The sequence below is a fragment of the Manduca sexta genome, chromosome 25 (genome assembly GCF_014839805.1).
Source record: "Manduca sexta isolate Smith_Timp_Sample1 chromosome 25, JHU_Msex_v1.0, whole genome shotgun sequence".
NCBI lineage: Eukaryota > Metazoa > Arthropoda > Insecta > Lepidoptera > Sphingidae > Manduca > Manduca sexta.
The window spans coordinates 6,694,973-6,767,061 of NC_051139.1; the positions used below are offsets into that span (position 1 = coordinate 6,694,973).

The 72,089-nt window shown below is 35.3% G+C and overlaps 3 protein-coding genes across 3 annotated transcripts; 1 reads left to right on the top strand and 2 right to left on the bottom strand.

The window, feature by feature from the left end:
* Positions 1-3,644: 3,644 nt before the first annotated feature.
* LOC115441680 lies at positions 3,645-12,354 on the top strand. Its single transcript, XM_030166556.2, has 2 exons — positions 3,645-3,781; positions 11,720-12,354. The coding sequence occupies exons 1-2, from the start codon at positions 3,736-3,738 to the stop codon at positions 12,022-12,024; spliced, it is 351 nt and encodes a 116-aa protein (XP_030022416.1). The 5' UTR covers positions 3,645-3,735; the 3' UTR covers positions 12,025-12,354.
* A 1,911-nt stretch (positions 12,355-14,265) lies between these two features.
* LOC115441679 (mediator of RNA polymerase II transcription subunit 30) lies at positions 14,266-19,473 on the bottom strand. Its single transcript, XM_030166555.2, has 8 exons — positions 19,214-19,473; positions 18,918-19,036; positions 17,860-17,926; positions 17,533-17,644; positions 17,215-17,287; positions 16,818-16,952; positions 15,457-15,588; positions 14,266-14,997 (listed from the first exon to the last, which is right to left on the bottom strand). The coding sequence occupies exons 1-8, from the start codon at positions 19,332-19,334 to the stop codon at positions 14,902-14,904; spliced, it is 855 nt and encodes a 284-aa protein (XP_030022415.1). The 5' UTR covers positions 19,335-19,473; the 3' UTR covers positions 14,266-14,901.
* A 4,445-nt stretch (positions 19,474-23,918) lies between these two features.
* Positions 23,919-47,200, bottom strand: LOC115441675 (RNA-binding protein 24-B). The gene is made up of 5 exons (XM_030166547.2): positions 46,723-47,200; positions 41,039-41,165; positions 28,014-28,086; positions 24,672-24,907; positions 23,919-24,139 (listed from the first exon to the last, which is right to left on the bottom strand). The coding sequence occupies exons 1-5, from the start codon at positions 46,942-46,944 to the stop codon at positions 24,009-24,011; spliced, it is 789 nt and encodes a 262-aa protein (XP_030022407.1). The 5' UTR covers positions 46,945-47,200; the 3' UTR covers positions 23,919-24,008.
* Between the last annotated feature and the right edge of the window lie 24,889 nt (positions 47,201-72,089).

Here is a 72,089-nt window from a genome sequence, read left to right on the forward strand (position 1 = left end):
AGGTTAAGATAAGGGAACCGTTGTGATATTAGCTTGATTTTAGCAGAAAGTTGATAAGCACAGCTATCGATTATTAATAAGCAGAACTCTCGGGTCTAACAGATAACAAAAAAACACTTTAAATTATATTGCGCTTGCTTATATCTAAAGTAATATAATAAAGAGGTCAAAAGTTTACGTATCCGTGACTTTATTTATATAGTCTTTTTCGAAAATAGTTATTTTAGTGATTAAATTTTTTTTTAAGTATGGAAAACTTCATTTCGAAGAAAAAACCTTCGAATATTTTTTTGTTTTGAATACTTATTTAAGGATAACAAACATGCAGGTGGAGCTACAAAAACACGAGTCAAGCGATATGTAAATAAACAGAAAATATTTATGTTATATGAATATTTTTACAAATACCTCGGAAATTATTTTTAGCAAAGTACAACAAACTACAGGTTATTTTAAAATTCCTCCGAGTTATAAAGTATTTTTCGAACTCTACCCACCTTTTACCTCCAACTTTCAAAAATAAATTATCGTTCTGTAATCTTCTTTATATTATGCAAGTTTTTGCTCACAGCTTTACTCACGTGAAAGAGTTTGACCAGGATAAAAGCCTTGCTATATATTTTCCAGAGTTAAACAGTCTCTTAAATTATTTCCAGGGTCTCAAACTATCCCCATACCAAATTTCTTCGAAATCCGTTACGTACTTTTTGATTTATTCATAATGAGAGTTTGAATTTATTTTAACAATGGAAATTATTGTATATATGTTTCAAATTAGGCTCAATTCCTCTATCAACGAAACTAACTATTTTGTTTACATTTCTAGTGCTCAACCAATGTAGAGCCATTTTCTTCATTGAAAGGTCTGGATGACGCTTTTAATTGCAATTAAAAAACTGAAATATTTTAACGATGACTCACGTCAATAACAATTTCGAATTTATAATTATATGTTTTTGTATTATTATTTTAATATTTTGATGGGATACGATAAATATTATAATATCTAAATTGTTTACAATTGACGAATTTGAGTTATCTGTTACTTATTGTTTATTATTAACAAAATAGCTGATAGCGATAGAATTGAAATCACACAATTATGACCTGTTGTTTCACTATTTGAAAAACAATATAGCCTTTGTAAATACTGGGTATCATAAAAATCAACTTACTAAAATACAAAATGATCAAAAATTCAGAAAAGTAAAACCGGGATATTTGATGGAAATATTCATTGATGATTTTTGGCACAATATTAGTAAAAGTAAAGGCTATAATATGGTTTCATTTATTAAAGCAATGTCATAATGACGCGTATTATCCAACGTAATGCTAAAAAAGCAAATAGTATTTGTAAATAGTCACTTTAGAATTTAGATGTATAAAAAAACTAATGTCAATTATAGGTTAAAATGTTTTGGCATCATCTTCAAGATGTATGAAAAAAACTTAGTAGACTACTTAGAATATACTGTTATATATTCAATTTCGAAGTTTATTAACTTTTACAATTTATAAAGCAAACTTAATTGTAGTAATACATTTTATTTCTCTACTTGAAAGAAAAAATATTAAGCGAATACTTCCCGTGCTAAGCTCCTGCGGTATAATTAATCCTGTGTGGTAAGGCGAACTTCTGTCCAAATGAACCGTTTTCTTTGCAACCCCGTGTCCTTCATCACGCTGTAGTGTGAACTTTGCGGTGTTTGAATTTGAAGAACATTCGAGCCAGTGGCATTAGCAGGCAATATGAGATTTAATATAAACAACTTATAAACTTGTTTTAACGTTAAGAGTTGTTAAATAATTGCTTACATAGCTGTCAAAAACATCACCGGTTCCTAGTTTAAACCTTGTTAACAGGCAAGATGGCAGGTTTTGACTTACAGCTGATCGAATAAATTTGTGTTTTAACTAAGCATAGCTTTGCGAATTTTATAAGTAAGACTGAAAGTTTTAATGTGACGTGTGAAACACAGAATTGGTTTTCGAACTTGTAGCTAACCTTTGCAAGTCCACCGATAAGCCAGCGTCGTGCTCCTGTTGTCTGTAATTAAAAAAAAACAAATTTCAAAACACAATGTCAAACATTTTATCAATTCCAGATACAAAAAAAGACAGGGCGGCTAGGCTGCTGGCCTTGCACCGTTATCTAAGATGAGTAGCGGCATATTTGAGCTCGCAAACGACTCGGGAGCGTATTACCTCTTACGAACTAGGAGAGTCGATCGCAAATAACGGGACCCGGGAATGAAGAAGACTATCCCGTAATTTTATTTATTAACTAAAGAACTGTATGCGTATTAAATAGAATATAGTGATTTCTTATGTTTACGCGAATGTTAATGAAATGAAAATAGGACGGATTTTATCGCGGTTTTATTATAATTTTCTCTCGACGTTTCGAAGACATTACAGTCTTCATGGTTTTCAGATGACCAACACCTCAGTCTCCCCCGCGACCATCAAAGCTGCAAAGCCTTCGAAAAGTCGCGGGGAAACCATAATATAAAAAACCGTGATAAAATGAAAACAAAAACTTTTATTTCAAAATATGTAGAATATAAATGACCCACAAAGCAAATGGAAATAAAACACAATTATTAATGCAATTGTATATTATGTATGATTCTCCCAGATAGCTTCGCATGTGCATTTTTTTTTATTGGTCTAGCGCTTTAGTTATCTAGTGGCATTGTATATAAGCTTGAGATAGAAAGATACTGCGTTTGATTGCCGGGTTCAACATTTTGTGTGGGATTTTTCAAGCCGAATTACCTAAAATTTTACCCATAGAACATAGGACATAGTAGTGATTATAAAAACGAGTCCAAATCATTTCAGCGACATGCTTAATAAGGTTTATTCCACCAAACCCACACTAAAGCGGACATGAATTGATACCTAGACTAGGATAAGAGGTATATCGTACATCGTTTCAAAAATAGAATTCTTCCCAATATTCCTTTAGTAGTTCTACCGTTTAAATTTGTTGAGGTATGTTTTTAATAGATATTATTTTTTAATTATCATTATTATCTTCAACGCGTTATTCCATGGGTTATCTTGAGTTGGAATTCCAAGACGACGCGCCGATCAACAAAACTGACCCGAAAGGTTTGTTATCGTCTTAAAAACAGATGTAAACAGAAAGTTCACAATTTTAACGAAACCTATGACCTCGCTGGGTATGGAAAATCCAAACCTTTGCAGTTCTTGGTTGCTTTTTAAATTACAAAGATAAACATTATAATATATTATATTGGTATTGTTGGCCTTTTAAATTGAATCGCATTTTCATACATGTAAAAGATTCCAAGGGATATTTTACACCTATGCAAAATACTATTTTCCATATTAATTTTGAAATAAATACAACCCTACTTTAACGTGTCAATTTTCTACTTATTGGCTCTATAATGTTTATTTTATATTTATATATTTATACTTTCTTCGTGAAATGGACACAATTCAGGCATTCTTAACCATTTATCCTGGCTAAGCGTATGCTCTGTATATACACAAAGGTGCATAAATAAAATTTGATGGCATATATAACAAAATCCCTATTCATAGATAAGAGTTGGGATTGAAGAAAGTGACAGTGTGTGCAAGTCCTAAGTCCTAACGCTTTTAATCCGGTTATGAGCGCAGGCGCACATCACTTGCTGGTCCGCACTCACTCACGCCGCCCGCGTCCGCGCTGCTCAGTTAATATAAATTAAGTTCGAAATGTACAAGTCCATAATTTTGTTTTGTGTTGTCTGTGTGGTCATTGGTAAGTTACTTAATATTAACCGGTAATTTAAAAATATTAAATTTTGTACGGGAATCGTGATCAAAAAAACAAAAATATTACTTAAGTTAATAGCAAAAAGTTCAGATTGAAATGCTAATACAAATGTTTTGTCTGACAGTTTAATTGGTGCGTATGATATACTGATAATTTAAGTCACGTCTAACTTCTAAGCTCGCAGGAGTCGTGACGCGACCATCCTTTCCGCGATCGTGTGCCGACGCTTTGGATATTTTTTCATGAAACAAAGCGCCAATTAAAGGCTATTCAAATTCTTTGTACATATTTTTATAAATGCTTGATTAGGTGCATTCATACTGCCAACAGCTATGATCAGTTGCGAAACAAAATCTATATTGTGTGAATAAAAAAAGCTGCATTTGCACTCAAGGTAAAATGTTAAATTGACAATGATAGTGACAAATGTTACTATTAAAGTTATTGTTAAGATCAGAAAAAATAAATAATAATATTAATTAAAAACCCGTTGGATAGTTTATGCGTCGTAAATGCAAATCCAAATTAATAGCTTAGACCGCGTATAGCTTAGAGGATATTGACCGAAAAATGGTCACCTAACGGTTTTTACTTGCATTCGATAATTCTCAATGTCAATATTTTAAGTAATTACCATCCGTTCGCAAACCTCAAAAGATAAAAAATTATCGTAGTATGCAACTGGTGGTTAAACCGATACAAGATAGTCAAAACAACTGCATTTTTTCTTTGCAAGTGCGATATAAACACATTTCAAATATTTTATTTATAACATAAAGCCTTATAAATAAGTACTTTATATTAATGCCTGTCATTTTTTACTGTTCAATCTTCGTGTCTATTCATTATGAGTCATTATAGCATCACGTTAAAAACTTAAACGGATACCAAATTATAAAAAAATATGATATCATCTTTACCACGAAAGGTCTAAAACAGACACGACTACATACCGCATTCTTGAAATGAAACGCATTGTCGAGGTATGCATCAGGATACAGGTAACTTTGAGCCTGAAATACGTATGATATCCAATTCCATGCAAGTTAGGCGTTAAAGATACGTATAATGATACGTAATGGCCGCTGGAACGAGTTCACATCAATAGGGCCTTAGGACGTACGTTAAATGGAATTTTATAATAATGCAAAAACAAACAAGATCGAGCGGCTCCGAGTAGGTTGTTACACGCGACTGGGCAGGACAACGACTCCCCTGCCCATTTTTAAAGAGGATTTCAAACCCAATACTTTGTACAATTAAAATTTAACGTTTCAAATTACTTTTAATAATTTTATTAATAAGAAATACGAGTTTATTGCAAATAAATTAAAACAAATTATTAAGTATTCAAGATAACACAATAAGGGGTTAATTTTGTTTAAATACGAAATGTTATTGAAAAGATAGCGTTGATTTCCCGCTATAACCAATTTACTTTTTTTACGCGCAAAGATGCAATTTACGGATAAAATACACTACAAGTTGTCTGGCCTTATACAGATAAGAAAAGTTGTGCAGTTTGACACATCATTGACCTACTTTCATGATCACACTGCGAGATTGATCTCTAAGTAAGAAATTAATTAGTTTACTGCGTTTCTAGTCGGAAAATTTAAACTAACGGCTTTACTGTCAAGTAGACGCGTCTAATTCCATCCATAAGGTTAAGTTAACTACAAAACATTTGTTTTTAAAAATTCAACTTTAGGAACCTTGCTATATCAGGACAATGAAATTATTAAGTTCTGGCAAAATTAGAGAGGCATATATTCGCCAATAATAATTGTGATGACCACTACCGCAGTCTCTTGTATTCGAGGTGGGTACCTAATTGACAAATCTGCTCAATATTTCTATTATTTATCAGGCATTTTATTTTTCCTTCTTTGGATTTGGAACAGAAGTATTGGCCAAAGATACAATTAACAACATGAAACGCAATAAAATATAATTATCCGGAAATAAACAAATCTCTACGCAACAGTTATTAGTCCCAATTTTTACGAGTTTACTAGATTTTAATAATACCCGTTTCATAAATACTTTTTGTATATTTCATAAACACAATTTTAATTTTCATAGCATTCTATATAATATACGTTTTTAAATGTAGTTATGATATAAAATTAAATTCTAGAGAATTTATACAAACCGTAGTCAGTATGCATAAATATGCACATTAAATCTAGATGACTTATTTACCTACCACACACTTTACATAACCAAATAGACAATGTGAGCAAATATTCTTGCCACCACAACTTTATAGTTATAACGGGACTGAACATTAATATGTGAATATCATTTAAATAAATACCAGTAATTTTACATTAATAACCGCATGGAAAAAGCCCTGGTTTCTGTTGCAAAATATTTTAATATGTACATACTTTCCTTTTTATGTTATAACATTTAAAAAAAACAGTCGATAGTTTAAATAAAACTATTTTTCGGATTTTATCGGTTATTTATATGAAAATTTCTCCCGACGTTTGAATGGATGTCGGGAGAAAATTATAATATAAAAAACCGCGATAAAATAGTTTTATTTCAGTGTCTAACTTTCGCTTAAACATAAGAAATCAGTCGATAATATATTTTTCTAAATGTCCTTTCAGTATTGAAATAATATTTCAAAGATATGCGGTGGTTTCTCAGAACGCACGCTTCTTAAACTCTGTCTGCCAGGTTCATTACGGTGGATGTTAGCCGGTTTTTCGCTATATCTGAAGTTTTATAATGTAGAACTGGATTTTAACATTACCTATATACATATAAAACCGCTAACAAGTTTTAACAAAACTAAAATCTCTCTTTTCTTCTCTACTGACTCACAAAGAGTTGTTAGTGCGACATCTCACCGTGTATACTAAGATAATGAGACCTATTTAGAATAAGACAAATAATAATACGAAGTGCACAAATAGTTTATCATGCGTGTTCGAGTTCAGCGAGAAAACTGCGCCACGATACCTAAGTTCAAACCGTATCGGCGGGATACGCATTAGCCAAGTTATTTTAGTCTATTTACAGATAAGTGTTATTAAATTGCGATTCATGTTTGAAATGTAAACATATTATATTAACAATAACATCGTATTTTTCTGTCACGTTTACCTACAAAAGTATCAGGAAAATATGAATTTACTTGTGATATCAATCACGAATTTTGCTGTCAAGTAAATAATCGAAGTTAGTATTTGTGTACTTCAACGTTCTTAAATTGCCTGTTCTCAGTAGTTAATACAAATTGGTCGAAGCTGATTCCGACTTTAGACCAGTTTTAAGAATCAACATTCACACACATCCGCAGTCGGTAAATATTTTTTATTTGGTCGTCAATTTGGAACATGAGTTAAAAAATTAAAACCACTGTTCCCAGTGATAATGTGAGCTTGATTATATACTCTACGCCTATCGAATTTGAGACTAAAATCAATTTTATCAGAAAAAGCAATTTGGGTGAAGTGTGCACGAGAAATGAAACAGGTACAGTTAGCGTTTTGACGAGCAAAAACTCAACCTTGGGCCGTCTCTGACCGTTAGACGAAAGCCACCTATCCGGCACACGCTCACATCTCGACGGCCCGACGCAAACCAGTACAGTCGCAATTACCCACGAAATATTCAGGTATGAAAGACAAAAGTCCCAAAAATCATGTCAAAAGAGTTTCACGTACTGCTAGGTCATGTACCGGTTTGTCCTATGTTGATCATTAAAAGAACACGTTTTATGCCTTGAGTAAATTGCTGGTTTAAAGAAATAACATCAATGGTCAATGCAGGTCAATAAATAGCCGGCATATTTTCGTCAATAGTCGTCGGACGCTAGCGAGCTCTTATGATCACCTCGGCATTTAATATAGGCTGCATTGTATCTAAAAATAAATATTTCACCATAGTGCTATTAAAAATATTTATTTATTATTTGTACATATTTATAACACTATAACAGTTACAGTATCAAAACTATGTTATATAGACAAGCTTGCTGTATAGATTATGTTTATCAATCTATTTGCAACTCATACCGGTAATCGATTGTATAAAATATAATTTCCTCTAGAGCCGGCTGGTTTCCGCGATGATCTTACCACCTTCGACCTTTTGCACATTCCTAACGACTATCATTATAAGTCTAGTTGAGCATTGGAAAGCATTCCATAACTTCTCTCGTGGTTATGTATCAATATATTTACTGACAATGAGGAAAACAATAATATAAATTGATGATTTGGTCCAAATAAATCGGAAACTAAATTGATCTGGGACCTATGAATAGCCGGCTACAATAAGTTGTAAGTGAAAACTCTAAGAAGTTAGTTTTTAACAATGAAAGAGCAAAATAATATCGATTAAAACATTTATAACTTGTCCAAAAAATCTCTTAAATCATAATAAAATGAAAAGAGAAGAATTTTCAATACAGCTACAAAAACGAAAACGTTTAATAAAATGCATATTTTAGTACGTAACATAGAACATTAAATCGACCTATAAGATCCAAGATATATTCGTATAACGCTAAAATCTTAACTAAATGCATATTACCATTTAACAGAGACGCTATCAAAACCAAAAAGTACATACTTTAGAAACGGGACAGGAAATGCAATCCCGGACAAAATTAACATGTTAGTGTAAATGTGCCGTTTGCCACAAACATGCTTGTTTGTGTTCATTATTGTGCGACTTTACTGTTCATGTTTTAGCGCTACGTAACAATTGTTTTTGTTAGGCTAACCCATAACAAACTTTATGGCGTTTATATTCTTGGAAAACAAAATGCAACTGTAAAGATAAACATTACGTAGCTGTGGAAGAATTCGTTTTCGTATATTCATATTTATTTAGATTTACACAGGGACATTTTGACATTGCGTTACTTAATAAAATCACATTATTATTTTCTTGTAAATAACACGTGACTTTACTATAAGTTATTCGTAGCGTAGACGTAAAATAAAAAAGTTTCGAACAAAATAAATATGAATAAAAAAATATTACAATTTTACACGCCCTTTTGCCACGAATACTACTTTAAGGGAATTATTCGCAGCGGCAAAATCATACTTTCAGTCAGAACCAACTCGCCCACACGCCATATTCGATTTAAACTACAAAATAATCACAAAATCAGAAAACTAAAACCAGGATTTTTGGTGAAAATATTCGTTATTAATAAATGATTTTAGGCACAATGTCAGCAAAGGTGAAGAGTAAGAGAGAGTATGTGGTTGCATTTAGTAACGCAATGTCAAAATGACCCTGTACATATAAGTCGTATGTGTCACCTCCTTATTCTTATGATCATGAAAATATTTTTACGGTACATTATGAACTACACTGTGTACTTCTAGGACAGCAGTCTATCCCTTTAATAAATCAGACTTCAGTTATCTTATTCTTTTTCCCGTCAAAGTTAATACTTTATTTCTGCAAACACTAAGAATGAAAATTTTATTGATGCGCATAATCATTCATTTAAATCTATGAGAAATAATAATTATAAAATCTAAGATAAAAATCGTTACTCACGATTTACTTATTGATTGTTTGATTATGCAATTCTTACGTAGACTTACTAGTCAGAACATACACAAGGTGAATCGAAGATACCTAAGATATACCTATGAATTATGATACCTATATGTTGATTATGTTTTACATACAAAATTCTTAGGTAAGAGCGTATATATTTGCACTTTTCTCTATCTTGTAGAACCTCACTTTAGACGTCTACAGCATGAATGGGCCAGATTTATTGCGATACTACGATGTACTATCGCGGTCAATCTGGCATAATATTTCTAAGTTTGCTGTAGCGTCTTGTATAATGTGTGAAATTTGCATAGGAAGAACTTCCTTCTTTTCCCGATACCTATACGTTTCCTTTCCTTTTCGTCTAGCAATGTAACCATAAATCTAATATAGTGGGAATTCATGATGGGCACCGTTTAACATCAGATAAACTTGCTGGTGTGACTTGGTTGTGTTGTGTAGCATGGATTTTTGCCGTCAGAAGCATTAATTCATTCATCATTATTTAATTCTTAAAAATTAAATTATTTATTTTTGTAATTTTATGTGACATCTTATATAATAACTGCGGTGCGCGCCGTCCTTCTTTTATAGTAATATTATTTGGTTCTGTTTATAAATCTCTATATTCCATAACCCTCAGTTAGGTTATCAATATACAAAATATGAAGATATATCGATTTTAATCCATACCAATTACAATAGTTCCAAAAAAAATACTTGAAGATAATAGGGCAAAATGATTCCTTAAAAATACCTTGTAAATAGTAGTTAAATGTAAATATTGTATATAGACTTTCACCTTTTATCTCAGTGCTGAGTTGGTTGAACGACCTCTCTAACAAGGAAAACGACTTGAACAAGCGGCCTGTCCGCCTATTATCTAGGCATTAGCACAGAATGCATCTCGTGCATACTAGATATAGGTCTCCCCTCCTCAGTCTCAATCAATTCAAATGACGTGCTTGTGATCCCTATATCAAATAGTGCCCCTAGTACTTATGGGTTGATAAAGAGCTAGCTCTTTGCGTTTATAAAATAATCGAGCGGTAAAAATATATTTAGACAGGTTCACGCTTTTTTATTTCTACAGGGGTGGGCAGAGTCGCAACTGCGCTCATATCGACGGGTGCAAAGTGAAAAAAGTTAACTACAATTTTGAGATTTTTAGATGTCATATGAAATAATGAAGGGGCAATGAAAATTTCAACAATTTAGTTTAAAATAAACAAAATGGGAGCATTTTTTCTTATTATACGCTCTCCTGAAAACTAGCTGTTTTGTATTTAACTCTTTTTACTTTGCACCCGTCGATATAGTCCAGCGTATTTTACGTCCCATAGTGTTATAAGGCGAGCCTAGCGCTATTTCCGGCATAAATCAATAAACACATAGGTCTTGCGTGTCAAGCCTAGAGCCTATCTTAGAACCTTTAATTCCACAGCCATGATCCGCCGTGATCGATCCAAACAATTAATAAGGGTTCCATTGTATGATATCGCAACATGAACGTTCGCATTCGAGATTCATTTTAACTGAACAATAGTCACTATAATGTCCAGTATATCAAATTCATAGTAAACCTTGTCTTACTGTATCGTCGTTGCAGAGATGCATCGAGAAGACAGTTGACCAACGGTACTATTTTATTGCAAGATATAGCCTATCGCCATACCAGGAACACAAACTGAGGTTCATATCTTTAAGAGGTTTATTATTATCAAGTGAATATTATAAAATACTCATTTTAACTTATAATGAATAACTCTTGAAATTAAATTTATAAATAGATAAAAATAATCTCTACTTTCAAAAGTTTTAGAACTCTATATTTACTTTTAATATCCTATAAAATGAATATTTCTCGTAACCATTGAGTGTGCTCACGCGCAACAATTTTACCTATTTTTTTGTGAATCTAATTTTAAAAAAGATATCGTAGCGGTCGGATGCTCGTATTATGTAGGCAGACTGAATGCACGCAGCATCCTAGTAATCGACTTACGTGACTACTCTACTTGCAAATATAAGTGAATTTCAACAACTTTCACTCACATTTGTATGTTAATCTAAACAATTGGTGCTTCATTAATTAAATGATTGTGAATATGAATTAATTTGTATATTGGTGTATCTATCGAGTTATTGAAACTGAAAAAGGCCGTTTCCAATTAAAATTCATTCAATTAAGGTTAATCTCAACAGGAGTATCAATAAAGCAAATTAAAATTTTTTTTTTTTTTCATACTCATGCTCAGACCAAAATATATCGAGACCATTTAGTATAACTGGACTACTGATTGCAATAGCAACAAGTCAAGCAAAATTGCACCAAAACGTCAAACAAGATTATTTTCTTACTGCTCTTATTATTTCCAGAGGCCCGACCAAAATGGCAGTTCCTACCACCCATGCAAGGTTACGTACCAGTGTACATCAGAAACGGAGACACACCACTTGAAGAGATCAATCCAGACCTTGCAGAAGCCTTCCACGCGCTACCAGCAGGTCGCAGCGCTGGCAAAGAGCTGGAGGCATCGCAAGAAATCCCAGAACAAGCTGACCAACCGCAACCAGAAACGCCCGAGGACATAGCAGTTCCTAACCACCCTTACGAGAAGAAGATTTTAGAAAAGAAGAAGAAAGCGTCCGCCGAAATCCCGAAACCGATTGAACGTAGATAGATGCGTATTAATTTAAGGTTATTTTAAGTTTAGATGTTTCGATGTTTATAGAAAATTTTATGCGTATTATATTAAAATTGTATTAGTACAATGAAAATGTTGCTAATAGTTCCCATTGTTGAATCCGGAGAACTATTGTTTCTGTAGGTAGATACCATAGAGTGATATGGAATTACTATCATAAATATAACTAAGTAATTTCCTACTGGAGCTTGCCATTTATTTATTAAATACTACAGCTATTTATTTTGCTCAATATTGTAATGTACGACAAACCTTGCCATGTATTTAACATACTGAATATTAATAAATTAACATACTTTATTATGATTCTGAGTATTATTCATACGAAAGCTAAGCTCATGAAATAATACGCGTGTATGTCAGAATACTCTGTGTCTAACGCAATAATAGCAAAACTGTCCACTATAGTGCAAAGGCGCATATACGTAGTGGAAGTCTATGGTGTTTTTCTAGAAACATACTGTCAGTTGATGATATAGAATTCTATGTAATTTCAAAAGCATAATAAAAATATTTTTTTTAACAACACAAGCAGTAAAGTCAGATTTTTCTATGATGTGGAATTTATTTCATGTCGTATTTTTTCTTATTTTGCTATTTATAATAATAATATCAGCCCTGTATTATATACTTGCCCACTGCTGAGCACGGGCCTCCTCTACTACTGAGAGGGATTAGGCCTTAGTCCACCACGGTAGCCTAGTGCGGGTTGGTAGACTTCACACACCTTCGAAATTCCTATAGAGAACTTCTCAGATGTGCAGGTTTCCTCACGATGTTTTCCTTCACCGTTAAAGCGAACGATAAATTCACAAAGAATACACACATGATTTTTTAGAAAAGTCAGAGGTGTGTGCCCTTGGGATTTGAACCTGCGGACATTCGTCTTGGCAGTCCGTTCCACACCCAACTAGGCATTTGCTATTTTGCTATTTACTCTAAAAATATTATTACCTGTGTACATTAGTGATGTAACGAATATTCGCATTCGCATTCGCGAATATTCGCATATTTTTGGATATTCGCATTCGCATTCGCATTCGCAAAATTTCTGCGAATATTTTGCGAATGTCAATATCAGAAAAAAAATTTTTGAAGATAATAGTAGACTGCCTCGGTGGCATAGTTCTACTGCATGTGCGGTACGGCAGCGCTCTAAGGTCCTGGGTCGAATCCCGGATCGGGCAAAATGATATTTGGGTTTTTCTGCTCAGTTGATATTGAGCAGAAAAACCCAAATATCACTTTGCCCGGAGTGTGAAATTGGTGCCCGACATGGCGATAGGCTCGCCCCTGTCACACTATTAGACGGAACACACTTGGCGAAAAGTGGGTGCCCTAGTTGCGACTCTGCATACCCCTTCCGAGATAATATTCGTAATACTGTGTGTGTGTAATAGTAGGTTAATAAAATCAAAATCTAAACTAAAACAATATTCTTCTACAATAAACTATAAATATAGTCTAAACAAACAAACAAACAAACAAACAAAAAATTATAGACTCTCAAAGAAAAATACCTCTCTTTCTTAAAACATACCAATTAATTAACTATTTTTACCATGTTTTAAGTTAGTAATTAAACTTGAGTAGAGGAATATTAAACTTTAAAAATAAACAAAAATTATTTCGTTTACTTTAATAAAGCTTAAAAATGTAATTCTCATTAGAACTTGTAACACATTAGCAACTAAGAAATTAAAAGCAATTGAAAGAAACAAAAACAAATTCTTCTATAATTTTTTATCAGTCTTTGCATAACTTTCTAATGTTTAGATAATTATCATCTTAGATAATAATAAAATTTAGATAATCATCATAGAAAATTGGCGCCAAATTTGAACAAAAACGAAACATTCGCATTCGCATTCGCATTCGCGAATGTCGGTAGCAGATATTCGCATTCGCATTCGCATTCGCGAATGTTCAGAAATGACATTCGTTACATCACTAGTGTACATACGTTTTGAAGAGATTTGGATCACAGGGTTTGGATGTTTCTTAGGAATCAACGAATGCCCTTCTGTATGGATTGGTTTAAAATTTTGCACACCGATTGACATTAACCTCAATTGAATTTTAATAAATTTTTTTTTATCGGAAAATTCACACAATACTTACTTTTCAAGATTCATTCACGGAGGGAGACGCTAATAAATAGCAGGAACAAATAAATAGACAAATATTATCAAATAATATGAAAATAAAAATACACCATAAATTTCGCAATTCTTATATTTAAATACATTACTTACATTAAAATATATTTACATAACTTCAGTTTAGTTAAAAGTACGTAGATAGTATGTACTTTTAGCTTAATTGTACAATTTTTTGTTGCCAAGAAGCTTATCTCAATTAATTATTTGCCAATAGTTTCCCATTTTATTTCTTTTTTTTTTGTACATCGCTGAAAACATTCTTGTTTCCGTTATTCCACCCAAATGAACATGATAGCAAATAATTTAAACTCACCAGATGTCGCTTGGAATAGAGTGGGAGTCATTGTAATTAAAAAAACGTGGTAACACAAAGGGTGAGATGGTGAGATATGTACCTTGTAGCCTGACCAAGAAAAAGAAGTATTTTACCACATGATGATTACATGTTTAATTTTTCTGGACAGCCTTTACAATATTTCGAGGCGACAAAATTATTGGTGACAAAAATAATCCTGGTACCCTCATTATAAACTATGAAACTGAAGTGCCAGTTACAGTCCAGCTTTTAGAGTTTTCTACTTCGGTAATAAGAATATTGCCGAAACGCCAACACAGGCGTAACACTCAGAAAGAATGTTACATTACATTTTTGTCACAAAGAACTATTAAACGGAACAAATAACAAAGTAATTCACGATCTCCTCATTGTTAACATGACATTTATTTCCCAGATAATTGTTCTTAGATTCGTTATCACTTCCTTCAGTTGTTTATTCTTCAAAACGACCTGGGAAAAGATATAAAATACATATTTGTACTGCTTTATTCTCAAATCTCAAACATAACTAAACTACAGTATAATGTAAGTTCTATTGGAAGTAGACAAGGACTAGACTATATTGTTACTGCATATATAAAAAAAAAAAATAGATTTTTCTTTTTACTCTTTAAATTATACTCTAAATCTATGTGATAGATTCTAGTTTAAGTACTAATGTCTATAATACTATACTAAGCTGAGGAGTTTGATTGTTTATTTGAACGCACTAATCTGAGCAACTACTAAACCGATTTGGATTCTTTTTTACTAATAGAAAGGATATTACTCCTGTGTGCTATATGTTTTTTATCCCAGGAAAATATTTATCCCATATTTTTTCAAGCGGGCGGAACCACAGAACAAAACTGGTATTACATAAGAGAAGCAATCAAAATATTTTTTAAGTATTTTGATAATTAAACTTACCTGCTCAGTTAACTCCCTATTCTCCTCTAAGGCGAGTCTGTACGACTCTGTGTTGCGTCTCTCGTCCAATGTTTTGTTCTCAGCTTCGTCCTTTAAAGGTATCAGGCTTTCCATGTGTGTGTACTCCATTCCCTGGGTACAAAAGGTAGATATAATTACTACTACTACTATTATACCAGCCCTGTATTATATACTGTCCCACTGCTGGGCACGGGCATCCTCTACTACTGAGAAGGCTTAAGTCCACTACGCGGGCCTAGAGCGCGTTGGCAGACTTCACATACCTTCGAAATTTATATGGAGAATTCTCAAGTATACATGACGAGGCGTATGAACTACTTGTAAATCTCGCCAGTCCGAGTAAGCCGTCTGAATTACAATACGCCCATGTATGCGAACTGTTACGTCAGCATTTACAGCCGACGCCATCTTCGTTGGCGGAAAGATACCGATTCCGACAAAAACGTCAAGGATCGGGAGAAGACATAGCCAATTTTGTTGCGGAAATGTAGATTAGAGAAAATTGTTAGTTATAAGGAGTAGACCGTTAAGATTAAATTAAGTCGGGAGAGATGTAGTGTATGCAAACTATGCGGAGTATTATGGCACTATGGGCTGAGTTTGTAAGAATGACATGGGATACGTCAGTGGAAAATAAACCATGCTAACAACTATTAGCTGTGTTTCTTTACGCTCCAAAGGACATTACAGTAAAGGTTTCCTCATTAGGTTTCCTTAACAGTTAAAGCGATGAAAGCCGTGAAAGCAATTATTGTCAATTTTACACAAAACTTCAAAGTCAGTTGTGTGTACCTCAGGCTTTGAATCTACGGCATTCCAGGACAGCCTGTTCCATTCTCGCTAAGCTATCACCGCTCATATAATTACGACTAGTGACTAAAACGGGTTTGGTATTATTACTACGCTTGACCGCAAAACAAATGAGTTCTGATTCCTATCTGATTTGCATGCATAGGTATCCTCATCGCCGGTTGCATCATAACCATCAGGCATGGATCATTTGCTTTTTACATTAATAACATACTAAATAATCCTAGATAGGAATTTGCATCTGTTATGCCTTCAGGCGCCCTGCATTTCAGTAGAATAAGAAAGACATAAACTGAGCAGAATAGTCGTACCTCTTCCTAGTTTTTCAGCAACAAAAGCCATGAATGTATATTTATGTACTATCATTATATTCATGGATGACCTGTAGGATCCTATTGGTTTAGACTATAGGCCTCTCTAATACTATTTCATATTTCTCCAGCTTGAGTGAAGCACATTGAAGAGCCCATTATTGTAATCCCAGTTACATGTTTTATATATACAATTTATGTGTGATTTATATAATTAACCTGGCAAGTTTCATTGCATTTCTCGTATATCAGCCGCAATCTCTTGAATAGGAGACGTATTGTGCGCAATTGTTCTTGCATCTTCGCTTTTTTGTCATTGCTGGCGTTCTCACCGTGCTGCGTTCCATTTGGAGGCTGAAACAGAGGGAAGGGTCAGAAGTATACATTGGAATGCGAAGTGGAAAAATTCACTAAACTGTTGTTTATTCAATCCTCTTGATAGGCAACACTCTCAAAGAGTATTGATTAGAAACTGTTTAGAGAATTACAAAAGCGATAAGACTGTAGTGCATTACTTAAGGCCATGCATACTGAACATTTCTCTGGATGAGGTTGCAATATTACCTCATAATTTTAATAGTTACCTGCCTTATATTAAAAGTAATTTATATTTTACCTGAATTGCTTTTAATGTCTGGAACACATCTTGTGTTCTGCTCACAATATCCTGCACTGTCTCTTGACCAAATCTGAAAAATAAAATATAATGACCCATGTTATCATACTCCACACTTATAGCAATTACAAGCAAAAAAAAATTACACACCAACAATTCAAGACAATTATTAACACTACATACAGGTTTAAGTAAAATATTTTAAATCAGATAATTTAATATTGTCTTTGAATTAATAAACTTTGCTGTGTACAAAATAAGCAAAGAAACATATTTCCATAAATTTCCTTTCAATACATAGATAAAAGTAACACTAACTTGCACAGTGAAGCAGTATTGAACTCTTTGCTCTGCTGCGGCTGATTTGCTGCTGGGGCCTGAGAGGGAGCTGGTGGGCCAGGAGTCACTGCACCACCAGCTTGCATCCCACCTGAATAATTACCATATTTTTTTATTAATACAACAATTACTGGATCATGATAGTCTCTCCAAGTGGCATTATGCAAATAGGTAAATGTAGCCACAAATTACAAAGCATAGCAATAGCACAGTAACACTTATGAAAAATTCAATACTAAATCAGTTCCGTCCATAGCTAAACTGATTACTATATTGTCTTGAGAAATAAATATTATGTTTACAAACCAGGTTGTTGAACTATTTGAGATCCCAATCCACCCCCTGGAGCACCACCAACACCAACACCCATGCCCTGAAATAGAAAAAACTTTTCCATCAATTTTTGTCTATCATAATAAACTCTTATATAATTCACACATTGCACCATTATTCCAGAAGCAGATATGAGACTAAGGCAACCACTTTTCACCAGTGTTTTCTGTCCCATGATGTGATAGGGTATGAGCCTATCATCAGGCACTAATGACTGACTCTAGGCTGATAATGAGCAAAATATCCCTAATATTATTTTCGCGACCCGAGACCTCAGAGCCATATCATACTGCACATGTTATACAACTACACCAACAAAATAGATAGTCAGCTTATTAAATTTACTTTACAATATTTGCCATTGCAAATCCCAAATCATGATAAAAAATTTGCTTCTAGTTAAATCTAGTAATAACTATCAATTCAATATAATTATAATAATCAGCTTGTAATGACATGATGCTACATCTATACAAAAAGCGACGATAGCCTAGTTAGGTGAGGAACGGACTGCCGAGACGAATATCCGCAGGTTCAAATCCCAAGGACACACACCTCTGACTTTTCTAAAATCATGTGTGTATTCTTTGTGAATTTATTGTGCGCTTTAACGGTAAAGGAAAACATCATGAGGAAACCTGCACATCTGAGAAGTTCTCTGTAGGAATTTTGAAAGTGTGTGAAATCTACCAATCCGCACTAGGCCAGCGTGGTGGACTAAGGCCTAATCCCTCTCAGTAGTAGAGGAGGCCCGTGCTCAGCAGTGGGCAAGTATATAATGCAAGGCTGATATTATTACATCTATACAGTTCTAAACTTGTCATCGGAGGAACACAGACTCGCAAGATACTGGTTAAACCCAGTTTCGGAGTGAGAGGACCTATAATGCTTAAAATTTTGTGTTTATTATCTATTGTGCTACAATTCTGTAACTATTCTTTTATATTTTTCTGAAATAAACTTTTATTTTTATTATTTATATTAAATAGCATATCAGAATAAAGAAAATGAAAATAGACCAATAGTATTACCTGAGGTCCCATGCCCATGTTACCCATTTGGTTTTGCATTGCGCTTCCATATGGAGGCACCATGGGGTTCCCCATTCCCACCACACCTGCTGCATTTCCCATGGGACCACCCATCACGCCTAAGTAATTACAAAATATTTAGTCAGAAAATTATATATTGTACTTAAGTAAAAAAAAAAACTGTCCACAACATTCATAAACTACAGACATTTTGTTTATTGTATAGTAATTTTAGTTTACAAATATTTGAGAGTTCAAATAGAACGGACATTTATTTATCAGTTTATAGTATTTACCTGCTAGCTGATTCGGCATTGACTGCATTTGACCTCCCATGGGTCCAGCGCCAAAACCAGACCTCATTCCTCCAGCATTCCCTTGGAAATTGCCGGGAAATTGATGCCCTTGACCCGCCATGACGATTAAAGCACAATATTAAACCCAACAAAGTGTTTTAATATTTACTTACAGTACTTAGTATTCCAAATTGTGAAAATGTTTACAAAACATAACCAAACTTCGTGATATTGATAATGTTATTTGTCTGATAAATAGTGTTGCGCGATTTTCTATAACTCCAATAAAATATCTCGAATATATACATAAATCGATTGAATCGATTGAATAAACAAATCAAATAATATATACTGACTGTTTGCAACGCCATAGACAATTATTGTTAATATAATTAAATGACATTATATTATAAGTAATCGAGAATTAGAATGTGACCTTTTTTGTAATCGAAACTTGAACGTGTTAATTAGCTGTTATAGAAAATTCGAGTGGTTAGATTATGAGACTTGCGCCTATATCAACAAAATATTATGACGATTCAGCACTACACATTCAGCACTAGTGCCTGGTGATCGGTGATGATAAAAAAGAGACTAGTAATACACAAATATATAGAATAATTGGAATATTTTAGACCTCGTTATCGATTATCGTAATAATTAGAATTGCAAATAAATCTATTCATTTTAAACTCAAACTACCCTAAGACTGGCGGTGTCAACTGTCAACGCTGTCAAGTGACAAATACGTTCCGTACCGCACATCACATCACCCACTTGTAAAAAAAATGATAATTTGTTGTAACTCTTTTACAATGTATCGTTTTGTAATACATTATATTTAATTATTAAAACATAAACTAGAAAAGTATACGACTGCTGTATCAGGTTTCAAACTTTGATTCCGTTGTTTTATGACTCCTCTGCTCATAGCAAACAAATTGAACTTTGGCGGGATTTACGAAATTATATAATCGTGGTGACTGGTGATAGGATTAAAATAAATACATAACAACTTTATCAATAAATTAAAAAGTTAGCGTGAAATTATTATTTACTAATAGAATACTATGTCCATGTAAATTACTCTCTGGGAATAACGCGGCTTTGTATAATGTAGGTATAAACTTAAAGAAAATTCAAGTCCCTACAATACATAAAAAATAAGTATTTTAAAAATAGTGTGAACAGTGAATATTGTGGATTTTGCTATTTTCAAAGTTCCATGTTGATCTGCAAGTTCTTCCAAGATACCAGATAAGTATCTACTTGTGTGAACTACAATATTTAATTTTGCAATAGAACTATTTTATTTGCGTTTTATGAATCATGATATACCTAGGTATAAAGTAATAAAGGCAAAAACTGGAAGTTATAAATTTCTATGTAATATAAGTAATGTTAATGCATAGAAGAGTTGGTAAATTGCCAACTATTTGACGACACCGATTTTCGACCTACTTTTTTCAAGCATATTACGAAACGCAAGAATGCATAGTTTACTAGAAAAATAACACGAAAACTGAACTATTTAACTAATTAAAATGACCAAAATAAAGTATCTACCAATCACGTATTTAAGGACACCTTCAAATTAGCCACGCGGCCATAGCGCTGTTGCCGCGCTTGTCTTTTTTTATATTTGGATTTACCTTGCACTGTAAATACTAAACCGATGGATGGGTTTAGATGGATTAATGAATTTGATATTTCACCTACGTATAAGTAGGAAATATATTTAATCTTTGTCATTTTTAATCCTGAAACATAAACCATATCTTTCAAAATCATTAATTTATCGGATGAATTAAGAAGTCATTGTAACTGCAAATATGTACACTACGAAAAGGTATGCAAACAAAATTATGAAATTTATAGAATACCTTATCAATTTTTAAGGTTTTTTCCAGGCAAAAAACGTATACGCGAATGGAGTCGCTAGCAAAAGCTCTAGTCTTCTTGTCATGTGAAAGTTAGTGAATATGGTTTGTTTAAGACCTGGTGATTTGTTCCGTTGGGAAAAAAAATATAATTTAAATAGATGGTACTAGCATCGTACAAGTGCCGCTATAAATTCATACAGTGTTTGAGAGCCTTGTAGCGAGAAAGATGTTTCACGCCGATGAAGCCACGAGCAACAACTATTATTTAATAAAGTGACGATTTTTTAGTCCTGAGGTTTCCAAAACAAACACATTTTGTACCTTAAAAATTTATTTTCCATTTTATAATATCCTAAATTAAGTACATTATAGTATATTTTTAAATTAATCATAACAATTATAAGATATTTTTATTATGTATTCATAGGTGTATGTGGGCATGTATTATACATATAAATATAATAATTGTGCTTAAAATTACTGCGAATGAAATGCACTATTATGGACTGTTTAGTGCCGTAACGCACAAGATAAACATTACAATATGTTAGGGAAAACAACTTTTAAGGCATTTGACGTCCTGTCATATTATAAAATAGAATATTTCACAATGTGACATACGCCAAAATATAATAACTGCCTTGTACATTGATCCCGTTGTACATAAACGTCAGGTAAATTTCGTATATTATGATACAACTATTTGATACAACGTATAAGTATTCTATGTATAATGTATAAGGCAAGATGGCCACGAATATGGCTAACATTGTTTAGTTTGGTATAATGCATTTATAAATTTATTCACTTACATATAAAATTATAATCATTGTGTATAATTCAATATATTTGGACCGAAATGTTAAATTCTTTTTATAACTGACGTGACTAATGATACGTCTCGGTCTTTAAAATATTTAACAATTTTTTTTTACTTTTATTTATCTTCCACATAATAAATAGTTATCAACATGTAGATTTACAAATATCAACAAAATAAATTACGAATAACAGCATATTACAATAATTATAATTAAACTTACGAACTAAACATGTGTTGTCTAATCTATCTAGTGCTTCTAAGTTGTACTATGTCGCCGGCAAATTTCCTAAGTCCATAACTGAAACCATAAGGTCAACATGGTTCATTCCTTTCTTGACAATTATATACCCTTATCACTTTATATCCACGCATCGCCGCAGAACAAACCTGTGGTACTTAAAATCGCAAAGATTCTTCTTTAAGCGGTTTTAAAATCACAGCTGCTGTTTTCTACATTTCTATATTCTAGAAGGACGCCGGCGAACGTCTAAATTTTTATTACTTTAAAATTACATGGACTAGTAATTGAATTATTCTAACTAGTAAGTACCCTATACCGCTTTGGAGAACATAGTGTGAAGTAACATTTAAAGGGCAATTACGAAAAATATTCCTCTCAACGAGATATTAATAAGTACATTACTTAAATTTAAATATTAATTGATAAATATTGACCCTTTACTGCTCTCCTACAATCTTAAGCTAAACCAAATCCTATTAAGGACTTATTGAGCAACGTGGACATGTTAGTACAGAAAAAGGAAACCTAGAAAAATACATGATTTAAAAGGCGTCGATACTGATAAATATTATTATTTACTGCAATGTATGATGGCACGGATAAATTTTAATAAAGTAATTAATATACATTTCTTCTCTTTTAATGGATCTGTGTATAAATAATGTAATGTAAATTATGTAATCTATGGCTCATTTAGAAATTGTAACTTATCTCGTATGCCGTATTAAATACATAGTTGCACATTACCAATGTTTATTTGACCATGTCAAACGCAAATACCCTCGGATGTGCAATGCCATTGAATAATGAACCTCCACGCATCATTATAAGGTATTATGTATTTTCACATTGTTTTCTTTATAAACGTAACATCTATTTGTTATATTAATACGATATTAAAAATAAAGTCTACGTAAAATGGAAACGAGAAGGAAGCTACAAAAACAGCGTTCTTGAATTTCTGGCAGTTCATAAAAATAAGTTCTTATTGTATGACAACGTAGATTTTTAATGTGCATTTATTGAAACTACTAAGCATGTCTAAGAGTTTAGTATTATATATTTAAGTATACGTAGATAATTTGGACAACATATATTTTGTTTTACGTAGCAATCGAATCGCATACCCACTCGAACGACGTACAGCGTTAAGCATTAACACTTTTCTTCAGGAAATACACATTATTGTCATATATCAGCTATTTTTTTCATGATAAGTTACTCTTCCTACAATTATAATTACGAATATAAAGTTTCACTACATTGAGAAATATTTATAACTAGCTAATAGGTATAAAAAAATACTTAGGTGACATTAGGAAGTAGAACGAGGCAAGAATGTTTAATATGAATTCTATCATATGTGCTCTATATTTATTATTGGTACGTAACATTGTGTAGTTTCATCACGTCCATAGATACTGGCCCAAGTACCCAAAAATATCCTTACTACTAATAAAAGCTCATAGCTTTGGTCATTTCTTAATATTCTTTTTGGTACAGATATTTCTACCAGTTCTACGCATCGTCTATTTTAGTCTAAACATTTGGCTTTAATACACTGCGGTTAAAATTTTCTAATGACATGGTATGATAAAATAATTTATAAAAATTATAATATACGCCGAACGCGTTTTTCTCTTCATTAACCCATATTTCAAATACCACATGTCCTTACACTAATTCGTGGCTATGTTCCATCCAAATTTAAATACTATTACAATTGCTTATGAAACGTCTTAAATTCAGTTTTATATCTTTGGACGCAACTGTGGAACGCACAGCAGAAGTAGTTCATATGAACGCGTAGTTGTGGACATAGCTACGAAGATCGTACTCATGATTAGCCTACTGCATCCTTGCTTCTTGGAGAGGAGGCGGGTAAGGGAGCGGTGGAAGTATCGGGCCCTGCACTCCGCCTCCAGGCAGCGCATAGTACGGCGAGACGTAACCAGCGCTCGATGCGGCCGCCGCTGCAGCTGAAATGAGAACGCGTACTGTTAGTAAGCACAAAGTATTTTTTTTAGTGGGGAATTTTTAAAGATTATTGATACAAGTGCCAGAATTCGTAAATGTGTCATCAAACACCTAGAACGAGCCTGAATAAGCGCACATCGTTTTGTACCAACTTTATTGTTGGAACAGAGATATTTATTATTTTCATGTATCATGAGAGAAATGTAGAACAAAAGGAAAGCGAAATGCGAAGCAATCTATGTACCTGCATGAACATTTTATAATTGTATGAATTTGCTGTATTTGTACAAGTGTTTTCTTTTACTTCTATACTTACTTAGTTATATTTTTACGGGCATGCAAGAGTTATGTTGAATATTATATTGTATTATATTTAATTGACACTATATAGGTGCTTTGTATCGTTATTATTAAACTAGTAAAACCGGCTCCTTAGTTCTTACTATCGAATGAAAATGAAAGTGTATTCAATTGTATAAAAACCTAAATGCAGACATAAAAAGTGAACAAGTATTACTACAAAGTCACACATACCTGCAGCGGTTGCGTACGGATCGAATCCTGCCGCAGCGTACTGTTGTTGATAAGCGGCAGCTCCTTGCGCGGCCGCCGCTTGGTACTCATACAAATGGTTCGCCGCAGCCACGGCCGCCGCGTGCTGCAGTTGCGGCAGCTGCACCAAGCCTCCTGCGCCGGCGCCCACGCCGGCTCCGACTCCGCTCATGGCGCCCATGTAACTCGGTGTACCGTACACATATCCCGGGGATAATCTGCAAACACCACCAAAACATTGCAGTTTCTACACTTATATGAGTTAAGACACCCAACGTTATAAACGCTTGATGTCAGCGCACCCAACATGACCTTTCACGAGAAGGCATCTCGAGAAAGATTTAAGCCGAAAGTACTATAAAAAATGTTTTGTCTCAAAATTAATAAGGTCCTAGTGACACTACGAACGATCGACATTCATATCAAGATTAATTTATTTTTGTTATAAACTATTGATAGGAATGTTGATAGAACCCATCAAGGGATCATTGTGAACAGCCTCGCGGTTCCGTGAAAGGTCATCAAAACTCAAAAAAAATTAATACGCATCAAAACGTCATCACACTCTAAAATACCTAGCCCCTTTGCAGCCTTGACAGGCACGAGCAAATCTAGTCTTGTTATGTTAGTAAACATCGATAAACGAGTAAAAGTTATAAAATAATAATATGTAAGTAATTTATATGAGCGTGTGTCGCCGAAGAGGAACCGCCGCCGTGCGTCATTGCTGGGAAATAAAAATAATAAGCCGACTCCGCTACGACCGAAATATCCGGATCATTTTGTATTTATGTATGTGCGCTTATCGTAAAATAATTTTCCCGATGTGAAATTAAGATATGGGCATACTATAGCTATTTTAAAAATAAAAAATCTAATGATTATAATTGACATTTACCTAACTACAGCTATTCTGTTGGGCAATATGAAATAAATCCAAAGATTTTTACACCTACACTAAATATAAAAGGTAAATAAACAACAAAAAGCTAATACATCTATTTTCAATTTCAAACGAAGAGAATCATTAAAAAATGAAAAATGTCGACCGTGCTTGATTCCCCCATAAAGGTAGTGAAGATGCTCTGAGAGCCGCGGCCGGGGCCGGGGCCGGGCGCCCAACGCCGCGTCAGCGTTTCTGTAGGGTCCTCTGCATCCGAGCTACTTATCCGCCGAACTCAGCGTCGAATGCATCGTCTTTTGTTTTTGTCTAACACTATAACATTAGACAGAGAGCAGTGCGGTCGCGTTTGTAATTGAATTAACGCGAAATAACGATACGGAGAGTAATACGCATGCGTAATTCCCGCCCGCCTTTAAACTCCGCCCGAACAGCACGCCCACCTGTGGTCTCAACATATTATTCGCAACTGCAATACCTACTCATCCTAATCTCGCAGATACATACGCTAACTAGATAAAATATTTATATTTCTAACAACTGCGGAATGATACAGAGCACTTACTAAATAGGCGCGATGGATAATATTTATTGAGTGAGGTATCTACCTAATAGACGATAGAGTAGAAGGAAATATAAGAGACCATTCATTATCGGTAAATGATAGTAAATAAACATAAACAGCATTAAATACTGGCAGATAAATCAAACAAGCTGAGCTTACATCTACTAAGGTACAACACAACAATCACTTCCATAATATTTAATTAAATACGTATGTAGCTAACATACATATAACATTGCCGTCATGTTAGATGTAACTGATCCACTTATTTGAAAAGAGCAGTAAGGTTACGAATATGTCATGCAATAAAATATCGAACAATTTTAGTCTATTCAATCACAGAAAAAGCAAATTATGTAAAAGTATGTAGATGTCAATAACTATGTATTTCAATATTGAGCCGGTATGTCCCGGTAACAGATGTAGGTAAGAATAAAATATCTTATAACATTGAAAACATCTTATTTTATTTTAGTTTTATTGTTTGTAGTACCGTGCGTAAGAGCTTCTATGAATAGGCGCGTCGATCGAGCTTCTAATCAAATTGCGCCTGTGAAGTTTATTTGATTGGAAACAAAAACAAAGAGCGATTAATCGAATGAAGCTTTCATTTGATTATTTTTCCATTAGTACCGGAGTGCCGGTGAATAATATAAGCGATTGTGGTGGTTGAGCAGGCACGGCTGGTGGCGCGCTCGCTCCAAACGAGCATCGATCGCTACGCTGGTAATTAGCTTTACACGGACATTAAGGTCCGTGTGGCGCGTGTTCGTGCCGAGTAGACAAGGACCTTGGCTGGTAGACAGCACGGCGGTGGCGGCGGTGGCGGCCGCGGCGACTGCGCCGAGTCGAGAGTGCGCGCACACCTACTCACACACAGCGCACCCTCGAGAGGCGCTGGCGGCCCGCGCCGATGCACCCCTTAGTAAGTGTATTAAACGAAATCCACCACCAACAAAACTCAATTCAAATCAACAACAATCTTACACGAACACGGCATAAAACATAAAATTAAAGAAAACATAGAGTGTGGAGAACGATGCGTATAGTGTGCCGGCGGTGGGCGGCGCTCGCAGGCGAAGCAGCCGGGCCGGGCGCGGGCGCCGCCCATGCTCCGCTATAGCTTTGTAAAACGTAAACATCAAAAAACCCAATCGACTAATTCACACCCAAAACGAAAAAATCCACTCTCACGCTCACTCTTGCCATAGATACCTATGTGAAAATGTTTGATAATTTAGTCTAGGTGTGGTCCGCCGGCCGCCGCGCCGCTAGCCGTCCAGGGACGCCGCTCGCCTCATCTACCGAGACAAAAGTCAGCTCAGCAACATTTAGCCAAACACTGATACACTACTGCCTAATCACGATACGTTATTACTTACTACCATTTATGATCCTCCGTTCCAGTAACGATAGTTTAGTCTATACCTGCTCTAGTGTATTTATACAAATCTTCATAATAAATTCTTGTGTTTTATCAGCTTTTGTCGTCGTCTTATGCACCATGCCTATATTCTTATACAAACAATTGCTGATATTAATAGATTTTTTTGTCTTCGCCTGTAGCACCTTTATCTTTGGAGTAAACAGTTATACTTAATCAAGAGCGAAATTTTAAGTCAGATTACACGCCTAGCTGAAAGTTTCAAATGCCAAATTTTTTATTTAGCTTAGTCAATATACCGTAGGGCATAAACCTGCAACATCGCCAGAACATAGTTGAATCTGATTTTTGTCTCGTGAGATGTATACAGCGCGGCATGCGGCGCCACTAGTGCTGGCAAATATCGAAGTGTTGAGCCATTCAACATTGAAACATGATACAGATGTGTTAAGACGGAATCAGACTGGCACTCACCCGTAATGTGCCGGTAACACGGTCGGATAGCCAGCGCGGACGCCCGCTGCCGCCGCCGCTGCCAAGCCAAATCCTGGAACAAACGAAAAATATTTTTACAATAAACGCAAGCCACGTTGGAAATGAGGCGACAGCGAAAAGAGGACATTTAAATCCGTCAAAAAAGAAAAACTATTACTCTTTCATCATACGTGTTTCTAAAGCCGTTATTTTTATTCCGACTTAACGGAAGTGGCTTGAGTGGAGTCAAACTAAAATATATCACGGGTAGATTGGACCACTTCCAAATGACACACGAGTCAACTTAGAGCAAGCAACGTCACTGTTAATTTCTTTTTATTGCATTGTTAAGTCGCGCGAGGCAGGGGCAGCGTCTATTTCGGTCGCTCGCGCCCGCCCGGGCATCGGCATCCAGGGACATGCCTCTTGACAAGAAGACGACAAACACCGCTATAAATGGGTTTCAGTTGTTGGCACCGACGTCCAATTATTATAATACTGCTCTATCATTTACCTTGATTGGCACATCTAAGGTTAGCCGATGTTACACCTACGAGTACTTCAGGTCGGACATCGGTCGTTTTTACGACATACATGGGCGACTGTTTCGAAAAGCAAATAACATGTCGCATTTAGGAAATGCGCAATCATTATAACGGAGCGTTTTCATCGTAAATCTATGATTAATAGGTAACGATCAAAACGACATGACCTCGTGCTAGGCTTAAAAACACGATTTGCTATTGTACATGGTGAAATTTCACCGGTGATTATAGTGGTCGCATCCGCTTTGGCCCCGGATGGTGTCGCGGTCCGCTTGCCATGTTACACGACCTTATATGAATATTGAAAGTCATAAATACCTACTGTCTGATTCTCGAAGCTTGGAAATTGATTAATATAAATGTACAAAAACTAAACCTTCAAATTGACGCATTTGCATGGTAAACGTTTTGTTATGTAAAGAAGCCGCAAGACCCTCTAAGAATTCCTCGTTAGTCGTTATGCATTAAATGTCAGTTAAAAATTCAGAAAGAATCCCTGAAGTGAGGGGCAGCTAGCGTGATATGTGAGTGCGCGTGATGTGCCACCGCATACGATCGATGCCATGCCATTTGGCGGCCGAGGTCGATCCACTGTCCACCATAAACCTTATCTTGATTCATTGAATTTTTACTCTTTGTGTTCGCTGTCGCACGGCCTGTAGTCAATGCTTTTGTTATTTGTGTATACGACCTACAAATGATCTAGCACACATCGATTAATACCTTAAAAGATATTCTTTATGTCAATTTGAAAGTTTAATAATGTAAAGCGACAAAAAGAACCAGTTCTAAAGTTTATCAAAAAAATATATCATGAATCCTTGGCTAAAAATATTACAAGTGTACGTAGGTATTACGATTTTACGAAGCTTTTGTTTTGAATGCCTTTGCCGTTTTTTTTCAGGACATTTCTGGAGCCCGGGTCGACGAACTGCAAAGCCGACAGTAAGTGCTTAACGTCGCTTGTAAGGATTCCACGGAAATACGATTTTAGACGCAAGCGTGGCGAGCGGGACAGAAAGAGCGCATTATTGTATAGCTTCCAGACGTATTTTCAATGCCATTACCTCCAGTGCACGGCGCGCGATTCATCACAAAGTACATAAACTTGTCAAACTTCAAACAATTGAGGCATCTACAAATGTTATAGTTTTCTTTACGGTTTCTGACTTGTGTGAATGCGCAAGCGGGTCTAAATATCAAAACTTCAGTGTTTTTGTAAACACGCAGACATTTGTGTAAATAAGGTCGTCCGACATTACGGGTGCGAGAATAGATCCCGCTTCATGGCCTGGTTTAGTTGCGTGGTTAGGCTGGAGTCCAGTCTGCGACAATGACAAATTTCGTGTGTTCAATGGCCTTCTCTTTGATCTCGCTAGCCGGTGTCGTCTGCAGCATTCGCCGCTCATCAATCCGACACCGGCACGTTTATCGCTAAGCTCCGTTTACTGCACGATTAATAATCCCCCTCTAAGCGTCGTCAGTTGTCGGACACTTATTTTTGGACAAACACGTGCCCGCCTTCAGCCAGCACTTTTTTGCTTAACACTTTAATATGACCAATCATGTTTGACTCATTAACTACTTCAAGCTTAAAAGCATTTTGTTTTTATGACTTATTTCCGGAACACGCCTCGGAATATAAAATGAAAACATTACCCAACAAGAATGGATATATACAAGGCAATATTTAAGCGCATTAAACACCTTGGCCAATAAAGATACTTTGACTCTCCGAAATGTTCCAAGTACCTTTTGAAATTTTCGCTGCCAATACCAACACAGTGTGATGCTTTCAACAAAAGACGAGTCGGGGAGAAAAGATGAGGAGCTGGCGTGGTGCCAGAGCCGATGTCGCGGCAGAAGCGGCCGCGACGTCGTTCCCAAAACTGCGTATATTTAGACAAAATAAAGAGCGCGCCGAAGACAAAACGAGACGCAACTCTGTTTTATAAATAACCGCGTCGTTCGCCGGACGGAGTCAGCCTCGCTCGCAGCTCGACCAACCTCTGCACGCCAGCTGTTCTACATAAATAATAATTAAGACACGAAGAAAGCACTACTCCTCCATCTTCTGTGGGTGATCATCACGTTTTTATATTTTATCAACGTGTTGTCAAATCGTAAACAAATGTTCGTCCACCATAATTAAATAGTATTTAAACGTGACAAATGTGTAGGCAACGTAGACAGTAGGATTATCGAACGAAGGGCTTCATGAGGAAGTCGCGGCTAGGGATCGTGTTACAGATGCGACAATGGGAGCGGAACTACTACACTCGAGTGTTCCTGTGTTAACACCAGTCACAGCCTTGTATTGTCTAGGAGCGGTTACGTTTTTTTATAAATATCATGTTAATTAAACGCCGCAGGCTTCATCCTGTCGCCGCGGCACGAACTCGGTTGAGATTTTTGTACCAGATGCCACACGTCCGCGTGACGCGGAAGATACTACATTATTTACTTGGACCGCGTTCAACAACTTCGAGGTTATTAGTGTGGCGACGTCGTAGATTAATTTATCTCTCCGCATCCTCTAAATAGAACGTTAAATCTAGGTTTCCTTTTGATTTTCCACATATTGAATATAAAGTGTAGGATGTAGGCGACACGTCACTAGTGATCGCGCTTTTTTATTGTATAACAGTTTACGCTCGGAATCACATCAACGTGAGACGTATATACGACGCGTCCGCTGTAATTACAAATTTCCGTAGCGATAATAAAATAAAAATATACGATTGTTAAAAGTTGATAGAGCTACGACATCACGCGGGCCACGCGACTCGCTGAGACTATTATGGCTTCGCTTCATACAATTATAAATAAAGCTCGGTTTTATCGATTGGTCGCAACGTTAAGATTTCAATGTTAAATAAAAAAAAGTTAAACATTATATAGAGTAGGTGCGCTCACGTTACGCAAACTTACAAAAACTTTCAGACAGCAATGCCTTTGATGTTGCATTAAGACCGTTTATCAATCCACGCAAAGCAATTACTGGACCAAGTAAAGCTAGAAGCCGACCATAACCACGAGTAGGTATATTTTAAACTATATTTACAACAATATCGTCGGATGCAACATGGCCGCGGGGCCCGCCGAAGCCCGAAGCACAAATGGGTGCATTACGTATCGATCGCTAGTCAGCGAAGCGTGCAGACTCATCAGTGCATTCATCGCCTAAATCCCATACTTGAAATAAAAATAGGCGCAGGGGCGTACTGGCCGCGGCGGGGGCCCCGTGAACATGCATAAGTAATGCACCGGCGAAGGGCGCAGAGCGGCGCACGCGATCCGGCCGCGATGCCAAACACTGGGGCTACCCCTTGCAAACAGCGCACACGACCGGCCAGCCCATTAATCAATGATGACTACCATGCTTAGCGGGTCACCGCAAAACTTCGGCTATTAAACACATGCCCTGAATTCTTGTTTATAACTTGATAAAATCTTTAAATTAAGTTTCATCCAGTATTACAACAGATCTAAACGACTATATCCATATCAATTATTCATTTTATTAATAAGGTCGAAGTTCAGAGATTATTCTACTATTGTAAAGAAGGTTTCGACATAATGACCTCAGGATATTTCCAGGGCTGTACTCAAGTAGTAAACAATAAATACTTATAATAATAAAAATACCTAAGTAACTTTAAGAATGTAGCCACAACATACGAATTAAACTAAATTGGAAAGTCGGGTGTTTTCGTTTGGTCCGTTAATAGACAGGTGTGAATCGATTACTGCGGCGTTCGGTGTACTCAATAATTCATAATATGTCGCTGTTTGGACAAGTGGACCGTTCGGCCTTCATCAACACGCCTATATAATAAAACTTTAACAATGTTTTCATAATCGAGTGCAGGCCCGCTGAAATCGTCCGCCGCTGCCTGTACAACCGCGACGTATTTAGAAACTGGGCTACATAATTTTCGTACGTCGGTTAGTGCATTTATGACGATAAACAAAAACTTGTTCGGCATTTGCTGAGTTTTGACTTAAATAAAACATGAAATCAAATCGTGTGAGCAAACACAGCTATCTACTTTTAGAATGCAACGAGTAAACCACTAGTATGCAATAAAATGGTAAACTATTTATATGTAACCAAACATATTTATGAATCTAAGTATATTATAGTAGTTATATCGAAGCGATAGACAGAAAACGAATGGATTCCCTTCAATACTACTCGATCGACTTGCTTATTTATTTTGGCCCGAGCTGCGATGCGCGGGCGCCGAAGACAGACACGCAGTTATGCTTCCATCAAACGAGCTGAATCGATTTCCATAAAAAAAAATATTATTCACGTAGACACCGACTTATCCTGCATATAGAATGTATCTATCAATATGTAATTCTGAGGTCCATGATTTAAGGCTGCTGTGAATAAAATATTCTTACATAGAGCGATTTGGACTGGAGATATTTTTTCAAAGGTCTTTTGTACAATTCAGAAAAAATAGACTTACGTCTACTTTTCCTGAATGGCATTAGATGGTTTGATCATTCCCATCAGTGAATCATAATATAATACAGGATTATTTATGATAAAAACAAAATAAATCACAAGTTATTTCGCCATAATAATTAAATTGATAAAAATAATTGATAAATTAATTCTTTTTGTAAACGTTTCAATGTGACAATTGTTAATAATCCAAATATAAAAAGCTATATCAACGGTTGAAAGAATTGATTTAAGCGACATTTTTAGCGACACTAAGTTTTGTACATGTTTAAAATCAGCACTTGTTTATGTTTTTTTAAAATAGTTAAATTTTTTCGAAATAAAAATGTTACTTGAGTCAATTAGCCTTTCAACCGTTGATATATAAAAAAATACAAATAATACATCTGATAAATAACAAAGAACATGAACTGGTTGTAATTGTTTCGGATTGTACTTACAAAGGAATTTTGTCGTTAAACCGACAACGAATGCACGCGTCTCTTTTGAAAAGCAAATCGCAACCCTCGGAATAACGGTAAAGAACCGAATGCTGCACTAATAATGGACAAAACGGTCCCCAAAACAAGTCCCAACGGTCATTTTTGAATGGACTAGCGCTCAACACAAAACCTGGATATGCTAAACAGATTAAACGTCCAACTCTATTGAGGTTATTTGAAAAGTTTCTCTTGGGAACGATATTAATTTTATAAGGCTAACTGGTTTTATTTACCAACGAATTGTGTCGCAAAATGGTAACATATTATATTTATTCAGATGGTCATTCTGGGTCGCTCAATGCCAATCATCAAAATTTCATTGTTGTACATGTTCTGTTATTATTATATACTCACTTAATAATTCTGGTTATATGTTAATTAAAATGCACTACTATGAAAAAACTCTTTTATATTCAAATACATACCGGTAAATTTCGTATTGGTCGAAATTGAACGGTACAAATTAGAACTTACAGAAAATGTCCTAAGTTATTTAACGATATAATACGCCGCTGTTAACAACGAATCTAGGACTTATAGATGAGTTGTGCATTTCAATATGTATACTATCACTGCTTATAAAACCTAAATAGGAAGTTTGAATAAAGCAATCAAAGTTCAGTTTGTTTATGGCAGGCCACATAAAGCTAAATGTAAATGGAACGGCATTGCAGAATATTTTGGTATGGCACAGACGTTGCAGAAGGGTCCGGTAAACAAACAATGCACCGCAGCCATAAACCCATACGCGCTCGCAAAACACGGAACACAGAATTACTGCCCAGTGAGCAGATACAACGCCTTCTTGCTTTGATTTTGCTCTAAATCCATGTTTAAACTTCGAAAGATTGAAAACTGCGTGTCTTCTCCGTGAAAGCAGAGAGCCAAATGGAATATATATTATATAAGACTGTGCCTAGTCCTTATGTTGAATGAAAATAGAAAACACTTTTAACATAAATAGTTAAAACAGTATCGAGTAAACCACTCAAGGCTTCCAAAGTAAGCTTACATAAATTGCTAACTTGAATAATAAATCTATTGTTTTTCTATAATCTACAAATCCTTCAATGATTCTTCAATACTTTAAATACTGAACTAATTACTTTTCCACAAAATGTTTGCAAATCAATTCTGGGCTAATACTATAATACGATTCAACATTCCAAATATGTTAAAAATATAAACGATGGCGTTTATGTTCTTTTTATTATACAATAACACGCCCGGGACGCGCACAGGTCGTAAGGATATTGACTGCAAATGCACATAAATTGAACAAAAGATTAAATAAATAATACACTGACATAAAAGCCAATAAACACTGTGTTATTCTTCGTGAAATGAAACGTAATTGACATCACCCCACGCGAAGCGACGTCACCTATCACGCATGGAACGCAAGCAAAGTAGACCACAGCGCGGCGCGCAGCGGTGGGAGGTTATTTATTAGGCACATTTACGATGACAAAAATATTAATTAACCAACTGTTAATGTTCAAATTTACTTCCCTACTCTTTTTCTTAATAATTGTAGACATAGAATCAAGAACATGGTACCTAATCAGATACATAATTAACCAACTTATTTCATTAGAATAGGTTAAATCAGTTTAATTCTCATTCATATTTAAAATTAATTTCACCGGAGTGATTCATACCTCTATTTACGGATATTCCCGTTAACATACCCACGTAGTTTACTACGCCTAAAGATTTCCCAAGTCTAAAAAAACGTTACAACCGACCCTCTTTGCAACGCATTGCGTAATTCAAAGTAACAAAACCACATAGGGTTGGCAGCGATACGTAATGATCACCGAGTGCAAGTGTGACATATGGCGAGGCCAGTATACCTCGGCCAGGTGCTCGTCATGCGCTCCCGCACCCATTGTGCACCCTGCGGCCCGCGCCCCGCACCCTCCACCCGACACACCAGGCACATGAACAATACAGCCTATAGTACGGCCCGTACAAGCTCGTACGTTCGCCAATGCAATCCCATTATCTCGCCGGCTTTCTCATACGTGAACCCAATTGAGAGATCAGCTGACTGTTATTGACGAATGCACGTAGAACAATAAATAAAAGAAAATTGCTCTGTAAATCAAGACCTTAATACTTTACACACATAAATTCGTATGAATTCTCTTAGCAGCTATTAGCGCATTCAGTTATTCGAGGATATTAAGACCGACAAATTATCTTTAATAACGTGATCATAATATATTCTTCTAAACCTATACTTAATATAATAAAAAAAACCGTTTGTGATAACGTGATGTAACACGGTTGTTGTAATTTGCCAGTCTTCAAATTAGGTACCAATATATCTGGTACCATACGTAATCAAGAGATATAGTACGTATGTTACATAAAACTAAAACCCGTAAAATAAAATTTGATATCTGGCTGCATTGCATTTTTGAATTGCCAAATAAAACTAATAATAAGTTTGAAATAGGTATTACCTAGGTATTTCCTCGGCCGATGTTAGTATCCTAACGAGTGAAAACCCGAACAAAAATATATAAGGGTAAGCAAAATACATTTGACGTAACATAACATACCGTATATTTTTTTAAAATACCGACACAAGGTACTAAACTAGCATTAGCGACACATTAGCCAGTAGTAGTGTTGAATTATTTTTGTTCAGATAAGACTCTAAAACTAAGTGAAATATTTTGTTGTTATGAACTACACATAAAATTGTTCTATAAAACACATTTTCGTTTATCTTTATATGACTACTTGCATCCATCATTCTATGACCATTTCGTAACAGCCTTGATGTATATGTTATATTCAATAATGCCGCAAGGTCGCCACAATTGTAAAATGCGTTTATCATGCTTTACAATGGTAGTCAGGACTGTAATGTCCCTACCATTGCATTAAATTAGATGTTACACGGATGTTATCAAAGAATCGTTGATTATGTCCGACGTTAATGTTTTATGCGACGTCATGCTTGTTTAAGTGCATGAAGTTGTCTGCAGATGCCAGTTATTGGCGGTAAAAGCATCTATTATTTTTCCTACACTACCGCGATTAATCTGGTTGATGAGGATTTTTTTTATATTTCTGTAAGCTAATTAAGTCGGAATGCATAAAAAATCCAAAAACTAGCCACAATTACGTTATCATAAAATGATTTGGACATATGAAAAGATATCTAACAAAATTGAGAACATCTCGCACAGATTTAAAGTGATACATTTCAATCTGTCAGCTCGTAAGGGTTGTCTCGGTGCGTGTCACGGTAGGGTGTAATCAATTAGCGAGCCTCGTACACCGAGCACTTCCGTTTCCGAGCGTTTAGCAACTTCCGGCGGGGAGGCGCGACCACCGTTCACCGTGTTTTATGGTACACTCAACTCCAGGGAATTTTACTTGGACAGACATGTGTTCGAAATTCAAAATCTGACAATTAAATAACAAAATCAAAATGCAAGGTATTGATTACAGCATATTGTTTTGTGTTACTTTAGTTGTTGATTTGAGGGTTTGCGTACCATTTAAACAATAACAAATGTAAATGTCAAAAATAAAGTATGAGTGTTTTACTTTTTTATTTTTTTTTTAATACGTGCACGACCCTACTGCACCTAATGGTAAATGGAGTGGGCTCCAATAGAATGTCGACTAGCGAGAGATGGTCGGCACAATTTTGCCGGCCTGTTAGAACATACACAAGCTGATCCCGGAACGCGACAAAGGTACGTGGGCCACTATGGCGGGCTTTAACACCTTGTGTACGGTGGTATCCAAGCGGATAAAAATAACGGTAAAAATCTTTATAGATAACGTATAGACAATAAACTATGTAACGCTATTTGAGAACTTGTCTCTATTAACAATTATTATGTATTTCTTTTTCCTTTAAAGTAAATACTCATTAAAATTATTGTCACCCTATTTCTTATACCTTTTGAAATAATTATCACTCTTTTGCTTTCATGGTGTTTGTAAATCGTACACAATTTTGCACGCAATACGCGTTACGAGTGTTAAAATGCACATAACTTTGTAACAAAATATAACAAAGTTGAGTCAATTTAAATCATATTTTGACAAGGTCCTACTACTAATAGAAAACTAATTTTATAATTAACATTGTACTTCCCTGGGAATGCATACAACTACGTTTAAGTTTTTGAGCTAAAGTAATTCCGCAGTTCGTCGATGTGCGTAGTTAGAAGTTTTACGTTGTACGAAATTTATTGTAACCTGTACGAAGTGACTAATATTAATACACGTAAGGCTACAAATCATAATCGACATCGGCAAACGGAATTTATAAAAGTCATTTCGGTTGCAAAAACTATGCTGGCCGATTATAATTAAAAAATCTTTATTTTGGTTTTGTATATTCCACTACATTGGATATTGTTTACTGTTTAGCACGTGGCTCCATCCGTATGTAGCTGAAAAATATGACCAATGGTATCGACGTTTTCTTCTCGAAAAATCCAATCATCGTCACAATTTTGTTCATTTATGAACTAGTAAGTATATAAGAACTAGTAAAATAGGATACTTAAATAATATAGATTGGTTTTCTACGCAATTAATTAAAACTACCTTAACTCGCAGCAACAGCCAATCTGACATAATCTTGCTAAGATTAATTACCTTTTTTAACATTATACACACTGAGAAGTAAGCATACATTCTTGGAACTTTCATATTATTATACTGGGTGTAAAGAAATAAAACTACTATATGAGGTAGGCACCCATTTTCAATTCTAAAATGAGGAATAAACAAACTTATCTAAGACTTATTAGGATATTATTTCATGCTAAATAAAAAAACATAGGTTATCTTTCCCTCTGAATGTTTAATATATTATTGTTATATGGTACTAAAATGCGTTCGTTTAATTTTAAACAAAACTACTTAAAACACTATTTTTTTTTTTTATTAAATGACGCTATGCATTATGCAATTTACATAATCAGTATAATTATCAGATAACAGCCGCGCTGAGTTTTAAACCATTGTTCATGTAACTTAATCGTCAGTATTAATTATAAAAATAAAATGATAGGAATGTAGATACGTACTTCATAAAATTTCCGCATAAATCGCATCGACAGATAAAGTAATAAATGAAATTATCGGCGGCCACTTGCTATCGAGTGTCGCGGGCCTATCTCTCCCTATCAAGCGATATAAATATGTGCGGCCCACTTATTACAATTAATACGATTATTCCTATGATATTATCGTTAATAGGTTACATATACAGCAGGTAACGGTAGTCGTCAAATGAAGTTTTAAACACGAATAGTTTTGTTGTTGCGTTAATAATTGTACCAGTTTGTCCAGCGATGGGAATTCGACCGTCGAATTTAATATATCTGTAACATGCATTATGCATAAATTTTATTTTTGCGCACTTCTCTATTTGAACTTTATGCCAAATTTCACACTCATTCGTACTCGCAATATAATTAAAAGGGAATACAACTTCATGTATTAATATATAGATATTTAACATTCAGTAAGACTAGTCATTCAAGGCCATTAAAGACAAATAAGTGATATTAATCATTTTTCAGTTTGACCACAGAGTAAGTAATCATAAGCCAAAGATTATGCATGTGTATCAAACGCATGGTAGTGTGTGTAGCTTTTAATTTTAATTAAATGTAAGTATTTCTAATACATATTATATATGTATAAAAATAATAACTTACTGCACTCCTTCTCCATATAAAAATTTAACTGGCTAAACATGCTCCTTCATCTGAGTAATTTTCGTAATAAGAGATACGATGTGTTTCCAAAACCTATCTAAAATAATAAATTTAAAAAAATATGGAATTTAACATTGGATATCGTCGACGACTTTCATCGATTTTATTTATTCAATTGGAATATTTATAATATACCTACTCATTTCGTCATTGCTACAATTACGAAACACTTAAAAAAATATCTTTTAAAACGTTTCTTAAATGCCTTAACATAGAAACAATGTCTTAGCACAGAGACTTCTAAATGACATGCAAAATAAATATTATTAATATGCGCTTAATTGCCTATAATAAAAATTAGGTTGCTCGTTATTTATTCATACTTCATTACAAATTTGTATTTTATAATTTTTTTTATGTTATTTTATTACACACGTTTTGTTATACTTTATGTTAAATAACAACTCCAAGGTACAAAAAATGATGTTACTAAGAAAAAATAAGTTTATACCGGCTATATTTCAAACTTCATTTGAAACTAAAGACATTTCTAAACGGTGTTAATTCGATGTTCACGTGTTACATAAACAATATAATTAAGTGTTGAACACACAATATGTAACAAGTAGCACACAATGCCCCCAAGGAGTATCACACGCGCAGCGAACATTTTTTGCCCCCTGACGACACGCCATCGTCTTCGAGGCACACAAAAAAGAATCATGTGTTGGACAAAAAATGCTCCATGAGTAAACAGCTGAGCGATAAGCGGGCCCGAGACGCTTTTGAGAATGTGGTAACCCCGCATTATGCAAATAAAGAAGATAGTGATTAACACCGCCATCCGTTACACGCATTCAAGTATTTGCCCCGGCTCAGTCATTGACGAATATGTAACAATTATTTGACAAACATAACAATGGCGTTTTGAATGACAATAGTTATATTATTTTGCCATAACGCTTTGCTGGTTTGCTGAGTCATGTTACTGGCTGTCTGATATTTTTTGGTGTTTATTTAGAAACGAAACTACATTCCGTAGTTATTTGCACAACTTACACATAGCATAGGTTATTTTATTCTTTTTAAGAGATATCAAAAATGTACGTAATTTAAAATTTAACACGAAGAGCACGAACAAAATCCGGTATAAAATCAACAAGATATTATATGTATTTGAAATTCGAACGATGGGCTAAATTTCAAATAACGAATAAAAGAAGCAATGATATCTAATAACGTCATCAGGCATTATGATGTTCGTGAAAGAAAGAGTTAGCGCGCTATCCCCACTACGCGCACTTTACAATATCTGAAATGAAATATGAATTGTTGCCCAATTTCTTAACCAATTTTATTGCTGATTTCAGAAAAGTGTTTTCGTTTTTGTAATATTTGCTATTACCTAATATAATTTAATAATAATTGAATTTTAAATTTGATATTGACAATAATTTAATACTTGTTTAACTTGACAAATCATTCGGTCAAAGCAGCAAATTTTGCTATACATAATTCTGATAACCGCCGAGCAGTGACATCTCTTTTAGGTGAATAATCTGCATTATATTTGTAAAAAGTGAAATTTTAGATTGAATTGTAAGGAAATTTAAGACACTTGGTGCCTTTTGTGACAAAAATTCAATCAATGATAATTAAGTGATAAATGTAATAAATTTTTCGTCACACTCTCTTAAATTAGATATGTTACACATCAGTGATTTCACTGATTAGTTAAGATATTGAACAGTAGCATTTATGATTAAGATGTATATCATTTGTGACGTCAATATGCTTGGAAGTTACTCACCTGGAGCCAGGTTCCCTCGGGGTTTAGCTCCTAATATCGCGAGGTTTACGTTTGCTTTTCTCCCGTCAATGATGGGGTTAGGATCCTTACACGCTCTCTCTGCCGCCGCTCGGTCACCCATTATCACCTACAAATAAAAATACATTATTTGTATACAGTAAGCGAATAATTATTTACATAAATACGTAAAGAGATTACATACTTAGGATCTGTGAAGTTTCAAATTTTTATTTGACAATTTTATAGAATGAAGCAGCTAAGGTTGCGTTGCGTTAAATGCTCATTTTATTAATATTGGGACTAAACCATTTGGGAGCTTCGTTTAGAGTGTATCTTTTGTATAGTTATACATTTATGTAACGAATAACATTTATCAGAATTTGACAAACAGGCATTAAAAATTTCGGGACCAATCTTCAGTTCCGGCAAACTATTCAATTTTTCTGCTCAGTATAAACCAAGAGTCTAACATTATCTATAGTAAATTAATGAAACAAATAACAACTAAACTTAATTTTAATGTTCAGTATAACAAACACCTTTGGAATTCGTTTAAGCTCATTGATATTATGTTTAAATTTTTCCAATTATAGTTCATTCTAATTTAAATACAATTAATGAGATCTTATTTTGAAATTTGTACATAATATGAGTTGTAATTATTTATAAATGTTTCCCGTGGACTAGACTTTTGTTCATTGTGTAATTTTGTATTGTATCGATTTAAATACGAAATAGTATGTCAGAGGATGACGTAGAATCAGCATTACCTATTGTAATGCATGCGTGAGTTGCGGGTCGCCACCTCGCCGCGTCTACTATCAATACGACCAGCCATGTAGAACCTTCTACGTGCCTACATATCCTTTAAATTAACACCACAATGCAGATCTACATAAACTAGCTTGAATTTTAAAAAGACCCAATCGAACCGACAAAACTAAAGCAAAATGTCAGATGACCTCCAGATAGCGAGGGTTTTAAACATCTAATTGAAAATTCAACAGATTTACATTTATACTTTAAATATATTTCCACGTTTTTATCTGCAGTATTTGAATAAATGAATTTCAAACGGACCTTTTTATTCAAATACATATATCGGCAGTCAAAGTAAAAAAAAAAAATTACAAATAAAAAAAAAATTGATTGAACAGTTATGGTTTTCATTTTAATTAAATTGTACATTTCAATGTTCGAACGCGAAGTTTTTCTTATTGTATGTAAATTTTCATTTAACCAATGAAAAATGGAACGTAATTAAACATTTCAATCGGTTCAACACACTGCAATCGAGTTTATATCGCGGCTCGAATTGTTTATGGCGTACAAATTGAAGTTAGGTGCGGCGCGCGATAACGAATGCTAGCAACAAGGCTCCAGCTAGTTGCCACTATTTGTTCTTTTACACTCCCATAGGCAATTCGATGCTACTAATTATACAGTATACATAAGTGTCTATCAAACATTTCAAAAGTTATAAACATAAAAAATGCGCATCTACAAAAACGAAAAATCCTTAATTTTGGATCTTCAAGAGAAGACCGACTGATCATCCATTACAGTACGAGATGAAACGTCTAATGGTTCCCTTTGGATCGAATAAGGATATGGGTTATATACCTTATTTGCACAAATTAAGTTAGACTCAGTCCGAGTTCCCTAACCTATAACCTTAAAAATTAACTTGATAACACTATACCATTGAGGTTGATATCACAGCAACGTTTAACACTCATAAGAAAATTGTCGCAGCAAAATGTTTCCATTAAAGTAATCAATATAGCAAATAGCCATCACTTGATTTTATTTAAATAAATATATTTATAAATTGTTATTTACAATATATATTCGATTATATGACTATCGGACAGACAGTCAAACTCAATTTTAAATCACAAAGTCTTAATATTTTAATATAAAATATGATATATTCCTACGGACATCATATATTTTATGACATCGGTGACGAGCGAAGAATTAATGATGTGTGAATTATATCATGTCACTCCAGTGGCGGGGTACTAATTTGCGTTTTAAACTAATATAAATTACAAGCTGAAACACAAATTCTCAATTTTGCCCGACTGACGAAAGATCTTAATGTTTTTATCTCACCACTGACGCTATACGCGAGAAATTTTCTATAAAAGGTAGAGACAGTATTTATTGTAGAGCTGTCTACGTCGTAGAGCCGTAGAGAGGCGGGCCTCAGATACGCCCAATTGTACCGAGTCCTCTCTCGCTCCGCCTCAATAAACACGATCGCAGCACAATTAATTATCGACACGTATTTAATTGACTTAAAGTCTGTTTCAGAATATTCGAGTAATTACTGTCAAGTTGCTTTAAGTGACAACGAAATAAGTATTAAATAAGTGTTCTGTGTTTTTTTATTTTACTCAATAACGAAACGAGTGAGTGGTTTGTTAACATCGTATCTGCTAGTAAATAATTGCAATTGTGTCTTACGAGCAGTTTTACAACGTACTCTGATTTCCAAGCCACTAAGGATGCTCAGTTTAGCCTTTATTTTATTAGGTATCTATTATAGCTTTGATATTTGAAAAGCAGCAAGTACTGTGCTATTAATAGGAATGGACGTTTCACAACATTTTCATAGAAGCACAAATACTACAAACATGATTCACCATGCTTAAATATTCATGTGATAGGGTCACTTAAGTCTTAACCATATGTATACCAAAATATCTTATATGTAACTTCTTTGTAATTATTACTCAAAAAACCAAAACGTAAATTCAATCGCTTCTTATTTAATCTTGACCTGCCACCTTCTGAAGAAAATTTTTAATACCCGCTCGATAAAGATTCCTTGTTCCAAGTCTATTATAATAAGTCAATAGTTAAATTTTGAAATCACGTCTACATACGAGTTACTTAAATCATCATTTTGATAAGAGCGGCATACCGTATTACAATTCTATCGACCTTCGGCCGAACCCATACGAATGACAATAGGTCTGATGCCGGGTCAATTGGAGGACCTAAGTCTTCCCTGACGAAGATTCCAAATATGATGTGAGTTTTTAAAGTGAAGGTGGACTGCTATTTTTAATGCTAATTCTTTATGCTAGTCAATATACAACTTTGACGTTGCTGTTTGAAAAATACTATACCATCAATATCTGTTAATAAAGATTCTCCTAAATGAAAATTTATTACTAAGTACCTAATAAAAACTATTAATTATAATCCACGTTACGCTGTCTTCCTCTAGCTAAAGTATTTTCTTATATATATATAAACAGATTTAACCTCATGAACATAACAAGAGGATTCATAATTTTCCCTGCAAATTATTAAACCAAATTAAAATCCGGTCAAATTAAAATTGTTACAAGGCAGTCTCACGAAATGAATGACTGATATAGAACATAAACTTGCAATTGTTCTCAAAGTATTCTCATAACCAAGCTGGTAGACAAGTAGGATGTAATTGTTAAACTACAATGCACTTAGAGTAAACGTTGTCCCTTTGAGATCGCCTTGAGCGTTTCACATCTTGCATTATGTATCGTATGACGGTCTTTTGTTGAACCCTCGGCACGTTACTGGTTGTTGTTACTATACTGGATTAAGAATCTAAACCTGATATAAATTTTATATTTTTTTCTTTTAATCTATCAAGCTAGCTAAGGCAGTATAAAAAAATAGTTAAAGACTGCAATTATGTCCTGTCCTATAAGTGTTAATTAGATTTTATTTAAGAAATTTTGGTTTAAAATACAAGTTGTACACTTATTAGCCATCATTTTCTTCCTTCTGACATTTATTTAAATGTTTTCTACTACAATAACGGCCGTTTTCAGTAAACATACCCAATCTTTTTTTTCGATCCATCTGGAAAATGAACCAATCAGAACAAAGATTATTTTGGCATATTTACAAATGACTTATTTTTATTGATTTATTTTTAGGATGGGATAAAAAATAATATTAGGATCATTTATTAAAAAAGGCCGTAAACAAGCCAAGTCTACAAAAAAAGCTTTTATTCATCCAAATCACGCTACTCAATTTGGTAATACAAAATAGAATGTAAGGAGTAATTAATGAACAAAAAACATTGTCTTTTAAATTCAATTTACTGTCTTCTATAGTTTTGTTTCCTCGTTTTGCGAATATATAAACTAATGATGGTGAGTTGGTGACCATACCGCAGGGAATAGGTGACTAAGTAGAGTTGAGTCATAGAAAGTCGAAAAACACGCATATGCAACTCATATTGGCAACAAACCTTCATAAAGAAATTGTTCTTAATACAATGCCAGTTTCCCAAAAATCATATTATCACCATTCTGTTTATAGGTAAATCACACATCACATCAATTATTAACAAGTAAGAATTATAGAATGACAGTAAAACAAATTGAAATTAGGATCAGGATTGAAAGTACCTCATTTAATTTATCTATCTTAATATCTACTTATTAACATAAAAAATAATTCTCATAATTTATAGCTTTGCTACAAAATACTTAAAGTATTAAGGATACCAGCCTGAATTTTATTTAGATTGAAATTTAAAAATTCTTCATCCTTTATGGAACAAGTAGTGCCTGTGATTTGTCTGTTATTTACTAAATTAAAGGGAAAATCTTGGAACTAGACAGCATAGTAATAATACTCAAGACGGACAATTAGCTAGCCTATATATAAGAAGTACTTAACAAATTACAGAAATCGAGAATTAGAGGATACAGGCATATCAGTTAAATAAACTGCCTGCCTGATAACAAAATTAATAATAAAAATTAAGAATCAAAATAACGATTCTTATCATACAATTTTCGGCAACTTGTTATGAAACCCATTGCCAATAATTATTGTTGAGCAATAATAAGTAAAAGAGTCAATTTTGCAATTTATGAATTAGCGAGGAAAAGCGTCGCCATCTAAATTGCGCGCCAACCTTCGTACTACGCATATCACACAGGGGTGCACAGAACGAGTTTTCTCCCTCAGGGTCTATTGCACCCCAACACAAATTCAAAATGGGGTTGTGATTCATTTCTCACCAGCCCCAAGCAGCCGGACAAAAAACTTACGACTATATTATTACATTAAAACACAAGTTATATCGGTAAATGCGCTTCCGATATTGATTATTGGCTTCTATTAAAAACAAACGAAAATGTTGCTGAACAATGTATTGTTTACGTGAAACAATTTACAGCCGCCGCGCCGCGCCGCATCGCACCGGCGAAAATATTAACAGCGGTATAACATTTTGTAACTGCTTTGTAATCAGACATTTCGTTTATAATTAAAAACATTTAATTAACACAACATGAGTCTAACAAGTAGCTTTAGAATTAAAGTAAAATCCTGAGATTGAACGCAACTATAATCATGCCGTGAACATCGCATGCATGCTTGAGTGAGACGATTGCACCTGTGCAAAACTATCATAAGTCACAACTTCCGTGTTTGATGTAAATTCGTTTATAAGTCGGCGTGTCGGCCACCGTTGTTGTGTGAAGTATAGGTAGCAAGCAGTAAGGCCCCGATAACGCACAAAACGTGCGATAGATATGCACGGCTGTTTCAGACTCGACACGACTCAGCTGCGCACGAGCATAAAAGGTTTACGTGTCAATTTTACACGGCGCGGCGTTTTCATGAAAACAACGTTAATGTGTTTGATCAAAGGAACTTACAAAGCCATATCCCCTGCTCTTGCTGGTCTGTCTGTCGGTGATGACGACGGCCTCTTCTATGTCTCCATACACAGCGAAGTGTTCCCTCAAGCTCTTGTCGGTGGTGTGGTAGGGAAGGCCACCGACGAAGAGCTTCGTCCACGTCGTGTCCTTCTGCCCGGGCAGAGCGCTGAGTGCCAGCAGCCCCTCGGGCTCGGCCGGCAGAGCGCCCGCCATCAACATGCCTTGCACAGCCTCCGTCGCGCCGACCACCGTTCCACTCTACTGACACTGTCACTGCCGCGGATGCGGTCTGCTTGTATGATCGCTTGGTCGCCACGCGAGTGCTGCGCCGAGTGTACGAGAGTGCGGATGGGTGTACACTACAGACGGGTGTTCTGCGTGGTGGTTGAGCGCGGACTGATGCTCGTCGGTGGCGCACGTGGCGCTCCGGTACTAATTTTAGCCCCCGCCGCGCCCCCCTCGTCACCAGATGCGTCGGCACCCGTCTGCCGGGCCACATGCGTTGCGCGCCCTACCATGTCCTGCTTGCTACCCTCCACGCACGCTTAATGATATGCCTCGTTATCACAGTTGTTTTACTTCTTGCTTTTCACTTTAATAAGTGTTATTTTCGCACACGCTTAAACCAATCCCAATAATAAAATTATTTATGTAATTATGATAAAGAAAATTATCAAAATGTATAGTAATGAAATAATGGATAGTGAAATCCAATATAATGGTGCATATTTTCAGTTAGTGTGAGTATTGTTAATGTTCGAAGGTATCAATAATATACGAGTAACTCAGGACTGGGTCAAGCGTAAAGCTAGATATGGGACAACAGATAAGATTGATACAAACCTAGTAAATACACAATAGCTGATGTTTACACTTGATTGATGGTTTTTCGTTCAATTATAATGTACAATATTTTTGAAATGTATCGACTATAACCCTTAGGTACGCATACAGTGTATGCGTAGATATCTTTTGTAACTATGGTATACATTATTTTAACGAAGCATCATTATTACCTTAATTAGGATAATTGTTTTGTATATTCTTATATAGTTTGGCTTCGAGAACAGTCAACCTCAGCCGACATATAAGAAAAACGAAATCATGGCCAAAAGAACAATAATAATATACGTATCCTACTCGTAAGTTATGAGAATATCAATTAAAATAATGCACATCGTTACATACCACAAGAAGCTACAATTTACCCAAGATAAGCATATCGTATCATAGATATTTCTTCAAGTTCGGGAATGGACTTTAACATGGCGGAGCTGCGAGCTAAAATTATTTTATGTTAAAATACCGCCATCTAAACACTATCTAGGCAAACATCATCTCCCTCCGTAATCCTTATTCCTATCCCGTGAGCCGACAGCGGACACTGGTTTCTTCTGATACCATGAGTGTTTACGTACCGTGAAGATCACTCTAGCGTTAGATGACCTACTTTATTTTAATATAGTTAAAAACAAGGACTGCTGTACAAAAGTGCACGCAAATACATAAACCAAAGCATGACGCTAGGACATATCTCCTGAAAACCTAAGATGTGTGAAAAAGTGAGTACAGAGGAAGCTCGTGTCAAGTCTTAGCAACACCACCTTTGTTACAAACTTTTCATTAGTAAACAAAAACCAAAAATAGATCAAGAGTTCTTTTAGCCAATGGATTCCTCTCTCCAAATGATTCGTATAGTGCGAAGTATTCGATTTAGAGCTGGCTTAGGATAGCGACAAAACGCGACGCGCCGTGACAATCTCAGCATTTAGTTCATTCGTTTATCTTGGAGCTCTGTCAAGGTAGCAGTAGTAACTTAGCAGAATTAAACCAAATACATTTTAGAATTTGTTGCTAATTTGTTGCTAATTAGTTACCACTATTTCGATTTTGTTGCTCCAGCCGTTTAGAAAAAAAAACCGGTCACTGCTATCATGATATCAAGCTAGCATGGACCATAACGAAACTTAAACTTATTTGATCAAACGTAATGCAGGAATTTGTTGCTAATTTGTTGCTAATTAGTTACCACTATTTCGATTTTGTTGCTCCAGCCGTTTAGAAAAAAAAACCGGTCACTGCTATCATGATATCAAGCTAGCATGGACCATAACGAAACTTAAACTTATTTGATCAAACGTAATGCAGGAATTTGTTGCTAATTTGTTGCTAATTAGTTACCACTATTTCGATTTTTTGCTCCAGCCGTTTAGAAAAAAAACCGGTCACTGCTATCATGATATCAAGCTAGCATGGACCCTAACGAAACTTAAACTTATTTGATCAAACGTAATGCAGGAATTTGTTGCTAATTTGTTGCTAATTAGTTACCACTATTTCGATTTTTTGCTCCAGCCGTTTAGAAAAAAAACCGGTCACTGCTATCATGATATCAAGCTAGCATGGACCCTAACGAAACTTAAACTTATTTGATCAAACGTAATGCAGGAATTTGTTGCTAATTTGTTGCTAATTAGTTACCACTATTTCGATTTTTTGCTCCAGCCGTTTAGAAAAAAAACCGGTCACTGCTATCATGATATCAAGCTAGCATGGACCCTAACGAAACTTAAACTTATTTGATCAAACGTAATGCAGGAATTTGTTGCTAATTTGTTGCTAATTAGTTACCACTATTTCGATTTTTTGCTCCAGCCGTTTAGAAAAAAAAACCGGTCACTGCTATCATGATATCAAGCTAGCATGGACCCTAACGAAACTTAAACTTATTTGATCAAACGTAATGCAGGAATTTGTTGCTAATTTGTTGCTAATTTGTTACCACTATTTCGATTTTTTGCTCCAGCCGTTTAGAAAAAAAAACCGCTCACTGCTATCATGATATCAAGCTAGCATGGACCCTAACGAAACTTAAACTTATTTGATCAAACGTAATGCAGGAATTTGTTGCTAATTTGTTGCTAATTAGTTACCACTATTTCGATTTTTTGCTCCAGCCGTTTAGAAAAAAAACCGGTCACTGCTATCATGATATCAAGCTAGCATGGACCCTAACGAAACTTAAACTTATTTGATCAAACGTAATGCAGGAATTTGTTGCTAATTTGTTGCTAATTAGTTACCACTATTTCGATTTTTTGCTCCAGCCGTTTAGAAAAAAAACCGGTCACTGCTATCATGATATCAAGCTAGCATGGACCCTAACGAAACTTAAACTTATTTGATCAAACGTAATGCAGGAATTTGTTGCTAATTTGTTGCTAATTAGTTACCACTATTTCGATTTTTTTGCTCCAGCCGTTTAGAAAAAAATGCTATCACTGCCATCTTGATAGAAGGTAGCATGGATACTGGTGAAACTTTTACTTATGTGATCACGCGTGATGTAGGAATTTGTTGCTAATTAGTTACCACAATAAGGATTTTGTTGCTCGAGCTGTTTAGAAAATAAAAATAATTAAAAAAATTAAACTGCCTTCAAAACCACTCAAAACCAAAAAATATTTCACATAACAGGTATATACTGGATACGAATTTTGGAGTCGGCGCCTAATTAAAATTGCTAGTTAAACTAGATAGACCTAGACTATAAAAAATATACTGTCTCGATGGCATAGTTGTGTTTCGCTTACAATACGACTATCGAGCTGTCCGTTATGAAAGTAGTAGTTTCCCGGGACCCTATGTTCTTCCCGGGGTCTCAAACTGTCTCCATACCAAATTTCATCTTAATACGTTGGGTAGTTTTTGAGTTCAACACATTCAGGCAGACAGATGCAGCGGGGGACTTTTGTTTTATAATATATTTTTTAGAACTTTTTAAGAGGAACAATCCCCACAATAAATCATTGTTGCATAACTTTAACCGTTTACGCAGCGCACGCAACGGAAGCTCTCAAAACTAATAATTTGTCCTCGTTTTTGCAAAATGTTTCATTACTGCTCCGCTCCTATTGGTCATAGCGTGATGATATATAACTAAGAGCACTCCACGAACAAAGGACTATCCAACGCAAAAAGAATTTTTCAGTTTGGATCGGTAGTTCCTGAGATCAGCCATTACTGCTGCGCTCGTATTGGGTATAGCGTGATGATATATAACTAAGAGCACTCCACGAACAAAGGGCTATCCAACGCAAAAAGAATTTTTCAGTTTGGACCGGTAGTTTCGGAGATCAGCCATTACTGCTCCGCACCTATTGGGTATAGCGTGATGATATATAGCCTATAGCACTCCACGAACAAAGGACTATCCAACGCAAAAAGAATTTTTCAGTTTGGATCGGTAGTTCCTGAGATCAGCCATTACTGCTCCGCTCCTATTGGGTATAGCGTGATGATATATAGCCTATAACACTCCACGAACAAAGGGCTATCCAACGCAAAAAGAATTTTTCAGTTTGGACCGGTAGTTCCTGAGATTAGCGCGTTCAAACAAACAAACAAACAAACTCTTCAGATTTATATAATAGTATAGATATATATGTATGTAAGAAGTAGATTTAAGCAAACCTAAAGCAAAAACACAACTGATATATTTTGATCACAGTACAGCTATCGCGCTGTGGTGTTACACCTCTGCCTACCTCTAAAAAAGCGGAAAAGGTGTGATGCTATATATAAATGAATGTATGTAAGAAGTAGAGTCAACTAAACCCAACACAAAAACACAACTTATAAGTTTCACACGCAGTACGACTATCGCGCTGAAATGTTACGCATCTGCCTACCACTGAAAAAGGGAATAAGGTGTTATGCTGTATGTATAAGTATGTAAGAAGTACATACACAATGCAAAAACATAACTAAAAACGTCACAAGAAAGCAAACTTCGCGATTTCGTTTTCTTGGACGACATAATTAGTGTAGTTTTTTTAGTTTTAAAACCAAACTACTGAAGCGATTTTGAAAAAACTTTTATGAAACCAATCTGGAGGTATATTCTTTCGAATAAGAAAAGATTTTTCCATATCGGTCCATAAATGAGCGAGTTCTGAAACAAACATTAAGAAAAAAAAACATTGACGTCGAATTGATAACCTCCTCCTTTAAATGAAGTCGGTTAAAAATGATCTCGCCTTAACAATATTTTATATGATAATATTTTTGGTAGGATTTCACTTTTATATGTATGTAAGTTGCTCGTTGTGTTTTTTGAAACCTAAAATAGAAAGAAGAAAGAAAGAAAGAAAAGAAACTTACGTATTTTTTTTATTTTTAATAAACTGTATGTGTACTTGTATAATTTTCAGTTCTATAGCATGAAATTAAGTTTGTGTGGGAAAACCCATACATACATCCATCCCCTAATTTCGTAAATCGGGGTGTTTTTAGATATCAATGAAATCTAAAGAGCAGCTCTATAAGAGCTTTACCCATATCTTATTGACATCATATCCCGAGAATTTTGTTTATATGGTACCTATATTCCAAACCCAATTTATGAGGGTTCAAAAAAAAGACGTTCAAGAAAATTTTAGTAGGATCCCTGCGGTCCGCATGGCTCGTTTTAGCAAGACACTACCTTGCCCCAAAATAATGTTATAATTTGTAATTTTCAATTTAAACCACTGGAATAATAAGGTGCGAGGAGGAGGAAAAAAACTTACTTCTTAAGGTATATAAAATCATAAATAACAATAGGCACATATAAAACAAAAATAAAATACTATATTTATCACGTAAACGAACAATGTTGCACTTATTACACGTTAAAATAATGATTGAGAATATTTATTATTATTCCTAAATAATAATTAAAATGACTTATATAATTATGGACATTTTAAATTAGGGATAAAATTTATAGTAAAAACAAGGTACAAACCGAAGTAACCAGCTCGAGCTGGCAAGTAGGGGGGAATAAAAGGATAACGCGTCGCGATCCTCACCGGTGAGGACATGAGCCCTAGCCTAGCTAACCTACCAGCCTTTCACTACCTAAGTGATGATTACCCGAATAAGAAAGGCGGAAAGAAACTCCGGGCATGTTTTTTTGTCATCAGTTGTTGATTACATCTTTTGTATTTTATTTCCAAGTATTTCTAGTACATAGTCACAATAGTTATATAAGCTCATGCACGCACATCACCGTTAAAATGGGATAAGATGAAATCCAATCCATTAAACCTGGACCGGCATAAAATAAATTTCAAGATAGAAAATAAAAGAGAACACGCAAATTCATAATTTAATAACGGCGTACAGAGTGCATTCGCCTACACTTACAAGCATAATTTTCAGTCAAGAGAAATACTTAACTTACTTATTTACAGTATATACTTATTTGTGTATTTCTTTTCTTTTTATACATAAGTTACAGAAGATTATATTAGACGTAAGATAGATATTATATTTTATATTAATTTTGATGTTATAGTGACAAGCTACCAGAATATGATAATAATAATAAACAGATTCAGACACTACGTGCATTCTTCCACTCAAAAGCACAGCATTCAAATCTCCATCAAGCAACAGTCCGAGCAGATAACAAACACACACCACTCATTCTGACCAATCCATCTATACAATTAAATCACACATCTCACACACAGAAACTGGATGCCTGGGCTCAAAAGTCTCTCCACGGACGGCATCTTCTCGACTTAACTAACCCCAACGTTGACAAAGTAGCGTCAAACGAGTGGTTAAAAAGAGGAGAGCTATTTCCTGAAACGGAGGGGTTTATGATCGCCATCCAGGACCAGACCATAGATACAAAAAATTACCGAAAATATATAATTCGTGACCCTGCTGCACAAAACGATGCATGCCGACACTGTCATAGTAGTTCTGAGACAATACAGCATATTACTGGAGCTTGTAAATCTATTACACAGTCGGAGTATAAACACAGGCATGACCAGGTAGCATCAATTATCCATCAGTATTTAGCTTACAAATACAAATTAATTAAAGAAAAACTGCATATTACAAATACTCCCCTCAAACCATACTAGATTCAGATGATTACAGAATGTACTGGGACAGGACTATTATGACAGACAAAACAGTTCACTTTAACAGACCGGACATCACTTTTCATGATAACAAAGAACAGTTCAGTATACCTTATAGACATCGCCATACCAAACACCCATAATTTGCAAACTACATACACAGAAAAACTAGCCAAGTACACTGACTTGGCTATCGAACTTAAAACGCAGTGGCGAGTGGACACCGTCCGTACAATACCCATTATTATTTCATCTACAGGAGTTGTCCCCAAATCCATACACACTAGTCTCAAGACGTTACAAATTCATCCACTTACATACATCCTCATTCAGAAAGCTGTCATACTTAATACTTGCAGGCTCGTCCGGAAATTTTTATCAATAAACTCATAATAACATTAGTACTCTCATCCACCCGTCATTTCCGTTTTGGTCAAAAGCCCGCGGAATGATGTAATTTCGCCATTAAATGGTAGAAACTAGTTAAAATTTAAAATAATAATAATAATAATATCAGCCCTGTATTATATACTTGCCCACTGCTGAGCACGGGCCTCCTCTACTACTGAGAGGGATTAGGCCTTAGTCCACCACGCTGGCCTAGTGCGGATTGGTAGACTTCACACTCCTTCGAAATTCCTATAGAGAACTTCTCAGATGTGCAGGTTTCCTCACGATGTTTTCCTTCACCGTTAAAGCGAACGATAAATTCACAAAGAATACACACATGATTTTTTAGAAAAGTCAGAGGTGTGTGCCCTTGGAATTTGAACCTGCGGACATTCGTCTCGGCAGACCGTTCCAGAATATGATATTAACTTAAAAATAAGGAACAAAATGTCAATATTAAAGTAGCAAAACATATTTTCTCGGCTTAACGTGAGCTTAGGCTTAGCAAATCAGCGCTTAATATAATTAATATATGTATGTACCTAAAATTAAGGGATTCGAGCTATTCTGACATACCCGTGTGAAGTTGGCAAGTGAGTTTTAAATATCATTTTTTTAATATTGCCATAGGATTGTACTACATTAGTAACAGATTGTACCGTATTTTATTTTGTTTGTACCTCATGGGGCCAAGAGATATGGTGTACTAAAACTTTGGTCAATCAACGCCTTGAGTGTACTAACATAAACTCGCGACATTTCCAAAAAAACATCATTTTAATGATTTTATAGCTGAAATTGATGGGAGAATATGGCCAGAGATACAATCCCTCTCGAACATAGTACAATTCGAAATGAGGGAGTACAAACGACGGAAATGTACGAAATTCCTAGAAAATTATTATTTTTCAATAAAGTACGGCCATTTTCAAATGAATTATCATTGTGATGATTTTATAGCTGAATATGATGGAAGAATACGTCTCTCAGAGGTATAATCCCTTTTTAACATAGAACAATCCGAAATGAGGGAGAACAAACGACGGAAAGAAATGCACGAAATTCGTAGAAAATTATTATTTTTTTCCAAGTACGGCCATTTTAGAAAAATCATCATTGTGATAATTTTATAACTGAATATGATGGACGAATACATTCCTCGGAGGTACAATCGTTCTCTAGCATAGAATAATCCGAAACGACGGAATACAAACGATGGAAATCCACGAAATTCTTAGAATATTATTATTTTTCAAAAAGGTACAGCCATTTTCAAATGAATAATCATTGTGATGATTTTAAAGCTGAATGTGATGGCGGAATACGTCCCTCAGAGGCACAATCCCTCTCTAACAGAATACAATCCGAAATGAGGCAGTACAAACGACGGAAATCACGAAATTCGTAGAAAATTCACAATGATTATTCATTTGAAAATGGCTGTACATTATTGAAAAATAATAATTTTCTAAGAATTTCGTGGATTTTCATCATTTGTACTCCCTCGTTTCGGAGTGTATTATGTTAGAGAGGGATTGTACCACTGAGGAACTTATTCCTCCATCATATTCAGCTATAAAATCATTAAAATGATGGTTGGTTTGAAAATGTCGCGAGTTTATGTTACTACACTTAAGGCGTTGATTGACAAAACATTCAGTAACACCATATCTCTTGTCCCTATAAGGTACAAACCAAATAAAAAATGGAACAATCCGGTACTAACGTAGTAAAATCCTTTGGCAATATAAAAAAAATGATATTTTAAACTCACTTGCCAACTTCACACAGGTCACCCGTCAGCGGCCAAAAGTAGGTACTTGCGAGGGGCACGCGTCGCTCAATGAAATTACCTAGACCTATAACATTTAGATCGTTCATTGTCATTAAATTTGTTTGCGTCGTGAAGTACGTACTAACGAATAATTTGCTGGATTCATGTTTGGACGTTTAGTAAATAAGATTCTGTTTCGTCACAAATGAAAAGTTTTATTGCTTAGTGCAGCCAAGTTTTATATACTCTTTGATCACATTTTGTAAATGTTTTGGAAAATTGTAATATTACTTCACACTCAGCAACTAGCTAACAAAATATAATTTTTTTAAACTCCTACAACTGATAAGCATAGTAAATACTGTTTTAATGTAAAATAAAAAAAAAAATTAAAAGAAAGTTTACTTTAGTAAAAATAATAAAATACGTTTCCTTTTTCATTCTTCTTTTTTAAAAAACACAACTTCGCGTTCATAATTAATGAATTGACGAGTGGAATTAAATCAATCCAATCCACATTTTCTACAGTCCGAAATTTGCAACGCTCGTCGCTCGTAGTCAAAGGAAGCCGCACGCGGCGACGCGTTTCTTTGGCCCATGGCCTGGCGCAGCGAGGCCATTGCACGCAAAAACAGCTGATCGGAGGCGCATGGGTAAATTTTATCTTTTCCACATACATTTCTGTAATTATGAAAATAGTTTACTTTAGAAAATTTTCGGCATAAACGGCCGTATCTTTTGATTGGGTTGGTTCAGAAGTTTGATTTTTTCACAGCTCTAAGGGACAGTAGACCCGAGTATTTGAGTATTTGATACAATTTTCAGCTTAATACCTCTACGCGTTCCTGAGAGAAAAGGTCTTGACAGACGGACGGACGCAAGAATCGGCGGACAACAAAGTGATCTTATAAGGGTTCCGTTTTTTCTAAAATGATTAATAATTCATATGATTTTAACATAATGTTTTGATGGACATTATTCATCACAATCAATAAAGAATAAAGTCCCAAGATTGTTTACAAAATTTTGTCAACGTTAAAATTAAAATTAAAAATTTAATTTTAATTAAAGTATGCTATAACGTTTCGTTTGGTTTAATTCTGCTAAGTTACTACTGCTATCTTGACAGAGCTATCTCTTTTTTTGGTTTCGCGGAGAAAGTGCTTATGACTACCGACCAGTCTTCGTGGGGGGCGACTGGGCGGTTATGTTGGGGTCACCGTGCCTTACGACTCGGCGTTGAGCAGCCCCGATTTGGTGATGACCTTCAGGCCCGCCAGGCCGAGTCGCTAACCTATATACGCATGGAAAACCAACTAAAACTCTGCGGTGGCCCCTTTCGGCGCATTAGAGGCGGCTACGGGCTTCCTCTGACGAAAGTGTCTAAGTCGTTGTTCGCAGCCGCCCCTGCGCGATGCCGCCTGGTACGGCCCGTCTCTTATGGGAGGGGGGGGGGGGGGTTAGAAATCCCCGGACAAGCGAAGGGCGCTCTCAGCGTCAACGGCAGCATAAAGCCTACCTCCCAAGCTACCGTCCATCCCGGGGGTCACCGGACGGTCATCTTGCCGCCCGCCGACGACCCCCCGATGGCCCCTATCAGTCGCCTTTTAAGACAGGCAGGGGATACCGTGGTAAAATTCTCCAAACGCCCCCAATTCACAGGGCGGATCGACGATCTCTGCACGAGGCTCTAGGCCTGTATCGCAGAGACCAGTGAATAATTACTGGAAGGTGTTTCTGTGGCGACAGGTTCAGTTGTCATCACGATCATCGCTGTGATGCGGGTGCGTGTCGACTGTCTCGCGTTCCGTAGTAAATTTGCGTGATAGACTGACGAATTATAATAATTCTTCTGATGATAAAAATAATTTTAACAAAAAATTAAACCGCCTTCAAAACCACTCAAATAGGCTATATATCATCACGCTATACCCAATAGGAGCGGAGCAGTAATGGCTGATCTCAGGAACTACCGATCCGAACTGAAAAAATATTTTTGCGTTGGATAGTCCTTTGTTCGTGGAGTGTTATAGGCTATATATCATCACGCTATACCCAATAGGTGCGGAGCAGTAATGGCTGATCTCAGAAACTACCGGTCCAAACTGAAAAATTCTTTTTGCGTTGGATAGTCCTTGTTCGTGGAGTGCTATAAGCTATATATCATCACGCTATACCTAATAGGAGCGGAGCAGTAAGGGCTAATCTCAGGAACTACCGGTCCAAACTGAAAAAATATTTTTGCGTTGGATAGCCCTTTGTCTGTGGAGTGCTATAGGCTATATATCATCACGCTATACCTAATAGGAGCGGGGCAGTAATGAAACATTTTGCAAAAACGAGGACAATTTATTAGTTTTGAGAGCTTCCGTTGCGTGCGCTGCGTAAACGGTTAAAGTTATGCAACAATGATTTATTGTGGGGATTGTTCCTCTTAAAAAGTTCTAAAAAATATATTATAAAACAAAGTCCCCCGCTGCATCTGTCTGCCTGAATGTGTTGAACTCAAAAACTACCCAACGTATTAAGATGAAATTTGGTATGGAGACAGTTTGAGACCCCGGGAAGAACATAGGGTCCCGGGAAACTACTACTTTCATAACGGACAGCTCGATAGTCGTATTGTAAGCGAAACACAACTATGCCATCGAGACAGTATATTTTTTATAGTCTAGGTCTATCTAGTTTAACTAGCAATTTTAATTAGGCGCCGACTCCAAAATTCGTATCCAGTATATACCTGTTATGTGAAATATTTTTTTGGTTTTGAGTGGTTTTTGAAGGCAGTTTAATTTTTTTAATTATTTTTATTTTCTAAACAGCTCGAGCAACAAAATCCTTATTGTGGTAACTAATTAGCAACAAATTCCTACATCACGCGTGATCACATAAGTAAAAGTTTCACCAGTATCCATGCTACCTTCTATCAAGATGGCAGTGATAGCATTTTTTTCTAAACGGCTGGAGCAAAAAAATCGAAATAGTGGTAACTAATTAGCAACAAATTAGCAACAAATTCCTGCATTACGTTTGATCAAATAAGTTTAAGTTTCGTTAGGGTCCATGCTAGCTTGATATCATGATAGCAGTGACCGGTTTTTTTTTATAAACGGCTGGAGCAAAAAAAATCGAAATAGTGGTAACTAATTAGCAACAAATTAGCAACAAATTCCTGCATTACGTTTGATCAAATAAGTTTAAGTTTCGTTAGGGTCCATGCTAGCTTGATATCATGATAGCAGTGACCGGTTTTTTTTCTAAACGGCTGGAGCAAAAAAAATCAAAAAGTGGTAACTAATTATCAACAAAATAGCAACAAATTCCAGCATTACGTTTGATCAAATAAGTTTAAGTTTCGATAGGGTCCAAGCTAGCTTGATATCATGATAGCAGTGACCGGTTTTTTTTTCTAAACGGCTGGAGCAAAAAATCGAAATAGTGGTAACTAATTAGCAACAAATTAGCAACAAATTCCTGCATTACGTTTGATCAAATAAGTTTAAGTTTCGTTAGGGTCCATGCTAGCTTGATATCATGATAGCAGTGACCGGTTTTTTTTCTAAACGGCTGGAGCAAAAAAATCGAAATAGTGGTAACTAATTAGCAACAAATTAGCAACAAATTCCTGCATTACGTTTGATCAAAAAAGTTTAAGTTTCGTTATGGTCCATGCTAGCTTGATATCATGATAGCAGTGACCGGTTTTTTTTCTAAACGGCTGGAGCAACAAAATCGAAATAGTGGTAACTAATTAGCAACAAATTAGCAACAAATTCTAAAATGTATTTGGTTTAATTCTGCTAAGTTACTACTGCTACCTTGACAGAGCTTTATCTTGGCGAACCCCGCACTTTAAAGATATCTCATAGCCTTGCAACATTAGTTACGGGAAACCTTCCTACAGATTTTAAATTATACTTAGCGACTACGGTATAACAAACTAAACGACACTCGAGGTTTAGTAGTAGATGAGTTAAAGCAAAATATGTGGATACTCAAACAAGTTTACATCGGAATACATTTTTTTTTATGTTTGACATACATTGTTCAGACACATTTGCTCAGGTTAATTTCGAATTTAAAGATTTAAAAGACACTTAGTACCAAAATACCAGTATATTTCAATTTCGTAAATAGGTCACATCAGTTCCTTCGCTAATAACAAAATAAAATACATTATACGATTCATACGTGGCACACTCACGATTTCGCTGCGTAGCAAATTTATCTGCCGTTTATTGTAAATGAAAAGATTAGAATAAATGATATATTTATCAAGTATTTTACTACTTCAAGAAGTCCGAAAAAATACGTCTTGGCAAATACTATGTACTCTTCAGTGGCGAAGAGTGAAGTTTTCCGAAAGGGAAACGAAACTGTCCCTCTTCTCCACTGATATTCTTTATGGTATGCTTAAAACGTTTAAATGATAAAACGAAACGAGGAAAACGAAATATCTATTTAGCCGACCCGAGGATCGAACCCAAGACCGTAGCTGCAGTCGTACCGTAATACAACTTCGCCACTTAGGCAGTCAAACTACTACGTAAAATATATAAAATGATATCACAATGTAAAGTATTCCGATTGACGTATTACAGCCCCTTGATCAATATTACCATCTCGTGGTGTATTCAACAGGTGAAAAATACGAACCACCAATACGCATTAAATACTAGGGGAGGTAGCATCGACATAGTAACCTAACAATGCAATTACACCAAAAATCTGGGTTTCTTCTAGGGGCACGCGGGGGCGCGCAGTGCACCCAAAGATAATTTCGAAAATATCAATATTTATATAAAAAATTTGGAGCTTACAACGTTAAAATTTGACTGCAAAATGTACAGACGACCCAATAAAGGTCACAGGAACTCGCTGGATGCAGGCCGCTTTTAACAGGGCGGTCTAGAAAATTTCAGGAGAAGCCTGTGTTCCGCAATGTATTGCCTGTGTCTGATGATGATGCTGTATTGTCGAAATTTCGATAGAATTGGCAGCAAATTGGTACACATTGGTAGGGGCTTCACGATCGTTACTTTACGTGATACTACCGCGCATAAGATGAAAGACGGCCACGTCGCATCTTTCAATTTAGAATTAACTAGCACGTTTATCCCTATCGTGTAGAATTCTATTGCTTTGTATTGCAAATCAGTCGTTAACTAAACGAATCATCCAGTGAAACGCATACAATAAGTACACATACACTGAATGCTCTATTCAAAATAGATTTAGACGCTAACTCAAGGCAAACGTCAGCCGCATACTATTTTTCTAGTAAGCCATTAAAACACCAAACCATTTTTTGAATAGGAAGCAAGAGCGTCGGCACTCGCCAGCCGATGACCCAGGGGGTGGAGGGGGGGGGGGGATATTGAGAATGAGAAATGTATAAATTGTAGGTAAAGTCGAAAAAAAAAGCAGCGATAGGCTAGTTGGGTGTGGGACGGACTGCCAAGACGAATGTCCGCAGGTTCAAATCCCAAGGGCACACACCTCTGACTTTTCTAAAATCATGTGTGTATTCTTTGTGAATGTATCGTTCGCTTTAACGGTGAAGGAAAACATTGTGAGGAAACCTGCACATCTGAGAAGTTCTCTATAGGAATTTCGAAGGTGAGTGAAGTCTACCAATCCGCACTAGTCCAGCGTGGTGAACTAAGGCCTAATCCCTCTCAGTAGTAGAGGAGGCCCGTGCTCGGCAGTGGGCAAGTATATAATACAGGGCTGATATTATTATTATTATTAAAGTCGAGAGCACATGTTCTTCCCCTACTCCCTCTCTCCTCCCTATCTTTCTATTTGATTAATTTCGTTGCGGGATAATGACATTTTAGTTTTCCCTGAGACTCGCCGAGCTTCACTGCTCGGTGTCATAAAATGCGTGCCACTGCTGATCCTGGCTTACAGGAGTTGTAGTGGTGGGTGTGAGGGCGGGAAAGTCTCTACTCCCTCTCTCCCGCTTTAACAATAACATAGAAAAGAGCCTAATTGAGCGTACGGAATATTAGGAATAGAAGTAGTGAATTCATTCGAGTTTCGACGTACGGGAATGATCGATTAAGTAAGTCAAGTCAAAGACTTAGGACTTTCGTTGCTTTACATTTTTTAGAATCTCTAGGCAGGGAGGGGCAGCTGCGAACGGCGACTCCCTTGAATTAGAAAGTAGTCTAAAGTTTTCTTTGTTTAAATAATTGATATGACTGTTGGTACATTTTATTAACATTAATGAAACCGTTGTTAAATTAGTAACTAAATAATATTGGTATTTGATAAGCTAAATAACCATAAGGAAGATATCGTTGCAATTTTTATTACCCATTTTTCTATGAGACGAGATTTGAGAGCAGGTTTTATTAGTAGTTTTTCCTGCTCAGTGTTAAGTGGAAGTATGTAATTACAACCGATAGATGGCAATAGGCTTCCTTATACATAGGACTTAACATAGCTGACAAAATGTAGGATTGATAACACTCCTGCCTAGTGCCTACCCCTAGAAATGTAAAAATGCGTATATGTAGTATGTAGGTTAGTATCAAATGAGACGCTTCGATCCAGTTCGTCATTTATGTTATTTACAAAATTGCCTACAGATTTTGCATGAAACTGTGCAATGTTATGAGTAATTTATTTATCTTTACATTCGTAGAGACGAATCTTGCGCAGTTTTCTCAGCAATTCTGATATGGTAATTCATCTTATATATTTTGAGATATTATTCACAATGAATAAAATTACAAGGAAACTCATTTCCACTAAATATATTTAAATCAATTAATACACCGTTTTTCAAAAAAAGATCCGCATTTTATATACCCTCAAACACAGCTTTAAAAGCTCTATTTTACCATTTTTTTTTTTAGCTTCACGGCGTTCTAAGAGACTAGGACTAGTTTCTAACCTATTATAATAGGGACAATATATTATTAGGTATAATAATATCATATAAATATCATTGAAATGGACAAAACTAAACCTAATTAAATTTAAAATTCCTAAACTAAATTTGAGAATACAATTTCCGGTAGAGGTATTCTTTAATGTAGAAGCGTTCTTTAGTTTCTGATACAAGATCTGATAGGGGTAATTAAATTCAAGTAAACGGCGTTCACCTAAACTTTATATATACTTCTCGTTTGTTTATGAAAGTAATCGTTTCTTTGGTTTCGTGATTGCGGTGTTTGTAAATTGTAAAGTTATAGATTCAATGCTTAATTTTGGAACGAATAAGACCGAACCTTCATTAATTGAAGACGTTAAGTGTGGAAAATTCGGATTATGACTATATCTATATATAAAAGAAAGTTGTGTTAGTTACACTATTTATAACTCAAGTACGGCTGAACCAATTTGGCCGAATATTGGTAGAGAGGTAGCTTAGGACCAGGAGACGGACATAGGACTTTTTATCCCGTTCCCACGGGAACGGGACGTGACATAAAACGTGGTATAACAAAACGAAATTTGTTATGGAGATAGTTTAAGACCCTGGGAAGGTAATAGTATACTATCCCGGGAAACTCCTTCACGCAGGCGAAGCCGCGAGCAAAAGCTAGTAATCTTATAAAATTCTAGTATCATATCGTGACAAGACAAAAAAATATAATGACATCGTATGTTTACGCGAATGTTAGTCATTGAAATAAAACTATTTTGCGGATTTTATTAAGGTTTTTTTATTTTAATTAAGACCTTCAACAATAAAAAAAAATTATACTTAATTTTAAAATGTAAGTAGATATCGTAACTTTGACTTTTGGACGACCAACATTGGTCCGCCGCGTGACCAGGAAGGCTGCAAAGTCTTCGAAACGTCGGGAGAAAATTATAATAAAAAAAATCCGATAAAATCCAGAAAATAATTTATTGCAAAAAATGTTGTAACAAAATAAATCGATATTACACGCTTAATATAGAAACGCAAATACATTAAACAGTAGTGAGTAACTAGTTCACAGAATACAGACATGAAATTATATCTTGGCATTTAGTATGTGAGCGGGATTTCCGAAAGTCCCAATACCTCTTTCTATCCTAATTTAACTATTTTCCCTCTTGAAGCTGCCAACGCATTAGTAATCTGGTAAGGTTGGAATTTATGTTATTTATATATTTTGACTGTCTCGGTGGCGTGGTTGTATTACGGTTTGCAGTGCTGAGGTCTCAGCTTCGAACTCCAAGTCGGGCAAAAAGACATTGTTTATTAACCCGGAGTCTGAAATTTGTGGAATATACCCAAAGGCTCGCCCTTACCGTATCATTATACGGAAAACACACACTGCGAAAAGTGGGAGCCCTAGTTTCGTCTCTGCCAACCCTTCGAGGATATGTAATATGTGAATCATTAAAATCACTTAGATCCAGAATATAAAATAAAGAATAAAAAGAAAAGATCAAATTTTTAAAATCGTTAGTTCTTTGGACTGGAGGCACAGTCTGTAGATTAATCCAATACAAATCTACAAACTTTTACTCTTTATATTAAAAAGTATAGATGAAAGATAATCTCGACTCAAAATAAATGCTGCTAAAATAAGTATTGTAGTAGTGTATAAAAAAAAGCGGGCATTTTATAATCAATTATACAACATTACCTAATGTATATTAAAATGATAACATTTTTCTTTATTCCTAGAGCCGCCAATGTTTATAAAACAAACCATATCATTAAATGAAATAATAGATAATAACAATAAAAGGCTAAAAAACAAATTTACGTAAAAATTTAATTGATACTGCGTTGACAATTATATCGATTAGGAATACTTTACATACGAGTATAGTGATCCTTCATGTATTCCTTATTCCCACATATTTTCTGCCAACAAGCAAGTGGGTAATATTATATTATGATCTCTACCATCAATACACACACAATTCCTGAATAGGTTAATAATTATACGGGAAGAAGGATATTTGAATCAAGGAATCTCTCATAAATACCGTTCAAAACGCAACAGCAAACTGTCTCCTCACTCTATCAATCTACTCAAGCTCTACCCAAATCTACCACGTTTATACTGACTACTCAGCCTGGTTTAGATGATCTCACATGCCTGTAAAAGATAAGAGTACGAACTATAATGCAGCAGTGGCGAAGGGTGAAATTTTTCAAAAGGTAACCCGATGCAAAAAAAATGCTTTAGTTAACATATAGCGGCCAATTTAACAGAAAACAAAACCTACGATAAACATAAATGAACCTGAAAGGGAAGCCGGTAGGAATCGAGTTGTATGGACGCTTCGCCACTGTAATGCAGTGAGATACCGACGCACCTCAAATCTGTTGGCCTCAATGCTCGTCAGATGCACAAAAACACCGGATCAGCTGTTTCTTCTTCCTTTACACAAAAAAAATACGAAAAAAATATTACTCGCATATTTCTTGCAAAGTACTGACATTACGCGATATGTTTGTGTAGGGTTCAGTAGCAAAAATCTGTCTATATACCTAGTCTTGCCATAAATATTGTAATAAAGAAAAAAGAAAATTGTTAACTGCAAATAACATTTATTACTTTTACAGTGTGTCAGTTTAATACATAAATATAAAACAATTAAAAATATAAAAAGCTTATTCGAAGTGGTCTCCATTGGCTGCAATACAGTCCTTTAAACGATGAGGCCAGTTATCAATAGAAGCACGCACTCTTTCCATGGGAAAATTCTTCACTGCCAATCGTATAGATTGTTTTAGGGACTCCAAATTATCATGGCGTTTAGAGCAAGCTGTACTCTCTAAAACTGACCACAAATCATAATCCAGCGGATTAAGATCGGGACTAGACGACGGCCAGTCTTCAGCTCTGATGAAGTCCGAAACGTTCGATTCCAACCAAGACTGCGTGGACCGAGCTTTATGACCCGGCGCCGAGTCTTGCTGGAAGGACCATACTTGGTTATTGAACATGGTGATGTTAAGGGGCTTAACTACCTTCTCAAGAATGGTATCTTGATACACTTGTGCCGATGTTTTGATACCTTTTTCACAAAAATATGGCTCAGTCACTCCTTCATAGCTAACACCCCACCAAACCATCACTGAAGTCGGATAATGTCCACGTTGCACTCTGTCGACTAATTGGGAAGCTTCCTTAGAGCTTTGAGCATAAATACGGTCATTTTGTTTGTTAAAATGTTGCTCAATTGTAAAAATTTTCTCATCCGTAAACAAAATTTTTCTGTGACCTCCCTTTGCGTACCGCTTCAGTAGTTGTTTCGATTTTACCACCCTATTCTTCTTTAAATTATCAGTTAAGAAATGGCCAGTGCGTCTCTTATAGGCTGCAAGTCCTAAGTCATCTTTTAAAATACGCGACATGGTTCTAGGTGCTATCTTCATTTCCCGAGATAAAATCTTTTGCTTTCGGACAGGATTTCTTCGAATTCTTTCCCTTACTGCTTTGACCACCTTTTTCGTACGAACACTACGTGGACGGCCAGATCTTTTCTGTCACAAACAGAGGAGGTCTCATTGTACCTATTAATAGCCCGGTACACAAACATTTTACTAATACCAAGTGTATGGAGAGTTTTAAAAATTGCATTTGGCTCCATACCTACTTTGTGTAATGCTATCACAGCGATTCGGTTCTCTTTATCACCCCACACCATTTTAATATCGCAAAATATTTTACAATGTATTGGCGCCAAAATGAGAAAACACAATGAACAATCGTATAAAAATGACAGATTCGAAATTCAAATGTAATATTTTTTTATAATTAAGTGTAACAGTATTTATGGCCAGACTAAGTACATGTCTACACCTAGTGTACCCTAAATATAATATCTTACCATATAATGTACTACATGAGAATACCGCACCATAAATCCTTTCTCAACCACATCGTATTAAATTTACGACATTAAAATAATGAGGTAATACTAAATTATGATTATTTATAATTATAATCACTGAACACTTACAACTAGAACAATTCAATATTTACATTAACGACAGCATAATATACTGAAACCATTACTGAAACCCTTTCAATACAGCTCATGACTATATTATCAAAATTAAAAATAAGACCGAAATTAAGGAACCCTAGAGCGCGGTATAGACCCAAAACGGTACAGTTTCTTACCTGATAACTGAAGGGTAGGAAAGCCAGGCGGGGGTCGCGGGTTCATTGATCGCGGCCATTGTTGAGCGTGCGCGTGCGCCGACAGCTGCCGCCCCGCGCCCTACGCGGGCAGATGGTATTTTTTATTGAACAATACTGAACTGCGCGTCACGGATAAATAAATCTCATGGCATATCATGTGAAATTATATTAATATAAATTCTTATTTTTATCATGGATGGATTGTGAAAATATCTATACGTGTAGTAAAATGATATAAATACAATAGCAATAATATTTAATGGCAATAATAATGATCATCAATTAGTCCAAAAGGCGGGTAAAACGTTTAAAATTTATTTATGTAACTATAACTATATTTCTCATGCTACTTTAATATCAATGCTCACAGATTTAGGCCTAAATCTGTCAATGCCCCTTGAAAACAGAAATGAAGAAACAAATTTACTTAATAAACATTTTTCCTTTAAATCGTAACTTATGGACAACTACGAGACTTACGCTAATCAAATCCTGAAGCTCCTTCCCATGTATCAGATTAAGATATTGGCCTCTGTCACTCTCAATCAACATGGTTAGCTATAGTCTTTAGAAAAAGCTTTCCAATCAAAAAAAAAATATAATAAACTAGATTTTTCTTGCAGCTTCGCCTTCGTGAAAGAGTATTCCAGGATAAAAGTCCTAATATATATTTTCCCGGGATAGAAAGAAGCCTTCCCAGGATCTTAAACTATCTCCATACCAAATTTCATAAAAATCCGCTAAGTAGGTTTTGAGAAAATCGAACACACATAGGCAGACAGAAAAGGGGACTTAGTTCTATAATATGTATACTCGTAGATATTTTTTATTTTTATTTATTTGGGATAAAAAACAATTGTACAATAAATTGTATAAAAGTGAAATTACATATATATGTCGAAGATAATTATACAAGTAACTAAGTACAGTATCTACAGTTTAGATATGGAAACTTCCAATCATAAAATGCGGAAAAAAGCATTTGCTTCATATTATCAGTACTATACAGTCAACCCACCACCCTGATCGTACATAAGTGAAGTGTCTATAGAATCTAGATAGACTCGATACTCGATAGACAGATAATCCTTCAACTATCAATAGTATTGTGTACTCTTCAAATCCGGATGCACCCAGGCTGATTCAGGCACGTGATACATATGAATTACTTTAATTATCTATTAAGAAATACTATGGAATTATAGTTTATAGGTGCTTTAAAATGTGCCATTAAATATTATACACGTGACATTCCCCTTTGTGAGATTGCTCTGCTCCCGCGCACCCTCTATTCAAACTGCATCCCCGAACAAGCTCCCGTCATCCAGAACGAGGTCGACGCCGCGCCGGGAACTATCGATTTTCCATTATTATTGTTATTAGCAAACGATTGCAGCGGGATATTAGTTGTTCGGGAAAAGGTTATTTGCCAAAATAAATAAATGCATTTATGAGGAAAAAGTCCAATCTATACTAATATTTAAAGCTGAAGAGTTTGTTTGTTTCAACTCACTAATCTCAGATACTGCCGAACGGATTTTGATTTTTTTTTTCATTAATAGGAACCTACATTACTACTGAGAGTTATATTCATTAGAATTATTAATTATGTATTAACTTTTGCTCGCAGGTCCGCCCGCGCGAAAAAGTTTATCTGGATCTATCTAAATGTAAAGCAGGACTTTATCCCAGATAAACTTTTTCACACAGGCGGAGCTGCGAGCAAAAGCTAAAACATAATTGAAGCAGATATCGGATATTCACAGAGAAAAAAACCTATTACATACTCATTCGAGTGGTAGGTTCATGTTATAGTCAGAGCTATATCTACGACACCAGCGCACCAACTTGCTCGAAATCGTGCCACAATAATTACTTAGAGACACGTAGAGATGTTGGTTCGTAGAGGAGAATGTATTATATTGATTATAAGTTATAACCATAAATACTTACTAGCCCAGCTGCACCGGAAAAGTTACAATACATAATAATTATCTTTATTGTTCAAATTGAGTAAATTTACTGACCAGTGGCGAAGGATCCATATAATCCGATTCCTTTGGCATTCGTTTATGTATCTTCCTATCATTAGAACGGTTTGTAGACCGCATTCATATATATTAGTACCTATATGTTGTGTCGGGTTCCCTTTAAAAAAACACACATTTCGCCACTATCGCCCACGCCTTACGCCGCCTCTGTTCTTCTTTTCGTTCTTTTACGTTGATCACTTCTGTGATTTCCCTGGCATTAATTATACGTGGTTTAAATTATCACGTAACGTCTCGGTACCGTCCTTATGCCTTCCATAGAATAAAGTGGACAGACATTTATCTACAGAATAAATTAATCTCTACCAATACCAGGCTCACAGAACATCAATATGAAGTGACAACTGGCGTTGCTTTTAGTAAGAGTTAGTTCTTCAGAAGGACAAACAATCTTTCCCTTAAGGCTGAAGTGCATTAATTCTTCAGATGTTGTGGGCGTTTAGGGTCGATAGAGATCACTTAACAACCGGTGACCCACTTGCTAATGTGCCAACTTATGTTATACAATTATTAAATGTTTTCTGTACGACGACAGACTTATATAATTGGATGAAATTCAGTATTTACATAGTGAAGACAAACAGAGAGTTCGTTTTCAAATACTTTCAGAAATCGCTGTGTTATACCATTCGCTCATGGTCGATGAACTATAAATTCAAAATTTTACAGCACATACTGCCAACGCCATCTATTGACGTTATACCGAACTATTTAGCTGAGTTCAAGGCTACATAATAAAGCTTCACACAATTTGCTTCGTGAGAACTCTACCTTTACATAACAAATTGAAATAGTTCTTACCATACACCACAGATGTCACCAAATGACAGTACTGTTTAATACCGTCTTCGAACAATGACAAGCACATACGACAGGTAATTCGGAAAGCAAAGCTTCGAAGTACTATTTTATACCATTAGATTTGTTCATTTTTATGATATACAAAAATGTATTATCACGTTATTAAATATTAATTTCTTCTTTTAATATGAATTATTACGATAGTGTAAAGTTTTGTTAGGGTAGATTTTTTAAATTCAGAATGCGCCACTCGATGGCAGAGCTTTCGTCGTGTACGTTCCCTATTTTGTTCAATGTATTCGTTTTCACTTTATTTATCGTCGAAAATTATTTCAATTATATTATTATTCAAGTCCGCTTTATTTGCATCGAGTTTTTTGTAATATGAGGTATCACTGTAGTTAGAAATTTTGAAGCTTGCAGGACTTGCGGCGAGTAGGTTGTGTGTAGAATTATTGAAATAATGCCGTTAGTGTAAGCGCATATACAATTTCATACACAATATATCTACTGCTATGAGAATTTGGTAGTCTTAACTTATCATCGAAATGTTGTCACTAGTATTAGTAACTGCAAAATTACCTAAAAACACCTATACTTAAAGTACGGACTTAAAAACTTACTAGGAAGTAGGAGAAGTTTCTGAGGTCAAAAATAAATTATTACTCACAGCAAAAAGATTCGTCACCAATTCGAACAAGGATGACGCGTTGAATGTGCAACTACGTCATAACTTTAAATAAAATGTGAGACGCAAAATTATTATTCTGAGGCAATCAAAATGTAAAGTATATATCATAATGGGGACGACATACTTATCTATACACGTTATAAAATAATAACAGACCGATGTCTGTACATTATAGATATTGAACTGATAATTGGGTGTTTATTAGAGCAACAGAAGCCAAAACCAGATTTTAAAACTTGTGTCTGTATGTAAAGAAAGAAAAGAAAAGAAGATTTATTACTTTTATAATTTTAAACACAAACAAATAATTGAACAATGAACAAAATGTCTGTCTGCATGTGTATACACGCATCACACAGAAACTACTGCAGGGAAATGAATGCAGTTTTTACCGATATATTGCTAAAGGTCTAACTTAAAATATAAACTCCATTTTATTCCGAGAAATATACAGTAGAACTAAATAAACCTTAAAAACCCGGATAAATATTTTGGCAACGGCAGTGCCGCAAGCACAAGCTAGTTTATAATATTATTGTTGAGACAAAACCAGTTTAAACCAAGATACCTACACATATTCATGCCGATATCAGTAGTAAAATATTCTGTACCAAGTACCATATTGCAGGTCAAATTCTTGACTTATTTATTTATCGCAAAGACGTTTGAAAAACGATTATAACCTATAAGTTACAAAATAGTCACATTTGTTTAATGTGTTTGTTATTTGTCCGAAGATCACATTGGCAATATTTTAAAACATAAATGCAATTGGAATATCATTTTTATGCGGCCAAAATATATCTTTAAATTATGTCTTCACCTCGAAGATGCTTCACCTGCATACTAAGTCTATACTCTACTGTCATAAACAATATAGGAAAACGAAACATACGCATTAGACTAGGTATTAGCTTTAATTTATGCAAACAAGTAACGGTCAAATATTCTCGTTTAAATATCGCATTGAAGGGAAAATATAACTTTTATGAAACAGTATATTATAATATTATACTAATAAATATTAATTACTGACTGACTACTCAATAGGTACCAGATTTTAGTAAGCAATATTTGTATGTTATAGCTCCGATACCATTAAGCATGTAAATGTTTGAACTGATATTTACCTTCACTAAAGTATTTATAGCTCAACGTTTCTCACGCCCTTGGCTCTGAGCCCTATAAAAGAAATAAATTTTTTTGTTGGTGGTAGGATATATTCTATATCCTCCCGGATAGCGACCACCGTACACAAGTTGTTAATACCCGCAATACTGCCGTGCTACGGTCTCTAAAAAAAAATCAAAAACTTGATTTTTATGTCGTCAGATAGCATAAAGAAATACCGATCTATCCAATGAACTTACCTAAATAACGGCATCTTGTTTAGAACTTGTTAAAAAAATCTTAAAAGAGTTTCTCTATCTCAGTTTTACATACAAAACTATATTTACAAAACTTCGATTATTTCGAAATAAGGTTTCCCTGACATACCGCTTTTGCGCTTGGTACGGTAGTATAGTGGCCCACGTAAGTGTGTCGCGTTCCGGGATTAGCCTGTGTATACCTGGTTCCAACACATAATTGTGTCTGCCGAGAAATAATCTTCTTTCG

Bases quoted from the DNA above. Each gene is read 5' to 3' on its own strand.
- LOC115441680 (XM_030166556.2), top strand. From the start codon at position 3,736: ATGTACAAGTCCATAATTTTGTTTTGTGTTGTCTGTGTGGTCATTG. The intron at 3,782-11,719 runs GTAAGTTACTTA...TATTATTTCCAG, and splicing joins TGTTGTCTGTGTGGTCATTG to AGGCCCGACCAAAATGGCAG.
- LOC115441679 (XM_030166555.2), bottom strand. From the start codon at position 19,334: ATGGCGGGTCAAGGGCATCAATTTCCCGGCAATTTCCAAGGGAATGCT. The intron at 17,927-18,917 runs GTAATACTATTG...TTTCTATTTCAG, and splicing joins ACATGGGCATGGGACCTCAG to GGCATGGGTGTTGGTGTTGG. The intron at 17,288-17,532 runs GTTAGTGTTACT...TTTATTTTTCAG, and splicing joins AATACTGCTTCACTGTGCAA to ATTTGGTCAAGAGACAGTGC.
- LOC115441675 (XM_030166547.2), bottom strand. From the start codon at position 46,944: ATGTTGATGGCGGGCGCTCTGCCGGCCGAGCCCGAGGGGCTGCTGGCA. The intron at 28,087-41,038 runs GTGAGTAACTTC...CGTTTGTTCCAG, and splicing joins CCGAGGGAACCTGGCTCCAG to GATTTGGCTTGGCAGCGGCG. The intron at 24,140-24,671 runs GTATGTGTGACT...TTCTCATTTCAG, and splicing joins TCCGTACGCAACCGCTGCAG to CTGCAGCGGCGGCCGCATCG.